Source organism: Glossina fuscipes, unplaced genomic scaffold (genome assembly GCF_014805625.2).
Source record: "Glossina fuscipes isolate IAEA_lab_2018 unplaced genomic scaffold, Yale_Gfus_2 173, whole genome shotgun sequence".
NCBI lineage: Eukaryota > Metazoa > Arthropoda > Insecta > Diptera > Glossinidae > Glossina > Glossina fuscipes.
In genome coordinates, this window is record NW_023998516.1 from 291,422 (window position 1) to 363,510 (window position 72,089).

General features: G+C 32.8%; 4 protein-coding genes across 4 annotated transcripts; 2 read left to right on the forward strand and 2 right to left on the reverse strand.

Annotated features, from left to right (window-relative positions):
• Nucleotides 1-3,493: 3,493 nt before the first annotated feature.
• Nucleotides 3,494-4,757, reverse strand: LOC119641679 (CRAL-TRIO domain-containing protein C589.09, mitochondrial). The gene is made up of 2 exons (XM_038040461.1): nt 4,424-4,757; nt 3,494-4,353 (listed from the first exon to the last, which is right to left on the reverse strand). Exons 1-2 carry the CDS (start codon nt 4,580-4,582, stop codon nt 3,838-3,840), a joined length of 675 nt encoding a protein of 224 aa, XP_037896389.1. The 5' UTR covers nt 4,583-4,757; the 3' UTR covers nt 3,494-3,837.
• Nucleotides 4,758-6,192: 1,435 nt separating this feature from the next.
• Nucleotides 6,193-27,140, forward strand: LOC119641678 (ribosomal protein S6 kinase beta-2). The gene is made up of 9 exons (XM_038040460.1): nt 6,193-6,872; nt 11,910-11,950; nt 12,066-12,192; nt 12,261-12,526; nt 12,592-12,783; nt 12,864-12,954; nt 13,030-13,278; nt 13,352-13,459; nt 26,623-27,140. Exons 1-9 carry the CDS (start codon nt 6,774-6,776, stop codon nt 26,863-26,865), a joined length of 1,416 nt encoding a protein of 471 aa, XP_037896388.1. The 5' UTR covers nt 6,193-6,773; the 3' UTR covers nt 26,866-27,140.
• LOC119641677 lies at nt 15,331-23,307 on the reverse strand. Its single transcript, XM_038040459.1, has 7 exons — nt 23,278-23,307; nt 22,772-23,204; nt 16,895-17,080; nt 16,228-16,814; nt 15,846-16,169; nt 15,653-15,791; nt 15,331-15,584 (listed from the first exon to the last, which is right to left on the reverse strand). Exons 1-7 carry the CDS (start codon nt 23,305-23,307, stop codon nt 15,412-15,414), a joined length of 1,872 nt encoding a protein of 623 aa, XP_037896387.1. The 3' UTR covers nt 15,331-15,411.
• An 18,037-nt stretch (nt 27,141-45,177) lies between the features above and the next one.
• LOC119641683 (tektin-1) lies at nt 45,178-46,594 on the forward strand. The gene is made up of 3 exons (XM_038040470.1): nt 45,178-45,350; nt 45,433-45,942; nt 46,015-46,594. The coding sequence occupies exons 1-3, from the start codon at nt 45,178-45,180 to the stop codon at nt 46,592-46,594; spliced, it is 1,263 nt and encodes a 420-aa protein (XP_037896398.1).
• Nucleotides 46,595-72,089: the final 25,495 nt, after the last annotated feature.

The following is a 72,089-nucleotide window of genomic DNA, read 5'->3' on the forward strand; positions in this document are numbered from 1 at the left end:
TTCTAAAAGGCATTAAGTTAGCAGTAGTACTAGTAGACTAGAAAAATGTTTTTATACAAGAACGAAAAAAAAGAAGGATTTTTAGAAAACTCCTAAAAGGGCAGAGATATTTAAACGTTTACATAAAAGACACACAAAACAAAAGAAAAGAAAAACCCCAAAATCAGGACAAACTATTGTCGATACTCTACATAACATTTGAAAGATGAATTAAACAATAATGTCGTGTGCTTATAATTTCGATTAAACAAAAATTTTGGCATTACTTTCCCTTTGAAAGCCGAACATAAACTAATAAATAATACTGGAAATAAATTATCGGTTGCCGCTATCATCGTTATTATTTTTCCTAACGGTTAAAACTTTATTATAAGGAAGCAAAGAAAACTGCTTAATAATATTTAATGTCATCTTTAAGCAGAGTACAAACAGTAACTTGTTTATAAATTTGCTAGTCGAAACTACAAACCCGACCATGCGTAGATTTCATAATCATCTTTCGACAATAGTTTAGCGTTATTCAAAAAGTTTTGCAAAAACTCCAAAAATAATAATAACAACAGTCTTATGGTGCGGAAAAGTTGTTAGATTTTGACTTGCTTTTGTGAGGTAAGCTCCTTCAAAACTTTTTTTATAGAATGAACCGGACAAATTTTGTTTATTTGGACTATTACGCCCTCCCTCTCGACCAAAAAGCGGACTGACAGGCGGACACACTACTAAAGCTGGACATGAATTCCCATGCTGGTAAAGAATGATTTAGAAAGTAGGGAAAATATGCAACTTTTTTATTACTTAGCTCATAATGTATGTTAATAGTTACGAATAAATTTGTTGAAAAACAATTTTGTTCCATCGCAATCATCAGGAAATTCTATTGATACCGTTTTACGGTAACAATTAAACAAATCAAATGTGACCGTTATTTCCATTACAATATGTAGCAGATCTATCTATCCATCGTGGATCGCTTTTTGGAGAAAAGTCACGGAAATACAATACAGAGTACAGTCATAGCATAACAACGAAGCGATGCAGTAGATATCAATAAATCGATGAAGACCAACTTAATAAATCCCCTGTCGACGTAAGAGAGCTTTTAGTCACAATACGAAATTTTAATTCCTCATATTGAACGAAAGCATATACATATATAGTGTATGGAGTCTTTGATGTATATTTTCAGGCGTTACGAACACTTAACATAAATTTAATACAACCTCCTATTCTAGATATAAAAGAAATTATCGACTGTTGGGTATCCAAGATTCGCTTCAAAATGAATGAAAATTTATTACTAACATTTAACACAAAAGAAACAACTCGATTGTAAATTATCTGCATCTGTTCCGAAAACTGTATTGCTTTCTTCTAATCCCATTTCCTGTCAAATATTCAGACTAAGTTAAAATTTTTTTTTTTCAATTTTTTATCTTTTTCTTTTTAGTTTATCTTAGCAGCATTTCCAATAACATTAACGTGAAAATAATATAATTAATTTATTTAAATTTTTATAACTATTATAACGAAAAACTCGAATTTATTACTAAACTGAGAAAATTTATAACAAAAAAACAAAGAATAATATTTTTTAATTACTATTATAAAAATGACAAAAAAAAATTCTCAAAAAAAATGCCAAAACAGTTTAGTTGTCATTAATAATTAGAATAAAATATTTAATAATTTAAAAATTATTCATAATTAATGAATAAAAAAATGTTGGAAGTATAGTTGTTCAATATTTAAATCAAAAGCAAACAAAAGAAAAAAAAAAACGCAAACCGATACAAGTTATCATTTATTTATAGTTTATAAAAAAAAAGGTTCCACTTCAAAGCTAATAACTATTAGTTTTAATACAAAGACACAAAAACATATATAATACTTTTAGGAAAGTTTTGTTCTTTTCTTTTAATTTTTCATTAATTAAAAAAAAATTTAAACTTCCTGGGAAACTATAAAAGTAAAATAATAGTTTGTTTTTTCTAGTAAAACAAAGTTTCTCTGTATTGAATACTAACAAGTTTAACACAGACATCATTATTACTTCAGTTATGATGCAAAAAAAAAAAAAGAAAAAATTGAAAATACAAACTTGAAAAATATTAAGAGAAGTCCAATAAATCCGTTTAATTTAAATAAAAAAAAGAAAAAAAGTTGGAACTCTAAATTTTTGGATTTAAAAAAAAGCACTTTATTGGAAAAGGTAAGATATCTAGAACTTTTTTCAGATGTACGACGCGTAGAATCTGGGCTAACGACCGTCTGCATGCAATCCGGAAGGTGCGTGTATTAAATAACGGATAAGAAGGTTGTGTTCAACTTGAGACAAATTTTTGTTACTCACGAGAGCTGACCACAGCCTGGCAGTTGTCCGGTTTACTTATTAAATAAGTTTAAAATATAATGGCGTCAAATTTGATTTCAATACGTCTTATCTGTTTTTTACTCGCAAGTTTATAGATCGACCATGCCCATTTTTGCATTAGAGTTTTGAGTTTTGTTAACAAAATCTTCTCTTATGTGTGACAGAAGTGTCGCCTTTAGAATGAAAGACCATGCTTAAATCAATGCGGGCAGGGTTGTATGCCGATCACGTACATTTCTAACATTTTGGCTCTTCAATATAAACTGAGAGGGTATATGCGAAATTTCAACTTTATAACGCAATTTTTGAGATAGTTGGAAGTGATCAGACGCAAAGGTTTAAACGGGTTTAGTATACTGTGCCAATTAATAATAATTTTATGAGATTTGATGCGAAGAACGGAAAGAGACAACCAGTAAATTCTTATGCTTCGTTTTTCTTTCAACACGAGCGTATATTATATAGGTGTAAAAAACTCTAAAGAGCTGTTGCGTATGATCAACGTCGTCCATTGAACAAGTCACGTTTGATGCACATCAAACTTAAAACATTAACATCGCTAATGTTCCTGGCCTGAAACCTGCTTAAATACGCCTTACTTCACAGGAATTTTATTCTTTCCTTTGTGTTACTAAAATAGTACGAATACAACCTCAGCGAACGTCATTCACCAAACATCGCAAATCCTTCTTCTAAAGAATCTAATTATCATCTTAGGGAAGGTGATTTGACCAAACACATATCCTGAACATCGAAGGACGATCAATTAGTAAAACCTATTTCATATTAATAAAATATATCGCTTTAAGTGGTGTTGTATAGTAATTATTAAAGTACTCAATTTTTGACAATTCTTTCAGTTCTATGACAGTTAGTTTATTGAAATTTTTTTATATCTCTAACATTACACCAGTTCTGTATGACAGCATGACAGCATAAAAATATAAAAGTAAGTAAAGCAAAAGGCGTCTCTTTGCTTACTCATTGAACTTGTGAGTTCTGTGAATAAAAGTTTATCCATATTAAAATATTATACTTTTCATATATTTATTCTCTGTTCACATTTATATATTTACTGACTTGTCGTCATGAAATTTGTTTTTTCTTAAAGCTCGAAAATGTAAAATACAACAAAAACAGATAGATAACAATTACTTTAGAGACATTCATAAATGTGTGTAATTTATGTAACCTATATATATTATTATGTAAAGCAGTATAATAATGTAATATTTGCTATTGTGGGAAAATGGAATGCATTTCTTATAAGGATTTTTATTTCAAAAATATACACAAGGAGCAACACAGGTTATATATCTATATATATATTATGTACATGAATATATATATATATATATATATATATATATACATAGAACACAAAATATACACCACTAAGATATATAAGTTTTCTTAATTGTCCTTTAGTACAAGAGTATAACGTTTTAGATATAAAAAATTGCACTTTACATATCAGTGGGAAGGACATCAGGTATTAAATATTTACATAGTTCGGTTTCATTGTCGATGAAAATCACTTTCTGTGCCGTATTATCATCAATCAGTTGACGTATGACTGGCCAAATAGTTGAAAAAAAACCTGGTGAATTCAATATAAGGCATACGCCTAGGCGTTCAGGATAGTGTTTACTGAGTAGCCAAATGAGATTTTTGACCAGCTGCATATCCATACAGGAAGTACTAAATTCTGCTAAATCAAAAACAATGCACAAAGTATCAGTGACCTCTTCAAAACATTTTTGACAGCCTTCCTCTAAACATTTGACGATAAATTTAGTCATCTCATCTATATCACGCGTATTAGAGTTGTGATTTTTTGCTGGTATGTAAATGATAGGTCGACCAGCACAATCGCGATGACGCAGCACGCGGGCCTTATCACCATATTGCTGCAGTTCTGGCAAATTCGCCAGGTCACTTACACCATATTGCTCGCGCCATTTGTTTGTTTTAAGTATTGCCTAAACAAATTTTAAACGACAATATTACAAAACTTAAACATTAAAAAAAAAGAAGAGATTTACGATTCACCTGGAAAGCATCATCAATGGTTTTAAAAGCTCTTAAATAGCGTTTTAGTGAATAATCATTATGGTATTGTTTAGGATCCGCCTCCGCTATGAGTTTCATCCTTTCCTTTAGGTCTTGCAAATCATTAACATTGATAGGTTTTGCTGCTTCCTGCGACATTCTCTACTCTTAACCGAATTCGCAATATCCAAAATTATAATCTGATATTTTATCGGCCTCCGTACAAAATGATGTTAAATTATATAAAATAAAATTAATAATTGATAAAAATTAATAAATTTTTCTTAATCTGTATATCTCTGAAATTTCTTAGCAGTTTCAATTATCGGCAACTCTGCGTTATAAATTCTTACTGCACCGAGCTGCTAAAATTACATTACAACATTAGTACGTAATATACTGCTGTGTACCGTAAACTAAAAGGTCTATATCAGGGATGGAAAAAATTATTAATATCTGCTCCATCTGCTCTAAAATTAGATATCAGATCTGTTATTTTTCAAAATCCTTATCATCACTAGTAATTCCAGAATATCGAGGTAATAGACAAGTTTATCAACTACTCTTTAACCCAATAAAGCTAGTTGGTTTCGATAGTAATGAACAACATGTGGTTGACGAGGGAAGCAAAACACCGACTATCGTTTTGGGGAGTAAAACATTATGGATTCTTGACGTGCGAAGCAAAAAAAAATTGGCGAGGTGAGGAAAACATGTATTGTTGACGACACTACTAAAACACTAGTATAGCATTTTATTAGCCAGCAAATGAAATACTATGTACTGACTTTTTGATTTTAAATTCCATACATTTGTAAGCATTCATTGTATGTGTACTGTGGTTCGCTAATATTAACCTAGTTGAGGCGCATCTTACTCTAAACAGTTGACTGACATAGTGCGATATTTATTAATTCGATATTGAGAAAATTTTATAGTTACGGGCAGGAAATTTTCATTACGCCAGAAGGATTTTCCAAAATGATTTTTAGTTCACGAATTTAAAAAAAGGAAATTTCTGATTATATGTTTTACTTTAGTCCATTTTATACGTTTTTTGATTTTTTTGAATGTAATACATCCACTTTATTCAGCTTAGCTATGATCGATTGATTCACAGAAAGTAAATAAGCGTAATTGTACTTACGAAGTTCCAACAATTTCAATACTAATGAAAAGTCCATCAAAACTGAACTCAATAAAATAGTATACATACTTTTTAATTATTATTACAATTTATTTAGAGTGAAAAATAAAAGGTTTCGGCATTCACAAAGTATATATTTCATTGTAAGATTTCGACCACAATTTCAAAGTGGACGAATAGTATACATTGGCGTGTTTCTATAGTATGACCAAGGCGGAAAAATAAAACATCCATATATATAGACATATACATATATAAGCGATTTTTTGTGGTTATATCAGTTTCAAGCAAATGAAATGAAAAACTTAAAATCTTTAACTAAACTAAAAGTTCAGCGACGATGTACTAACGCTTCCTACGACAATAAAAGAAAGCAGTTGTTACTATAATATACAGTTTATTTTGTCGGTAGGTGAATTACTAGATATGGTAACGCCGCCTCCTCGTGTTTCATTCGGTGTGAAATTTTTTATTTAGACAAAGTAAAAACAAATCGCAAACACATTTCCTCATATATATATATATATACATATATGTATATATATGTATGTACATATGTATATATATGTATATATATATATATATATAATTATATCAACTCAGTCAAGAAAATAACGTGTGAAAATTTATAAGAAAACATAAAAAGTGAAGAAATCGGAGATTAAAAGAAAACTAGAAATAATAAACTAAAAGATTTGCGTATATTTGGTTGAATTATTAGTTTTTTTTATTTGATAGTGTTCGCGTGCATGTGTATCAACTTTTGTATACTCCGTTGTGTGTGTTATTTTATTTTGGACAGCTCTTCAATCGTCTGCCTCTCTAGCTGGCGGTGGCTAGCTGACATCTAGCTGGGACCAATAAAGCAAAATTACAGCAACAATAATTAAGCAATTTATTAGTGCTTTTGTCTAATTACAAAGAAATTTTGTGACTATATATCTCTTTACATACATAACTTCAAGGTCTTGTTGGGGCGCAGTGACTTGGTTAGCTGCGCACGCATTATTCATTATAAAACGCCTTTCTTTTTGGCTGTTCGAGATTGTCACACACAGGCAGGCGAGAATTTACTTAACGTCGATTGTTTGGCACACAGTGTGTGTGATCCCTTTTCCTCCCCGTCCCCGTCCTTTTTCCCAAACACAAAGCGAACTACATCATCATATATTTAATAACAACAACAATCATTACTTTCAACAAATGGCTGACGTAAATGACTCCAGTGAAGTCTTTGTTTTGGAATTGCACGAGGATGAAAATCCCCGCGATTCTGATGATGATAAAATTGAATTGGACGATGTAAGTAAAATCCATATGTATAATATTGTTCTCGTATCATCCTACATATCAATGCGGAGAGATGTTTCTAAATTGACGATTTACGGTAAACATTAAATTTCTATTTGAAATGAAGACAAAAACAGAATAATAACAAAAACAAATAACTATATATATATACATACATGTCTTACAAGTTATTATTGCGTTCCAAATGAAAAAAAGCAACAACAACAAAGTGCTAACAAGCGGAAATACCAAAGAAACCCGATTCGATCGATTGTTAGTGATGTTACACTATCAAAGATTTTTCTGTTTATTTATTTATTTATTTGTTTTCATGCTCATAACTTTTGCATGATAATGATGCAAAAGAGCATAGTTGAGTATTGGTAGTTGTGTCAGGCCATAATGCTCAAATTTCGTATTGCTTGTTTCATTCAAACGCTGAATGATTGAGCAAAAAAAAGAAGGAAAAAAAAACTTTACGACACGAACGTGTCTTCAGTAAATGAACAAATTTATTTGCATCTAATTAAATAATTCATGGGTAATGTGAAGTATTGGTTGATGTGCCTGGTATATGTATCTCTTTATGAAATATAAATTTTTCGTAAAACAATTTTTATATAAAATACTTATTGTATGCATATATACAAAACTTTTTAAAAGTATTTCCTTAAGTTGTATGTGAAATGAATTGAAGTGGCGCCCACAATAACACCTGTTTGTTGATAAATTATTACTTACATTATTCCCTGTGCTTACATGTAAATTGTAACGAGACAGCTTCTAGATAACTTGTACTATGAAATATCTAATTAATGTACCTTCGCATAGCCCGAATACGGGTAAATGGAAAGGGAGCATCTAATATATTTACAAAATTGAACACATAAAATATAAATTTAATGAGAGTATTCTTGATATTAATAACTATTTAACAAATTCCTGCAGCTGATAACAGATCCAAAAGTCATATATGTAATTAAAAAGCATGCATACGCTGAGAGAAGGTATTATCAATCATATCAATATGGCACCTACTATATGTACAGCGTTTGTCACACTGTTCAGACAAAAGCGTACTTTGCCTATCAAATCGCACTGATATTGTGACATTCAGTAAAGATTAGACAATATGCAGTCAATTACTTATAATTATTTTTTTTTTTTTATAACGTGTTCCGATAGTGTTTTGTGCTTTTTGATTATATTTCTCATAAGCTCGCCATTGCAGTGTGTTAAACTCGAATTCTCATGTCAATGGAATTTTTAAAGTCGACTTTATTCAATTTTGAAGATCAATATTGCCCAAGGCCAATATTGGAATGATTAATAATGAATGAAAGCTGAAGTAAACTCCTAAGTGATATAACTTTATTATTAATATATTATACGAGTCACTTGACCCGTTTTGATTTCGTTTTGCGTGCCGACCTTGCGACAGCGCAAAGAATTTTTTTCATTTACTTTTTACGTCCACCACACGGTATATATCAAGCTTACACTTGTAAAATATAGGAATTACTCGAAATTGGAAGGAACCACAATGTAAATAGCCGGACGATTAGTTAAGTCTCCCGTCAGTCTGTCTGCCTGTTTTCAGACATCTTCATATCAATCAGAGCTCCATATATACCAGAGCGGAATCTGTCTTTACCCATTTCAAAAGGAATACAAAAGTATTTTTTAAATGTATTTTCATTGCAAACTTTTAAGGTCTTTCTGTCCTGAAATGCGGCTGCTTAATCATCGCAAACATTTAAAGCAGAATTAAAAACTGACTCCTACGTTCACACATCCACAAAACTCGACATTTTGAATCCAATAGACGGCACAAGGAGAGATTATATTAAATATAATTGTAAACTAATGACATAGCCATCGTTTAATATGTGTAAGGAAAACAAAAATTGCAAAAGTTCTCTATGTAAACAGAAAAAGTTATTCATTAACTTTCTATAATCTTTTTACGTTTCAAACGGGAAATGCCTCCATACATTTCATTCGTCAATGTTGAGGTTACATGTTGTGTTTCTCTTAAAAGACAATTGAAGTACGCTAACATCTTGCATCAACCATTCATGCTATGCACTTCGTAGACGATTCATAGTTTCCTTAAAATATCCAAAGCAATACGTTAAAAATGTAATTTGCTTTTCTTACCGAAGGATCTTAGTAAACGCTTTCTAAAAATTTTACCAATTTTAGCTTTTAATTAATGTGTGAAAGTGTTTATGCTTTGTGAAAAGTGAGAGAGCGAAAGGCAGCTCGGCGGCAAATTCGCTTAGACGTACGCAATTATCCGCCTATTGACATTACAAATGCCCCATCAGATCTCACTTTTCTCATCTCGCAAATTAATCCTAGCTGTGTACATATTTTTTTCTCTCTAATTTAGTGCCGTTAAGTTCAGAAAACCGGCTAGAGCGATTCTCGTAGATGGCCTCTTTCTACTCTTTAAAGTTTTTAGTCATGCTGCGTTTTTGTTATGGTTAAGTAATATACATTAAACATGTTACTCTTTGAGTATGTTACGTTAAGTATATTGCTCTTCGGATCTATTGTGTTCTATTGGCTTGTGTGTTTTGTGGTAAAACTGCAACAGTTAGAGTTTCAAATTGTAATTTAATTTAACTTTGATTCGAGGAAATCTAATCAGCTACAATTATGATTTGAAGTGGATTTTAAAGACAAGATTTTGTAGAAAATTGTATGGAGAGAGTGATGTAGTCAATTGGTTTGCAGGTATTACATATATATATATATATATATATATATATTATATACTATAGTCTATTTGTGTATTAGCGTACAAAATTATGGCATAGTTACGCTTGAAAAGAATACTTTTACAGTGCAATTACATATTTCGTTTACATGTCGTATATAATTGATGAAACACACATTTGGTTTGGGTAGGAAATTTATTTATCATAAAACAATTGGGAACATTTTAGTGGGATATGGCCAACCATTAAATAGCCTACACCGCTTAATGCAGTTATCAACGTAACGATTTTTCAAAATAAGGCTTCACAGAGGGAGTGGTCGAAACGCTGGTTCAAAGTGAACCATTTTCAATAATGGCCGTCCTTGATCCAAAAAAAAAGATGTCTCAAAAATTGTAACCTATAAATTGAATACAAGAAAACAAGATAAACAGAAAGGCCGACGCTTAGATCGATGCAAAAAGTGATTTTAAATCGATCGCAACACCGCAAGGCGCGTCTATTTAAAGTTCTTCTGACTGTTGCATACCCCGCACAAACTTAATATACCCTTGTACCACAAGTAGCATAGGGTATAATTAGCCTTAAATGAGTATCAAGAGATTCGATCCAAACCGAATTTTTGTTTTTTCTTTTTTGATTTTGTTTTCTCGTTTTGTGCCCAAATAAGAAGTAAACGTTGAAACTAAACAAACCGGAAAATGTAAACATTCTTTCAATACACTAAGCGTTGACAATCTTATCAATGTCGCACCGGGTATTAGACAGTTTAACATTCCCGTTTAACACCTAAAACTCTTCCAATCCCTTTACAGTGCACAATGTAAATACTTGCTAGACCACAATTGTATTTAGAAAAATAAATTGAGGTAATTTAGTCACCTTGATGTTAAATCTTTCAAATAGAGTTGGCGAATATCCTAAGCATATGGTTATTATAAGTATGTTGAAACGACTTTTGTCTTTTCTTATATTTTTAATTTGATAGAAATAATCGTGAACATTATAATAAATCTTGATTCGTATGTTAATTAAGTTCTTTTTTTCGTTGCACGTAAGCACATGTTTATTTTTATATACATATGCATATATGAAATATTTTCACCCAGTGTCGTAATATGCATACTTGTAGTGTTTAAAATTATTCTCGCAAGTATTTTTATGTGTTTTAATATTTATTTCAACGCAATTTCGAAATATTTTGAAATTATAATATTAGCTTCTGTCCAATAAAGTGTTATTAATTTAAAAACTTATTGCGCGGTTTATGTGTAATAGATGAGTTTATTTAGTTATCCTCTTTTCGCGATTATATAAATAATCGTCCATACGAAATAATGACTCTAAGTGCTTTAGTTTGCAGTTTAATTTTTATTTCCATTAAATATTTATCCCAAAAAGATTTGCCCAACCATACATGAAGTTCCCAATATCGATTAAGGGGTCTTAAATGTAATGTGATGTCTAGATTTTTTAAATTATTCAATGGTTTAATGGTTATTTAATTGTTGAGTAAAATAAATTATATTTATTTTAAGAAATTTGTTCACAAGCAAGAACAGCGAATAATTGATTTTGTGTAAAACTTAGATTTAGGGTAATCATTATAATCTTATAGCACACACGAAATTTGAGACCCACTAATGCAGTTTAAACAAAGTACCCATAAAAATCTTGTAAGTGTATTTCCTTGTTTATGGCTTTGTATAACGAAATCGTCAAACTATCTCAAAAATTGTTATCTATAGGCTGAACAGAAGAATACAAAATAGATGGACAGCGAGACTGAAAGGCAAGCTGAGATCGATTCAAAATCGGTATAATTACAGGGTGGATTTATCTCAAGTCCTTCTGGGTGTTGTCTATATCCGTATAAACATCGCAAAGCAATCTACCAAAGGGACTTACAGCTGTATACGCGGAAGAAATTAAATGATTTTACTCATCAATTATTATTATACTGCAATCCTTATACCACTGCACAAGATCTTAATTAAATCAATTTTCACAAGTTTTCTACGCTTAGAACATCTAAGAAGTTCTTGGTTAAAGCGATTACGTCGGCGTTATGGACAAATATTTTAAAGCCAAGCGAGATGAAAATTTTAATCACCCTTCCGTAATGAAAGGGAATACTTTAGGAAAACTCTTTTTTATTGCTCCTTTTGTATATGGATGGGAATCGCCCGTTATTTATTTATTCTTTTTCAATTGTAGACTTAATTTAGCTTTACGTTTATTGAAGTATTGAGTTTCCTAAATTGCATAGATAACTTTTTGTTTTCTTTTTATTACTATTAATTGTTAATTCAACATTTTGCAGGTCGACCTGGAACCAGAATTAAGCATAAACATACAACAAGAGTGAGTATTAATATAAAATGCAATACAAATATCTGCTTTTTTAAGATTCTGTTTGAACATAATATTTTAGTGAAGCGAAAATTTTTAAAAAATTTTACGCAAATTATATTTATAGAGCTGAAGGTCAGGAAACCATACAATTATCCGAAGAAAATGTAAATCCTGGGAAAATTAAATTAGGACCGAAAGATTTCGAGTTGAAAAAAGTTCTGGGAAAAGGTGGTTATGGCAAAGTTTTCCAGGTAAAAAAATAAACGATAAAAATCAATTTCTCTTAATTTTTTTAATAATCTGCTGTATTTATTCATAGGTACGCAAAACCTCTGGTCGCGACGCCAACAAATATTTTGCCATGAAAGTCTTAAAAAAAGCATCTATAGTCACGAATCAAAAAGATACAGCTCATACGCGTGCTGAGCGAAATATATTAGAAGCCGTTAAACACCCTTTTATTGTTGAATTAGTTTATGCTTTTCAAACGGATGGGAAATTGTATTTGATTTTGGAATATCTAAGTGGTGGTGAACTATTTATGCATTTGGAACGTGAGGGTATATTTCTGGAGGATACGACATGGTAAAAAAAAATTGTAAATTGTAAACAATTTTTATATAAAATTTGAATTTAATTTTGAATTTTAGTTTCTATCTAAGTGAAATTATAATGGCTTTGGGTCATTTACACAAATTGGGCATAATTTATCGTGACTTGAAACCGGAAAATATACTACTGGATGCTCAAGGTCATGTTAAACTAACCGATTTCGGTTTGTGCAAAGAACATATACAGGAAGGCATCGTTACTCACACATTTTGTGGTACCATTGAATACATGTACGTGTTCAGTTAATTAAAAATTAATTAAGTAATTATGGGTAAACATTTTAACATTGTTCTCATATATAACAAAAAAGGGCTCCCGAAATTCTTACACGTAGTGGTCATGGTAAAGCCGTTGACTGGTGGTCTTTAGGTGCTTTAATGTTTGACATGTTAACTGGTGTAGTAAGTTGAAATTGTCTTTAAAAATACAATTCTTTAGATATTTGTGATTTAAACTTCTAATTTTTTTTTCGTTAGCCTCCTTTTACCGCAGAAAATCGTAAAAAAACGATTGAAACCATATTAAAAGCCAAACTAAATTTGCCTGCTTATTTAACCCCGGAAGCTAGAGATTTAGTACGCCGTTTAATGAAACGTCAGGAATCGCAACGTTTAGGTAGCGGTCCTGAAGATGCGGCCGCCGTGCAATCGCATCCTTTTTTTAAACACGTCAACTGGGATGATGTATTGGCCCGACGCTTAGATCCGCCAATTAAGCCACTTTTGGTAAAACAATACAGTACAAACAATACAAGCAAATGAAATTTTTGACCTATTCTCGATGCTCTGAAAATTTTAGCGCAGTGAAGACGATGTGTCACAATTTGATACAAGATTTACCAGACAAATTCCCGTTGACTCTCCAGATGAGACAACTTTAAGCGAAAGTGCCAATTTAATATTTCAAGTAAGTCTTATATGTTTCTTGTTGTATTAATCATTGAAGAAAGTTGAAAATGAACTATTGAAAGTAATCTCCGTTTATCCATAAATTCTATCGTAAAATAGTCGGTACCTCTAATGCGAGTTTGTACGCACCGAGTTTGTAGGTACCGTAGCCTATAAATAAGCTTTAAATTTTCTCTACTGTTAATTGACAACACATTCGTAACATTAGGCTTTTTCATCTGCTTCCGTGGTGTTTTATTTTAGTCAGTAGCTGGCTTAAGTCCAATACAATAAGATTTCCATAAGATAGAAAAAATACAGGAACTACAGGCCAGTCTAGTTATTATTCATGATTTGTGAATCTTACCGAATATGTATATTCTGAATAGCCGAATCAAATTATGTAAGCCAATCGACTTGTCTGTCTGAAGACACAAAAGCCATTTAAATTTATTTGCTTGTTCGTCCATAATCAGTTAAAATCAGAAAATAAACGAATATCCCCTTTAATAGTATGCTTTTTAGGCGCCTGACATTTACCGGTACCCTAGCAGGGAAATTTAGGGTGTCTTGCCCTAGGTGGCGAGTTTTTATTTATTAATTAAGCGCATACGTGATATTTCATAACCGCCAGTTTTGATATCTACCCTCGCTACGAGATATCACATAACCGGCAGTGGGTTAACCATCCTACTCCATTTGATGTTATATAAATTATAGTTTTTATATTCACTGAATGTTTAATACCGAATATGTATTGACTTATTCTTGTATAGAGGTTATTCTGCATAAGTTTGCATGTGAGTGCAACGCCGGCATATGTTCCAGTTGCCAAAGACAATGTAGGTTCAGTTACCAAGGATATATTTATTACCAAGAAAGTAAAAACATTGCTTCGCCTAATATATCTCTTCGTTTCTTCTCGTGACCAAATATCAAAAATTGTATCTTGTTTTCATGGAAGTCGTGATTCAAATTGAGTAAAATTAATTTTTTGTCAAGGGATTTTATTATTCTTCAGCAATTTTTTTACAATATTAAAAATTAAACATCGTTGCTCGAGTAAGGGCATAGTTTTCATTAGAGCTTTTATATGAGGTGGAGGCTTAAAAATTTCACCCACCGAATTCCGAATTTTTTGCGGTCAATTTCTGTGTCACATTGATGCTATTGACCCATTTTCGTCATAAAATAAAAATTAGTCCTTGTTATATATATAAATGGTTTTACAGTGCGTGGTTAAAAGCAAAGGCTACTTGGTCTAAACTTTTCACATCACTTGAATGTGCCGAAGCACTATTACTTAACGCTTTTTCCCGAGAAATTTTTTAATTCTGCCATATTTTTCATATTACGATTTATTCCAAATGTAACGATACATAAAGAACGTCTGGTCCCATGGAGTTTCAATTGAGGCAAAGCAGGGCTATCTATTAAACTTCGGCAATATATTTTATAAATGGCGACTAGTTCGGTGAATGCAAAAACGCATGGACGGTTAAACAGACAAGCTTAAATCTTTGCAGAAAATCATTTCGGGTCTAACGGTATAAATGAAAGTAGGTCTGTCTTAAATTCTTTATGTGTTACACGCATCCATGCATACTTAATATACTCTGCACCACCGGTGATGCAGGATAAAATGTTATAAAGATTATAATAAATATAAAAAAGTTGATTCCATGCTTTTTATCGCAATATGTCGAGAATCAAATTGTCTGGCACTTTGATCATAAAAGCACAACTTCAATCCCCTTATTGCATTGGGAAGTGATTATAATCTCCTCGTTTTAAACGAATTTGAATGTTTTCATTATACTCTTTACTTACAACCGCTCGTATATAGTCATCATGTACGTACTATAAAAACAATTTATTTATTATTTAAGTAACAAAATTTATTTAAATTTCTGGCTATTGCATCAGTTTGGGAATTTTGTGACCACTTAAGCGGCACTGAACGGTTTACATTTAATTTTTATAAGAGAGAGCGCATTGGAAATGTGATTCTTTTAACGGTATACCCACTGGTCCATCAGTGTACTCACAAAAATTTAAACCAATTCGCTTTAACGGATGGCATTTACTTTTCGGATTACCCCATTTTCCTTTAAAAAATAACCAGCTTGGAGTTAATGAACGTCCTTTAAAAAAAAAAAAAAGCTGCAATTCGACCAAGTATTCCGAAGATCTTAGAAAAATTATATCTCACCGTATGATTTAAGATTTTCATATGTAATATCGACATGTTTCCAAGTATTCCAGGGAGTACCAAAACCGTTTATATCATATAAGCGAGCTACTTTAACAAAACGATGTTTACCGGGAGCTGTCCACAGGCCGTGAGAACCCTGCAAAATATATATATTTCTGATATTTATTGAAAACTTTGAAAATTTGTTTACCTTAGCAGCAAACAGCACTGGATGATCATTGAAAGTAGTTACAGTTTTTGGGAAATTAGGCCTTTGCAAAATTCCTTTGCGTGTTTCTTGTTTCTTAAACTCAAATGAACCAGTCAAATGATTATAAGTGTAATAAGCACCAGCGTCGTGAGCTGAAACGTACATGGCTTCCGGTTCGGCTGCGCAATTAAAATATAAACTCATGTGTTCCCAATCTCCAATGTGACTGCCTATATCTTTATTGCTGCCCAGACAGTAGCCATATACTGCCGGAAATGGTATGCTGCCGAAGGGTCCCAAGCTCAAAGTGCACATATTCTTACCCTTCAATTTGTTTATTGCTATAGGCAATTTTTTTTTAACAGTTCATAAGCTTGCATACCTGACTAAATGGATAAAACATCCAATAGGTGACATGGAACATCGGAATTTTAATATCTTTTCTGTAAGCGAAGCTTGCTTTGTGTTTCTGTTGTTTTTGCATTTCCCCTTCGTAGCCCACTATATTTTCAAAGTCATCTAAGGGTAAACTGAATTTGACATTGTCTGCCAAATTGGCGATGAAATTATTACATTTTTCTGCTTCTTGGGTGGTCGCTTCCAATGATAAATTCAATGGCAATGGCATTGATAAATCTTTGGCAGCGGTTTGTACTTTTTCACCCATTACTAAATTGTAGTTAGCTACGATGGGCGCTCGCTTCTCCGGTATATTGCGTCGTATCCTCTTAAACATGGGATATAATCGCGATGAACGTCTAAAAGTATCATTTTTACTCTCTTGAAGTTTCAACGAAATGGGTATGTAAGCAGCTCTGGTGCTCATCGGCGGTGACGGTGATGGCGTAATATCCAATTTCAAGGGATTATTTTCCGGTAAGCATAAACTTACTACCGCGTAAATAGGAACTGGTGCAATATTAGGATTGTGTCCGTATATAAAGGAAGTTTTGTTTTCTAAGAGTTGCTCTAAGCAAAAAAAAAAAAAAACGAATATTATAAGAAGTTATTTATTATTAGTTTTTTACAAACAATTCACTTAAAATTACCTATATTCGTATTAGTTACTAAGTAGCTTTTCTCAGATATATCTCCCACTGGCATGCCAAGTGTGAGGGGCTTACCCGTATTTTCGGGATGAACATGAATTAAAAATTCCTCAACTCCTAATGGCATGAATTTCTCTTCAGGCGCTAACCATACTATTGGCGCCCATTGTTTTATTAAGTTTTCAACTATAAAAATGAAAAATGAAAAATAAAAAAATTATTGTGAGGCATTCGTTGTGACCAATCAACACAAACAGAAATTAGATTACATATTAAAATTAGTTGTTGTACGCTACTTTCTAATCATATTTTAATAGCAATTTGTTTCGAATTATACTTGTGTGACTGTGTCTTTAAAATTTAATTTCATCCATTTTACACAACACCGACTTTAACTTGATTTTTCACTGGTTTAAGAAACCAGTTTTACAAACACTAATATGAAGAAATCATTAAAAAGGCCTGTTTGTCTCTAGGGCGATTTACATTGGTCCTATGCTAGTAGGAGAGAATTGTATAAGTTTCTTTAATATTTCCATTAATATTTGTTTGCTATTTATATTGACAAAGCCATGAAAATTTTTTTAATATATTTTGCACCTTTTCACTTATTAGCTTACGCACAAGTGTCCCTGTGCAATTATAAAATCTGACAATAAAATAAATCTATGAATTTATTAGCGAAGACTTAATTTCTTTTCTCGATCTTTATGCTCTGGAGATTTTTCATAATAAATGACGATGATAGTAAAGCATAAAGAGCTAGGGCTGGAACAGATGGATTCAAAATGTCATGCAATTCATGGTCGTGAAGAGAAAAGAATCTTGTAAGGATAATTAAAAATTTCCAGTTATTACGAACGCATCTGAATGTCAAAAATATCCTGATCGGTTCGTTGCTTTCGCAGTGCAAATCACATGTTTATCGTTTTTAATAAGAGTTGATTTTCCGTAGCAGTGCATACTCGTAGCAAAGGTACACCTTCTCTATTTTTTGCATAGCTCTTTGCTCAAAGCAAAAAATTTCTTTAAAACACAAAAATTTCAAAGATTTTAATCACAAAGATAAGGATAATAAAACGCAGAAATTGGAAAAGTTTTTGCCGTAATATTCTTAAACATTACACTACGACTTTTATCTTCTTCTTCGTTCGTTACATCGCAATACATGGTTAGGTGGTCAGTAATCGCAAAGAGAAAAAAGTTTCGCTCGTTAGTACATTGGAAAGCATGTGAGTTTATTGCAATTTATGGGACTGGAATCGAAAAGCATGTAGAAAGACTTCGTTCGTATGCTTGTGAAGTTTGTGTTTGTAAGCGTCTTAATTAATATCAGTTGCATATGTAAAATATTCTTAAAACACTTTTTTCGGTATGAACATCTCAGTCAAATCGGATCCTGAAAAATTTTAATTTCAATTCATTTGTATTTGCATAAAGGATGTGCTAATGTCCACTAGAATGAATTGGAAATAAGTCGGAATTAAAATTCTATAATTATTTGTGGATTTGTAAGCATACCGATCGAGACCAGTTTAAGCGTGAATTTTTCGCAAATCACACCCATTTCTTGGCATTAGATTCTTAATCGATCAGGAAAGGTGTACGCCAACTGTCGGCTCCCTATCCTCGTTTTTGTAACTATGCTAATTCCACAAAGATTATCGGTCAAATGGATTCTTCTCGTAGAAACAGTTACACGTCGTCGGTATCCCGAAAAATTGGCCAGAGAGAAAAATTGAAAAACAAATCCGAACATTTGTCAATTTTTGCGTGCCTTGTAACTATTTTTTTTAAGCTCAAAAGCTGAAAGAAATCAAATTGATCCACGCAGTGGTACTCGAGTTAACGAATCCATACTCATAATAATTTTAGTCCAAACAGTATTATATTTTAGGACAAAATTGTAAAAATATTTTCATCAATATATCACAAGACCATAGAAAAGCCGTTAATTAAAAACTACGTTGATAATGTAATGTTGATGATGGTGTTGTAAACTGAACACTACCCGAAAAACCAACATTTCCCAGTTGCCTCTCGTGAATACTGATATTTTCGAAACAAATTTTTTGTCTGTTATTGCAAATTTTTTAAACTTTTAGTCGAAATCTAATATTAAGAGTACAGAGATTGTAATTAATACTGTAGAGTACAGAATAACACTGCTACTTCTTCATTTGAAGCTACATAAATTATCATAACGAAACAAGTGATGAACAGTGGGTGCGCCGTAATGTCTAAAGACATGATAAAAAATAAGGCTGAATATCGTTGATAATCGCGTTTGAGCGGTCAGTGGAGGTGGTGCATTAAAGTTTTTTCCAACCAAAACAATATGCGGAAAAGTTGTAGCTAACGATGGATAATACTTTGAATAAAATACATTGTACCAATTTCTCTGAAAAAATCTTCAAAGTTACAAAAAAAAAAAAACTCCCAAGATCTATTTATCCAATCAGTTATTGCGTTATTTGGATACGTACATAACTATAGGCAACGAAAATCTCTCGAAAAAAACCTTAATATTTTGTTATTCAAATCGAAGAATTGATTTATTTGAATCACAGTAACAATTTACTCCGCTGAAGCAATGAATCAATTCCTTACAAATACAATCTACTCTATTGGATCACTGCGCTCAATTGTTTACCCAAATAACGATCAATTCTCTATCGAATAAAGGTCTCTGTTATATTATTATAATAAGAAGAAGATGCTCTATTTCGCTACTAGTCATCCATCTTTCGAGCAAATTTTTTGGTTTATTTGTATTTTGCTCACAGGTCGTACTTATACGGAAATCTTATTAGAAGTCCTTAGTTAAGCTTAAAGACCCTAGAGATTATTTAAGATTTAACAAGCAAAAACGCTATCCTCGGCCAAGACTCACCATTAAAACCCTACGTGGCTGCATCATATGTGATTCTTTATTAACTTTCATAGTAAAATAGCAAAGATTATGTACACCTAATTCTCTTTTTACACGAATTTTTATTTACATGCAATTTGATTAAATACGAGTTAAAAAGAAAAAATAATTCTCTTTTTACACGAATTGGTTTGTTTTAACACGATTTTCAATATTCAATGAATTTTTTTTTGAATTTTTCTGATGAATATTTTTCTTGTTATTTTTATGAATTTTTTCATTCTCACACCTCAAAAATCTGTATTGTAACATCGCGTTATATTTTTCACAATTCGGTTAGATTATATCGACCACATGCATATATGAGTGTGACTCCCTGAATTAAGCATAAAGTGAAAAGTTAAGGTATTTTTTACACGATTCAGTTTGGTTTTCGAAAATATAATTTATTTTTGATAGTATATTTAATAAACTAAGATGTGTTTAAGGACGAAATAAATTCTTAAGTGACACAAATTTTTTAATATTATTTGATGTATCTTTCAGTTGCTTTTGTCGCTCCAAATTACTATTTAGTGAACATCTTGTTTTACACGCATGGTTTGGGAACGTAGCTATCGCGTAAAAAGAGAATTAGGTGTACGTTATTTTAATGTGACGGTATACTTTTCCTGTTAGCAGATACGCCTAACTAAGAACATGAATCCAAACCGTCGAAGTTTAGCAAAATTAATTTTCTTACCAAAGATTTTATTATTCTTCACACTTTTTCGTCATAAAGTACAAAAAATTAGACTTTATTACTTTTTTTTCTTGACTGTTCATGGAAACCTTTATATGGGGTGGAGTGCAAGAAATATACCCACATACATGCTTCAAATTGGCTGCAATTATTTCTTACGACAAATACCTATGGCTGACCAAGTTTCATCATAAAATATTTTATATTAGATATTTTTGCCAAGGCTTATTTATCGTAGGCACGTTAATACGGAAGTCGATCCAAAATATTTGCCCATACGGGCCAAACTTTTCACATCAGTTATTAAATATGTCGCAATATTATTATTACTCAACGATTTTTGTCGAGAAATTTTGAAAATTGCAAATTTTTTTGTGTGTAACGTCTTTGTTTTCTTTAAATGAGATAGTATATGGGGGAGTGGTTGTAAAATCCTTGGGCCAAAATACACCAGTGTAATAAAATTTCAAAAATTACAAAGGGTATGCTGAATAAAAAATAAAAGGACAAAAGGAAGGATAGTCGGACAGACAAGCGCTTCACATATGAATTTTGATTTGATCAGTAGACTAAAAGCTTTATATATATGGACTCGGGTGTGCAAGGACTTCAGGTGGTTATTAATGAAAGGAAAACGTTTTCAAAAGACTGTAAAGTGCACGAAAATTAACACACAAAAAAGTGTAAAAACATAGTTCCTTTGGAAATCAATGAATTCTAAAAATGTCTCCGATTACGGAAAGCTTGGAGATTGATTTATCCAAATTTGCTGACATGCCTTTCAAAAAATTCATGTAAAAACTGAGGCTACTCTTAAGTGTTTGTAATTGGTATCTTATAGAATTTTAATAGAGCGTCGACGTAGATTCATGTTGAAGCAGATCCAAAAACTTTAACATATTTTCATTCAGGATTTTTGTATTTATATTTATATTTTTGTTTATATTTTTATATTTATATAATTTGATTCAATTGTCTTAACGAAATGAGTATAAAACAAACTAAAACGTTGCAGTCGGACAATGTCAGACCACTACTTATTGTACATCATTTTCACTAATACAATTTTATACCTATCAAAAATTATTCCTTATTGCCACATAAAGGCTTAGTTAGAAATTGAGAAGAAATGGCCAGAAATCTCACAAGGAGATCTTCTGGTAAGCGTTTTGCATCGAATGAAGAACTCGTTTTGAAAGCAAATTATTATATAAAGCAAGTCGTGTAATGTGAAAGACATAAAAGAATTGTAAAACCGTTCCATTCGCTGTATCGAGATAAGAAGAGTTTATCCCGAAAAATAGAATCAAGTTTTGCTGAAAGTATTAGATAATTTATTTATTGATTACACCGGTGGACGCAGTAATGTACTCTATCCAATGTGAATGGTTGTAAAACATGAATTTCTCGTATTGATAATATATACGACTAAAAAAAGCTTTTTTATGCATTCCTCCGGCACATCGACTTGCTATGCCGGAGAATCGCCGAGAAACAGTTATAGTACTACACATTCTACGCGTAAAAGTATTGAACACTGCGTTTCTAAATATATATGATGGTATAGAAGTTTTTTCTTCATTTTGAGTTCCTTGTACGACGTCCTTTACACTAAGCTGTTGGCAATCGTGCGAGCTGTCACATGGCCATATCAAAATCTTAGGCATGATCAACAGAAATAAAGAATAATTACACCATTAACTTAATAGTATTATTTGCATAAAATCTTTCTTTAAAAAATAGGAACTCCAGGAACAGGCTTCTCTTATTACCGTCATGCGTAGATGGTAATGTTTTTTTCACATCACTGCACTGTACTCTCGAAATGAAAAAAACTTTGGAATACGAATTTTCTTTTCAAAATCACAAAAAATTAAAACATTATTATGAAAATATTTATATACAGCGGTATACAAGTTTCACTTTCACACATACACACAGCAGACGATCACAATGATGGCAGTTGTGCTTGATAGCTTTTTTTTTTTTTTTTTTTTTTTTAAATCATGAAATATATATATGTATATATGTGTGCGAGTGTGTTCGTACGCACACATTTAGGCGGGAAATTTTTAATTGTTGCTAGTTGGGTTATGACGGATACACCTTGGCACTGTATTTGTCGCGTTTTGTTGTTGCTTTATTATTGTGCACCTGTTTATAGTTATTTTGCAAACTAAACACTAAAACACGAAACAGTTTAGTTTCACTGAAGTATTGTAATTTTATGCGACTACGTTTTTGTGATACTATCCAACCATACCTACTTGTTTATGTAAATCGGAAAATGTTGGTCCTCTTGGCGATTTCTGTTGCTGTTGTTGATACAGTCGTCTTTTATCTCCGCTATCATCATGATCATTGGAAATTTTTGTTAACAAAATACTGTTTCGGTTTGGTGTGCTCGTTATATTTATTGTTGGTGATGTTGGTATCGACGTTAATGATGTTGATGTGAATGTGGATGTTGATGTTGATGTTGGTGTTGATGTTGATATTAATGTTAATGTTGACGTTGACGTTAATGTTGTTGTCGCTGTGGTGGCTCTTGAAGTGTCGATAGTAGTGAGACCGACAGACGATTTTAGTAGAGAATTCTCTGCTGCACCAGGTAGCTTAAGCAACTGTAAAATTAATATTAAGCTGCCTAACCAGGGCAAACTGCCATATTTTCTATTTGCAGGTTTTTGTTGTTGCTGTTTGTTATGACAATAAAATAATTGCATGAAAAGTAATGATTTTTTAAATTTCCTCCTCTTAACTGCACACATTCTTTAAATTATAATGATCTTTAAACATAATACGCACACGTGCACGCGTGCAAGCAGGCACACATTCAGATGCTTGATAACTAGCTGGTTAATGCCACGGTTAGTGTCAGAGTGAAGAGTTTTATTATATAACAAATTTTTTCAAACTCTTAGATGACAACACAACGGCTATGTTTGGATTTTCACCAGTAACAAACCAGCATTTCAAGCCAGCAAACAATCTCTTTAGCAGTAAAAAGCAAAGAAACACAAGAAAAATATATTTATTTATATACATACATATATATAAAGCTTTTAATAGTAATACGAGAAGAAAGCGTTCGTGTTTCTTGTTGTTGCTGCGCACTTTCGACCAGACACGTTTTTCTTCTTTCTTTTAGATAGTTAAGCGCATAAAAAAAAAAGGTATAAATAAGTGAAAAAATCGAAATGATAATTTAGTTCTACAACGTTTAGATAGATTGGTCAGTGTTTTATATTGTTTCCTAGTGCATGATTATGAGCAAATGACCTATTCTTCGCTAATCTTGTGCTCATTCAATCATTGTTCGCGGCCACTTATACGACGCGAAAGAGTCTTATCACGCATGCGCAATATTATTTTGTTATAAATTTTTGTTTATTTCTTTATTGTAATATATTTCGCGCTCCTTCGCTTTGCGTGAAAGTACGTTTTCTGAGTGTCATTACTTTTATAATTTTTGTTATTTTTGTTATAAATTTTGTTTTCTTTCTTTGTTTAGCCCCTTTTTTCCTGTTTTTTTTTTTTTTTTTTTTTTTTTTTTTGAATTATTATATCATTGTTCGGCGACAGTCAGTTGAAACGCACGCGCTTGCGTACCGTCTACCTTGAAACCCCAACACAATTTAACTAAGTCTCTTATAAGCTTTGTCTTCGATCAGACTTTTATGTTTGGCGTACAAACCACAACAACAACAACAACAACAACAACGGCAGCAGCAACAGTAATAGCAAGAAAAGCTTGCTACTTTCTTTATTTATATTTAATTCGTCTATAGCTCTTCTCTTCATCGAGACACTCAACACTTCCAGCATATTTTTATAATCTTTCGCTTCTTTGTCTTTCGAAAAAGAGAAAAAAAGCCACGTACCTAGAAGATATTGCACTGTATTTGATATTCATGGATATATACCAAATGTGTAATGGTGATCTAAATACCGTTTACACTAATATTTAACGCATTTAGTATACGCTTATGAATTTCCTGCTAATCTATTACACACTACGCCCAAAAAAGAAGAAAATTAGTTGCATGAGAGCTTTGCGAAATAATTCATTTTAAACACTGTCCTCATCAACGTTTGGTAAAGTGATAGGATCTTCCTCAACAAAAGTCTTTTCAAGTGATGGAAGAAGACTTAAGATTAAATTTTATATGTATCAATTATTACATATCATATATAATTAAGCGCCGATTTTGTTGTATTGATAGTCTTTTGCTGAGCACTCATTCCGAATGGGTGCTAAACGCAAAGGTGTATTAATGTTCACATACGGAATCTTTTCGCACAAGAAAACATTACATGCAGAAGAATGTAAAAAATAACAACGCTTCATTCAGAATGTGCTCTATCACTGATTACCGATTTTGCCGATACTTTAAACAACTTATGGATAATAAGCCAGTGAAAATCTTTCCCCTTTGTCCTAAACCATTCATCGATCCATTTTTTTCCCACATCTTTGTGCGAAGCAAAAACGTTGCTCAGCAAGTGCATGACTCATCGATGCAAATAGGTGGCAATCAGAAGGAGCCAAATGTGCTAGGTGAACCGCATGGGCTAGCCTTTTCCACAATCATCTGCTTCCTTAATTTTTCTCTAACGTTTTGAACAGTGAACGGTTCAAATCCATCAATTGATTGTTGTTGCTATTAAATCTTTTATTAGGGCTTAACGTTCGAGCAAAAAGAAAAAGAATGCTATCCCTGAATGCCTGCTTCGCCCAAATTTCGACACATTGATCGCAGCGAAACAATATTAGGCAAATTATTTTTCGATATATATATTAAATCTTCATTGTTGCATTCCGCATTTTTGCGCCATCGGTTTTTGAAACCAGCGCTTTAACACTAGGTAAATTGTGTGCATCGTGACACTCGTAACAATAAAGATAGGAAGCCAACATTTAGCGTCAACATTCCTTGATCTATTATGAATACGAGGTTAGAAAACGGGCCCTATTTGCTCGCAGATACGCCTGCAATGCAGAAGAAACTAATGCAATCTCGGAAAACATCGATACATTTTTCATATTATCTTCTATAACTTTCAATCCCATGAAGATATTTTCGAAAACCTGAGACTCGGATATTTATTATGATCACTTTTATGTTAACTCCAAAAATGGCGCCAATCCGTTTGCTGTCACCTCCACAATTGCGATAAAATCCGACCCAATGTGCATTAAAATGAGTGGAAAAGAAGTGGAAATTAAAATTTTGTCGTTAATTGTGGATATATTTAGCAAATCCATCTGGATGATTTTTGCACAGCACATGCAGGTGGTTCTGGTGAAGGCTTGAGAAGCGGTTTTTTAGAAATACAATTGCGGATTTGAAAGTTTCAGGCAAAAAGGTGAAGAATTGTGTCTTTTAGCTTCATCTGCACTGTGGGTTTGTCTGTGATCAAATTGCGTCCACATTTTAAAACTCGCTTTCTTGCTTTACTGGTTAAATGCTTATTTCAATAGTAATAACATAAAAAACAAATAAGAAAGTTGTATTTGTCCTTGAGGCAATACGGCAAAACTTTCATGTGGCAAACAACACAAACAAGAAAAATGAAAAAAATTGACAAAATACTGAGGTGACAGTTGGGCAATTATTACTTCATTATCATCATAATTACAATTTCCCCATGGATGGGCCTAGGAAATATTTATTACATATTTTAGATCAGTGTGTGCTATATCTGAAAAATAAAATTTTCGCCGTTTATAGAGGTACTTGTGTGTGGGTGCATTACGTTTGTTTTGAAAAAGGACTTGTAAACTGAAAACATATATGACAGATGATAAGTATTTTAGGTTTTGTGTTCGTGAGCATTCAAATCGCAAACCACAATCGACAGATGAATCGATAAATGACTGAACATAGCTAAATCGATCCCGAACCTTACGCGGATTAATTCTATGTATATATTTTATGAGATCTTTCTCTTATGTCTACCTCTGAATGTTGCAAATGAAAAAAAAAATCATCATATCAGTCATATTTTTATTTTTTATATATATATATCAAATGAAAATTTTTAAAAGCTCCCATTTTGTTGATTGTGTGTATAAGTTTATGTAATTTATCTTGGAACTGTTTTTCGTAGGGTTTTACATATGTAGCGCCTTCAATATTGGAGGAAATGCAAAGAGCCAATCGTATGCCAGCACGATCGCCACGTCGTACACCACGACAAACGCATGATGGTTCCTATCGTTTACAATTTCCCGCTCAACGAGGTATGTATGCACGAGCCACACCACCACACGTACAGACCACCACTAACTTCCCACCACGTCCTTCGCCACAAGACGAAATGATGGATGTACAGGGATTACCAATGTCGTAGTGCGCAAATGCCAGCAAAGGAAACGTCGTCCATCATCTACATCAACAACAAAACCAACAATACCAACAACGGAAAGAAGACGTTTAAAATGCTGACTTAAAAAAAAAACAGAAATCAACAACAAAAACAGCAACAAAAAAATGTTAATATATCATAAGTAAAGTAAACAAGAAGAAAACAAAAAACACTCAATGGATTCTATTAATGATAGTGAAATTTTAATGTTCAAAAAAAAAAAAAAAAAAAAATTAAAAAAATTAAAGAAGAGATAAAAATAAAAAAGAAAAAATGATTGACAACAAAAAAGCATAAATGGAAAGCAAACGTTATAAACTGCATATGCATATAAATAATAGTGTGGATGTTCAAACAATTTTTGTTAAATAAAAAAATTGGAAAAAGATGAATTCCAAATATATATATTATAACAAGGAAGTCATTAAGAAACAAATAATTTATTAGACAAGTGGACACTTGCGCCAGAAATTATGTTAACAAAGTAAGAAGACAACAAAAACGGAATAAGAGAAAACGGCGTAAGCTTGTTATTTATATTTTGGCCATGGATCCTTAACAGGCAGTTTTCAAGGTTATCACAATAACAACAACACACGACAAGTCCTAAACAATACCTAAATATTTAACAGACGAAAAGGAAACATTAAATTAATTATGTAAACACACATATATATATATATATATATATTTATAAATATATAATATATATATGCATGTTTGTATACGTACACACACGCATCTTTATATATATGCATATATGTATAAATGCGTATGTATATGTATGTATATATATATATATACATATAGATATGCGTATGTATAAATCATTATTAAGCAAAAAATAGTCGAATTTTTTAAATTCTTAAGAAAAGCAAACATTTACATTTATAAACTTATTACAAGAAAAATAAACAAATAAAAAAGAAATTGCAAAAATATATAATGAAAACGGAAAATGTAAAATATTTAAAAATAATTCATACAACAATAATCACAACAGAATGACAACAGTTGAATCAGCCAACATGCGAAATTATTATATATTTGTAATAAAAAAATTCATAAAACTAAAGTTAACCATATTTTTTTTTTTTTTTTCGATTTACGTTAATATTAGTTTTGCTTCCTATTATACAAAAAAAGAAAATAAAATTATATTATTGTAGAAAAAAAGAAGAAACGTTAATTATAATTTTTTTTTTCAATATTTTTTTGTTTTTGTACGCACACCCACCACCAAGAAAGCATGAACACATGCTACTATTCTTGTCATTATTCATTATTGTTTGTAATAAAAAGGATTATAGACTTCGATCGGATACACTCATTTTTTGATTTATACGATAGATGTGTTATTCCAGAAAACGGGTCAAATGGATGGAAATGATGTCATTGTAAGAATTACAATAATAAGAAAAATAAAAAAAAAAACTCAAGAATGCCTCTATTATTAGCATGCAAAATAAGATAAGAATTAGATTCACTTTCTAACTAATTTTTATACTTTTGTTTTATTATTCTTTCAAATCTCATTGTTTCCTAACTATTAAGACTTTTCTATTGTACCGAGACATCTTTTTCGTTGTCTTTGCCGAATGCCGGAACTGATATCTTCAGTAGACCTCGGCAAACGGAGACCTGAATTTGAATTGAATAACATGTAAGAACGAAAATTATGCTTTCTCCTGAATTGACATATACCAGAGAGAAAGAAAATATAAGACCACATAACAACTACTTAAAAAAAGAAATTGATTAACGTTAGGAATTTATTCGTTAGTATGGCAGGTCGTATATAATTATTTGAAAAGCATTTTAAAATTGAAACGGTATGTGCTGTGGACGAGTGCATCACATATTTTCGATTAACGTAAGATTCGCATCTAATTTGTTCATGACCGCACATGCATTCGTCGATTACATTTCCATTCTGTATACTGTACTTCCAACTGTATACTACATACTATGAAATTGAAAAAAGCTTGAAAAAAAAAAGAAAAGTCGAAAGCGTTACGAGTACGCGTTAAAGTCCTTACGGAAATCCCTATAACTAATAAATTCTCTTTGAAACGGTTTAGTTGAGAAAGCAGTAAAAGTTCGAACTTTATGATATATACGAAAAATATACGAAGGAAGTCATAAAATTTTTATGTATATCTAGAAATAATGACAATGTTTTTTAATGGTTACATATTATGATGGGTGTGAACGAGATTACTTGAAATTGAAATAATATCGAAAATTTCATTACATGTCCCGAAATATGAATAAGAAAGGCTACGTAATGTTTTGTGTATATTTTATGCCGATCTGAAAGAATTCTGTCCCCATTCATAATTGAAAATAATGGGATTTTTATCTCAAGCTGTCAAATAGAAGGCATAGGGCATACAAAGTAAGACAAAAAGAGCCAACATTTAATCGACAAACAGTGTTTTAAGGTGAAGGGTAGAATGATTCGTCTTAAGGCGAATGTGATTTTCTTTTTTTTCTCTATTTCCGTTTGTTACTTTTTTATTTATTTAGTAACTTGTCTTCACAAGAAAAATAAAAATCACTATACTTTTTAGCTAAGAAAAGACATTTGCTTAATGTTTAAAATAAATTTTTAATCGTTTCCTTTTATACAATTTTAGCGTAACCCAGATATCAATTTCCCGGCAATATATTTTAGAATTTTTTTTTTTTTCAATATATTTTCATTAATTATTAGTTAATTAATAATGTATTTAATTTTTATTAATATAATTAACATAATAATAATAATAAATATAATAATTAATTAATCATTTAATTAATTATATAATAAAAATTAATTACATTATTTTTAATTTTTTTAAATTTTAATAAAGAAAAAACAAAAAAAGAAAAATCCATAATATAATTTAAAAAAAACACTTTGATTTTCTTTCAACAGAACAAAACAAAACAAAAAGCAAACCACGGTGCTAAAATATTCTTTACTTTTTTTTAAAATTTACTTTGATTTTTGAAAAATGAGAAGAAACAAAAAAAAAAAAGATACTAAAGCAAGAAAAAAAAAAAAAAAACTAAATAAATAAATAAAAGGAAACCATGAAAAGCAACATAGAAAATAAAAACCGATGCCCCCATAAACTTTGAATTTAACACACGTTAGTTAATCAAATGAATCTAAAGCTAATTTCTTTATTTATTTATTTATGCAAAAGTAATAAAAATAAAAAAAAAAAAAAAAAAACAAAACCGTGCTTTATTTAAAAAGCCTGACTGAAAGAAAAAACCACATATTTTATAACTGAATTTAATAAATAGTAAACTTACACGTACACACACAGCGGAGAAGGGAAAAAAACTTTGTGAACTTAAAAAATGTAGAACCACAAGAAAGAAAGAAAAAAACAAAAAAACAAAAAAAGCAACTAAAAAATTAAAATAAAGCAAAAAATTACCTCAAAACTTGAAAAACCAGACAGAGAAAAGATAAACTTTTTATTTCGATTTAGAAAATATAATAAATAAGTATTTTTATGTTTTGTTACTTCGTTCTCCTATTCCTTTTTCTTCTTCTTTTTCTTTTTGGATTAAAAAACAAAAATAGCTAAGGGATAATGAAATAATTATGTTTTTTCTTTTTTCTATGAAATATATTTTTATTTCGAATTCAATATATGAAAAAACAAAAAAACACACCTACAACAGCAGTAACAACAACAACAACTACAAACATTAAGAACTGATAAAGTGAACCGCAAAACTGAAAAAAGTAAAAAATAAATAAAGAAATAAATACATAGCAAGAAAAAAAAATATAGTTAAATAGAAAATAATTATAAAAAATGAAAGAAAAACGAAAAATATTTAACACTGCCCAACTGTTCTAAAAATAATATATAACTGAAAAGAAATAAAATTGTATTCAACACAAAAAAAAGGAAAGAAAAATTGAAAATCAATTGTAATAACAAAACAAACAAACACCAATTAATATACAAAAATTATTATACATAGGAAAAGTAATTAAAATAAAAAAAAAAAATAAATAAATAAATGAAAACAGAAAACAAATACAAAAGCAAATGCGCCGTTTAAGATGATCATCATTATCATATTTTCATATGATTATAGTAATTTCTAAATTTCGAAACAATGATTATTAAGAAAAGAAAGAGAAAACGAAAGAGAGAGAGAGAGAGAGAGAGAGAGAGAGAGGGAAGAAAGACATAAGTAGATTGCATATTATTTTCGAAGAATTATAATTAAGTTTTGGGAATATTATAATTAAGTTTTGAGGCAACATTTCGAACTTACTGAAAACAATATAAAAAATATGATTCCGTCAAAGTTTTGATCATTATTATAGACTTTCCTTTCTTCTGGAAAGACACGAGTTCCATCTCGAATGAATTATTTATTCTTTTAGAGTATAAACTTGTAAATTTATTAACTTTTTCGTGTCATTCATCCTTTGTAAAAGATCTTTATTCCAAAAAAAAAATGGTAATAAGACTATTGCAAATAATAGTAATCGCTTGGAAACAATGACTAGCGCATTTGATGTGCAAGCCAAGAAAACTTGTAAAGTCTACTTAATGTATTTAATAATATGAGGATGCGAGCGTTGTATCAAGCAGAAAAGTCGGTTTAGCATATCCTTTGATCCATTTGCTATCCTTTCCTATTGAATGCTAGGTTCAATTGAATCAACTGTTATCGGAAATCTTCCATCGTAATGGTTTCGTTGTATTCGAGAAACTCGCACTTTTGATACTCTTCAAAGGCTGCAAAGCCTCAGTTGAAGGCATAGATATTTGACTTTGTCATCGATGTTAATTTCCTATCGAAACGTAACTATTTTTCACCATCAGGTGAAATGCTTTCGAAGACTCGATGCACCTGCAGTGAGTCGAGTATTAACGTGCCTGTACCTGAATGCATATCGTAGCCGATTTGCTTGCTTGGAATAGCTCACTCCACTTCATTTAGATGTGTCGCTTGCTTAGCTTCCTATGATTTTGTCTTTGTAACAAATAATTCTTAAAATTTTTCATCGAAAAGTGCTTTTGAAAAGCGACTTCTCGTTTTTTATCTCTCGAATCAGAAATGGCACGATAACCGATATCAATACTTCCTCATGTTTTTATTGATGAACTGTAATTATCACTAAGCCCTTCCAAAGATGAATATTTTTTCAAATCTAACGAAAAATGCAAGCCAATATTTGAAAGATTGTGCTGTTTGCAAATCGGCAAAATCACATATTCAAAATTTTTGTAAAATGTAATATAATACTGCTATCATTATTATTATCATTATTATTATTATTGTTGAAATTGATTTAGCCAGAGAAATAAATTAAAAACATAAAGTATTCAAGCACTACCATCTGAGGTGATTTGAATCCAGCCACTCAGGCGGATCGATGTGGTAGTAATTACGTGTTCTGTTATGAAATCCCCCAAAACTTAATTATTTACCCAATCGAAAAAGCTTCCATTGTTAATAATGAAATGATTATTGATTTATTATTATTCTTAGTTGTTAATAAGAAAAATACAAACAAAAAATTCTACACTATGAACTTGACATCCACAAAAGATTATTAAGTAAGCAAAAAAAGTTTATAATGGTTATAACATATGATTTATGTGAGCTCTATTCTGAATAACAACAAGAAGAAAGCTATGTTTATTTTAAAACTAAGTCTGGATGACAACTCACCGTCTTAAATAGATTGTAGTTAATAGACGGCATTCTTGGAGGCCGTTCGCAAATTTTTATACCGTCAGTTTTTAAAAAATTTGAAGAAATTTCAGATCGATATCTGTTACGTTTTATTTAAAGCTTATCACATCCAATTCAAAAGGATGCTGGGACTCAAATCATAAAACGCATATATATATAGGCTTAAGAAAAACCCACCTTTTGTTATAACGATCGATTCAGAATCATTTTTTGAGTTGATCTAAGCCTATTTGTCCGTCTGTCCACGTATTTGTGACTTCAACTTACAGGTCGCAATTTCGGAGATATGTTGATAAAATTTGGTACAACGACGCGCTATGATCCAAGGGCGAACTTTGTTTAAAATTGTTCAGATCGATCAAGTTTTTCGATCACTTCCCATGTAAAGCCTTTTGCTGAAAAGTCGTTAAATGAAAAAAGATTGTAGTTTTCAAGATTTCCTGTCAAATGTCGCTTAGCAATCGGTTGAGTATCGATATTTTAAATTGATATGAAAATTTTCGTTCGGTTCCTACGAAAAATCAATCTTTATATCTTTATATGCTAATTATACCGAAGTTGGACCACCTAAGTTCATTATTTAGATATCACCGCACACAAAGATTTCCATGAAATGTAAATCCTTATATTCATACGAAAATGCAGAGCATTTCCCTTGCAATGAAAACGAACTTTGTTAAAGCTATGCTGCATTTCTTTAAGTGGACCAAATTTGGACCACATGGATTTATTTTAGGCTCGAACCCATATCAACTTTCTTGCAACTAGTAAGCCCGTCATCAAAATGTTGAATTTTTAATGTGTTAAGATGATAATTGATTCATAGTAGCAATTTAACAAAAAAAATTTATGGCATCGTATGTAGACTATATAGGCCTATTTTGTGGACCCTAAAAAAAATAAAGACGTTATCATGAGAAGCAAGCACTTATATGGAAGGAAAGTGTACTTTACAGTTTTTTATAATGGAAACTATAACTCACACATATTACACTAATGTGTGATTTTTGGTTTGTATTATTACCAAAAGAAGTGAGTAACTGTATTAGGCGAAGCGCCTGTTGTTTTTCTTTTTCCAATATTTCTCAAATTAATCTTTTTATATTTTTTATTTATTTTTATTTTATTTATTTTATTTATTCCACTTATACTAGAAACTCAACTAAACAAATAACAGTCGAGTTCAATTGGCTCTTAATGCAAAACTTATATTAATTAACAATGAAATTGAGTATAAGCATAATAAAACAAATAAGAAGAAAAAAAAAAGAAAAAAAAGCATGTACACTATCAGCATAGGAGCACACTTACAACTGGTACAGGACCAAATTGCAAATGAACCCCTAAGCCATCGCAAACATGCATAAGCCTGGCAACCGATAATAAATTGACAATAATTCACTTTCGAAACGTAACGACTTTTTAAGGATAAAAGCTAGTTTAAATACGACATAGGTAAATCGTGCGTATTAAGCAATGTTGCTTTAATGGACTTTAAAGAGTCCGATAACGAGAATAAGCGGTAGACGTCATTTAGGTTCTTGCAAACGACTCTGAGCGGATTGAACAACTCATAATTAAATTTACACTGATTAAGCTTAACCAAGATAAAGTGCCTAGAGAAGCGGTTAGGGACATTAAAGCTTATTTCACCAAGTAATGAAGGCGAGTCAATAGCACCATTTATTACTTTAATTAGAAAGGAAACGCCAAGAACAAATCTACATTTCTCAAGAGACGGTAGGGACAGCAGAAGCAACCTATTTTCATACGGAGGAAGAGAGGCAATCGGATCCCAACCCAAATTTCTAAGGGCAAACAACAAGAATTGCTTTTGTACAGATTCAATTGAATCTACGTAGCACCTATATGAAGGAGACCACACAACTGAGGCATACTCGAGTATGGGTCTAACCAAACACATGTACAGCCTTTTCGTAATGTAGGGATCATCAAGCTCCTTGGACCACCTTTTTATAAAACCAAGCGCGGACCTAGCTTTGCTAATCGAGAGCTCAATATGCAAGTTAAAACGTAACCTATGGTCAAATAGAACGTCTAAATCTGTAATCGAATCGACGTCCTCCAACTTATGCGAATCTATTAAATACTGAGTAATGAATGACTTTCTTCTTGAGAATGAAAGCTTCTTACATTTACTCAGATTTAGTTTCAGAAGATTCAAAGAGCACCATGCAACAAAATTATCCAAATCACCTTGAAGCTGATGTGATTGCGATTCAACAGAGAAGGAAGAAAACAGTTTCACATCATCAGCATACATTAAGATCTGGCTGGAAATAACCACCGATGGGGGATCGTTAATGTATAAACTAAATAAAATAGGACCTAAGTGACTTCCTTGAGGTACGCCAGACGTAACGGGGAATTCATCCGAGGTGATGGAGTTAAACAAAACCCTGAAGGATCTATTGTGCAGATAAGAGCTTATCCATTTCACTAAGTAGGGTGGGAAACCAGAGGCTTGGAGTTTAAAGATAAGTAGTCTATGGTTAACCATATCAAATGCTTTGCTTAAATAAGTGTAAATAACATCTGTGCGAGAGCCACTAGAAAAAGCCTTGGAAACATGACAGGTAAACTCTAACAAGTTGGTGACTGTAGATCGCCCTTTCCGAAAGCTGTGCTGGTGCGGAGAAATATACGAATTAATGGCAAAGGCCAAATGCTGAGTCACAATACGCTCGAACAACTTGGGCAAGACACTCAACTTGGCTATGCCTCTGTAGTTCTCAACAAACTGTCTACTTCCACTCTTGTGGATAGGAATAAGGAAACTACTCTTCCAACATGAAGGGAAAACACCTAAATACAAGGACATGTTAAAAATCTTTGAGATCACACTACATAACTCGACAGCGCAAGATTTAAGTACACATGATGGAATTCCATCAGGTCCAGGCGAACAACTGTATTTTAGAGAACTCAACCCTTTAAAAACATCATCTTCCGAAATAACCAAGTTAGGTATTGAAACCGAGTTAGTTATAGGATATGGGTAGTTTGCTGATAAATCGAAATTAGTAATCGAAAAGTTTCGTCGGTTACTCTGCTAAACCTTTTAAAATGTTTACTTATGACTGTCATAAAATTTTTATTTGAAGGAATATTTCTTCAATATTTGATAAGAAATCAAAGCCTATTAGGGAGCTAGGAGAGATGTCATTCCCACATTCACCCACAACTCCATGTATTTTTTTTTTTTTGCAAAGTGTTATTTTCTGAATAAGTTTCGAATATGAAAGTGATTCAAGAGACTTGAGGATTTATTTTTTAACCGTATGTAGCACCCAGAAGGACTTGAGACAGACCCGCCTTTTATTATACCAAACGATTTAGAAAATGATTCTAAGCTTGTCTATCTGTCTTGTTTTCTTGTATTATACCTGCAAGCTGCAATTTTTGAAAAATTTTCATGAAATTTGACTTGTTTTGACCTAACGATCGAACCACTTTCTTAAACACTTCATATTTTGTGAAGTCGAAATATGGACGACTGTAGGCGCGCTATACTCTCTCTACTTATTATTATTATGCGGATATTCGCAAGACTTGTCTGTCCGTCTGTCTGATAATTTCGCATGTACTTTTCGAAATATTTGCATGTATGTTTGGTATGCCAACATATTTTGGAGTGAATACCGTTGGAATTGACTTGCGCCGTATGACATTCGAGTTTCAAAAAAAAAGACATGAAATAAATTTACATTTCGTAGCACTTTGCTGGCAAAAACTTGGGTAAAATGGGATCTAACCATCTTCTAAATTAACTTCCCACAAAATATAAGACTTAATATGACGAAAATATTTAATTTGTAGCATTTTATGATGAAAATTGGTCCAAGACGGTCATTTGATTTATGAATTTACTGTGATAAGTGTACATTACATGGATCTTCGCGGATGATCTTCCATATAAGTGTTCTCATGAAAACTAAGTCTTTATAGGGCGACAAAGTTTAATATTTGAAGTTGAATGATGAAAGGAAGTAAAGAATTGTCGTAGAAGAATTTATGTAGAATATCTATTACTATTATTATTATTATTAATTTTCCAAAATTTTGAAAGCGAACAAGAGGAAAACGAGTGAAAAAGATTACAGTCGGGCAAGGCCGACAAATAAGAACTCTCCTCTACGTCGTCTAGTACAATTCTTTATTTATTCTCATCATAATATACCAAAAATTTTCCAATTTCCTCTTAAAAGCATTGGAGCCCTTATATCAAATCAGGTGGGAAAAGTAGGCGTACGGGGTCGAAATTTTAATGTCAAATTATTATTATAGAATAATTTTCACTATGAATTATTAAAAATTGGAACTCTTTGCTATATAAACGATTACGTTTTGCAGGTATGGCTACATGGGAGAGCGGTTCGGAAAAGTTGCCAATTCAATCCAGATTTTTTCACACAAATTTATACTGGTGTAACATGGGGTTTTTCATCAAGAAATTTTAAAAATTGCATTTTTTTTTCTAAATACGGCATTACATGGGCGATGATTATAAAAGTAAGCCGATTCAATTTGTTTTCATTCGTTTTAATAGATTGAATATAAAAATACATAGACATCAGACGGACAGGCAAAAAAGCAAATCGCTTCCGATAATAAAGGGAGGCTTTATGTTTAGTTCGCCTAGTCGATGCTTACATCCTCACAAACTAAACCATGTAGGATAAAAAAATGCATAAAAAATGAATAAAATATTGAGTTTGGAGTTTAATTTTCAATAAAAGCCATCTTTTATTATTATCCGATAATTGATGACATCTTTGCTTTATTGAAAAAATAGTCATATGTGCTTGCAGCTTATGTAACGTAATATTGTTTATTCCTTAAAAACTGTATTCGAAAAATGTTAACTTCACTGCTAGAAAATATTATCGGTACCGTATATAATAAAGTTGCTGATGTATTTATTTTTCTTTTTTTCTTTTCACATTAACCAAAAAACTTAAGGCAAGACGTCGCGTCTTATAATGTCGAATAGATGTTTATTTTTCTTTTAAACAACAATTAGGCAAGTCCATTGGAAGGGTAATACATATGTTGTGTCGTCTCATTAACGGTAGATTGCCAGGCTTTGGGTCCATACCAATTTTGCCTGAAATGAGTTAATTTGTCTCAAGTAACAAGATTGAAAGTTAAACGAGAAAACGCAATTTCATTTTAAAGGAACTTTATTCGAAACAGTTTTTACACATGCATATTAATTCCGTTTTTAAAATACATTTTTTTAGACCATTTGCGCTATATAGAATATTAAGTTTGTGCGGACATCCAGAAGGGCTTACGAGAGACCTATCCTTTATTATACCGATCGACTGAGAAGGTGATACTGCTTGCTTGTCTGTTTGTCCGTCTATCCGTCTAATGCCTGTCCATGTCTATTTGTGTGCAATCAATAAGCTGCAATTTTCGAGGTATTTTTATGAAATTTGTTGTTTTGGCACACAGACGGACGTTATTGAAAATAGTTCGGACCGGTCCATTTTCTCCATATAATGCCTCATTTTGAACAAGCTGCAATTTCCAAAATTTTTCAACAAAATTTGCTGATTAATGGCACTTAGATATTCCAAATTGGCACGAAAAATTCAGTTAGGTTGAGACAATTTCTTGAACCTCATTTCATATAACTAAATCTTTAGATGGTAAAAGCGTCTTATATTCAATATTTCATTCTGAAAATTGGTTCATAATGGTAAACGCAGTATATAAGAATTCTCATGATAGCATAGATTTATGTGCCAAAGAGAACTGATTGGTAAGTTTTATAATGCAAGCTTGTTCATAACAGCAATTTATAATAAGAATTAAGTGGACCAAATGCGAAACACATGGGTCTATTTCTTAGACTCCACTCCATATACAAGATTTTTTATGAATAGTAACCTTTTCAGAAAAAGGTTTAAACTTTAATATTTGCTGATGACAATTGATTTTTTAAGAAAATTATTTTAGTTTTTTTAAATATGTAGCAATTGAATCGTAAATGAGTCAAAATGACTCGTAATCACATATGATAAAAGTATACACCTGAATGCATTTGTACGTACGTAATCTTTGGATCAATGTATTATAACAACTGGCGTAACTAGTCCCTCAAAGTATCAAGAGTAATCTAACTATTATTAATGTAAAAGGAATATATTTTGCAAACTTGCAATTTGCTTGAGCTTCACGCAAGTCGAATCGGCTATTTTCCATATAAAGCCTTACTTTGAAATGTGGCAGGCGTAGACGTAGGATATTTAATGGTAAACCGCCCCACCATAACGTTTTTGCTTGTTTTATTATGCTTTATTATCATGTATCTCCGTTGCGTTGCGGTCTCTCCGACTACGTTTCGTATATAGCTACCATCAATATGTATATATGTATATATATATTCTTGGTAAGCATAATATTTTTGCTAATTTCCGCCGGTCGAAAATTTTCCACATATGATCTTAAGTCAATTTCACAGGTACGAAAGTCAATGAGCTTCGTTTCAAAAATGCTGAGTTTCACAAAATACCAAAAAAAGGATGCAACAATTTTATCCTATGAGAAAATCTGTTTTCTTAATACGTTTTTCGTAAATATTTTACGATTAAAATGCATTGGATATCGATTTGAAAGATTACAGTCTTTTTAATATTTATGATTTAACATGATTTAAAACAATCGGAAAATTTTGTTAATCAAGATTGAAGGCCGGACGAACATAGATTTCTTACTTGTCTTTAGAACGAATTGAGTATAACGTATAATATTGTATAAGCAAATTTAAATTTTAGTTCAATTTTAAGGACAAGTTAAATAAAAAAAGTAAATTAATAAACAAACATTTGCGAATATAACAGTAATTTAAAATAACAACAAGAATAACAACAAGAACAAGAACAACAACAACAAAATACAATACGCTCTAGACAAATTAAAATACAACCAAATTATAATTTAACGTAACTTAAGATAAAATCATACATACATATAAAAAATAAACAAGAAAAAAGAAACAAACACACATTTGCTAATTATTTAAATAGAAAAGTAGTAACTCAGCTAAATAGTTGAAAAAAGAAGAATTGAATTTAAAAATAACAATGATTTAGTACTGCTTTCCGCTTCTCTCTTTGCTCTCCTCTAGCTGTATGCGATCCTGCCTCTTTTTTTCTATAGATTTCGTTCTTCGTCTTAGGCAATGTATATCTTTGTAAATGCTTAACATCTCTCTCTCTCTCTTTCTCTCTCTCTTTTTCTCTCTCTAATATCATTCACGTTGCAAACTGTGCATTCGTTGATTTTTATATGCCCCGTCAACAGTAGTGACATGCTTTTATTATATTACATCATCTGTGGCAAAGGACATATTAAATATGTAGAGATAAATGTTTGACACTCAAAAGGATTTCAAATAAATAGTAATTTTTTACAATACTACTATACTTGTGTTCCAAGGGTGTATTAAGTTTGTGGGAATGTATGCAACACTCAGAAAGACTTGATACAGATCCACTTTTAATTATACCGTTCGATTGAGAATCACTCACTATCTGAATCGGTGCAAGCTTGTCCGCCCGTCTATCCCTCTTGTTTTCTTGCGATAAACCTAAAGGCCGAAATTTATGAGATATTTTGATGAAATGTGGTACACTGATATGTTTTGTCGAAGTATGAATGCTATTGAATATGCTTCGGATCGGACCACTTTTCCGATCGGTCCCTATATACAGACTTATTTTGAATGGTCTCTACATGAATAACTATATTAAGCGAAGTAGCGTAGGAACAAGACAAGGGATACCTGTGGGCACTGCGATGGGTAGAAAGTATTGTAGAAAGAGAAGGGAGCAACAGGGGTGTAGTATTGTGTACGTTTGACTTGTGAAAGTGGAAACATCTGAAGCGGTGGGAGAGACCAATTTCAAGTATTTCGGAACTGTAATGGCTTTACCAAATGATTAAGGATAACTCTGTCCCAGAGAGTTAAGATTCATTATTTGTGAAGGACAATGAACGCAAAGAAAAAAAAAATCTTTTTTCATCTGATTGATGTAATAGTTGATTAGTTTCGCTTGCAGGCTTGCAACCTTGCAACCTTTTCTAAATCAAGTTATTCGCGAAATCGTTTCGACCATTTCGATAGCGTGACATTTTAGGGCCAAAATCTAAATCAATGTTTAAACAAGAAAAACGATACAAATTTCATATAATTAATGCAGAATGATGATTTAAGCTGAGAGAGTCAATTTGTGAAACGGCTATAAGTAGTTACACACTTTGTCAGAAAGGTATCGGGGATCTTCCTTTTAAAAACTCGATTTAATCATTTTTGCGTATTTCAGTCTACGCATCATAGTTGTTTACCCATTTATAAGACACTCAAAATGTTTCTCATATATAAGTGAAAACTAAAATTTTTGTAATTACTTTAGGAAATTTTTTCCATAATTTTCTCGATAAATTCATCTCATTTTAAAACTGCAATTGAAATTAAAATGTGCATATTATCTTCTTCTTCTTTTAGCTTTTAAAATGCAAAAACTCTTTGTACGATACACAGAAGATATCTGCAAAATAAAGTTAATGAGGCGAAATTTTATTGTGAATATTTTGATGTCCAAACTTTTATCGCTCTGGTCGATCAATCAATGTTAACTTCGATCAAATAACAGCTTTAGTCGATATTTATCGATTACAAATTTTTAATATTAATAAACAAACCTTTAATTTTAAATAAACAAAATCCGCCTGGGTGGCCGAGTAGGCAAGAGTCTCGACTAGCAACTCAGTGGGCGTTGTTTTCGAATCCCAAGTGCGGTAGAGTTTTTAATAAAGGCCGATAGCCTTAGATGCTAGTGCTTTTAAGAGTTTAGTCTTAGAATTTATTTCTCTGGCGAAATTAATAATAATAATAATAATAAATAAACAAACAAAGATTTGAAAACATATTGCTTTTGAAATTTCCTCCATATATTGGCTAGGGATTTATACGTAGAAGCAATAGTTTCTAAATTCAGAATCGTATATTAGTGTGACATCTGTTCCGAAAATCTGCTAGCGATCTAGTTTCTTTCCAATATTCAATCATACTAACCAGGCTCGAGCTCGCCTTTTGATAAAAGTATTGACCATTCGGAAAAGGTTTATAGTAAACAGTAACGGTTAAAATATGCTAACAATAACGGTAGCTGATGAATAAAGGCAAGCGTCGAAGAAGTGATGTGAAGAGAAAATTTTGTTCAAAAGGTAATCCGAAAAAAAAAAAAAAAAGTAAAAAATTGTCGTTCGGTAACGTTTAAGTCTTAATAACGTTAATACGTTTCCCGAACCTGCTTGCAATATTCACTACTTTAACAGACATAAAATCAACTACAGTTAATCTTACGACGAAGATACTCCTGGTTTTTTACTTTTATAGAAGTTTGCGATTAAAAGTTTGCTTAATAACGTCAATCAAATGACGTGTTTGCTGATGTTATATAAGTTGTTGCCAACTTTAAAACTACCGTTTTGTTATAAGTAAGTGTATCGTGTGTTCCGGTGAACAATATAAGCGTTTTTCTTTTCGAAGGAACTAATAAGGAGACCCATAGGTAATCAATTATTTAGAAATCTAAAATCAAGTTTTAATATAAAGAATTATTTTTATTTTATTTTTTTATTATCATATTTTTTAAAATAAAAAGCTATTCTGCTCAAGTACACTTCGGAGTGCTCGCTGAGGTGAATATTCTTCCTTTAGTCAAGTTCATCGCTTTTTATATGTATTTCAATAAATACATATATTTATATATATATATATATATATATATATATATATATAGGTGTCAATAATAAGAAGAAAAAATTTCAAAAATTTATATGAAAATCATTATTATTATTAATTATTTATAAACATCAAACAACATATATACGTGTGTATACACAGCCACACAGACACATATTAGCGTATGTATGAATGTATTCATTAATAATTAAATTAAAAAGAATTAAAACAAAAGGAAAACAAATTCAGTTCATTTGAAATTAAAATTAAAATTAAAATATATTATAATAAAATAAAAACGAAAAAAAAAAACATTAAATTTAAGTTTAATAAGAAACTTAGATAATGAACGTATATTGTATATTTTAGGGTGATATTAAAAGATGACGAGGAGAAAAAATGAAGAAATAAACATACACACCATCATACTGAAAGTGATAGATTTATTCAATTACAAAATGTTGAAAGAAATAACGATAAATATTTTCAGGTTTTATTTCATAATACAAAAGGTCCTAAGAAACGAAAAGAGAATTTTTTTTTTTTCAAAATTCCTGTATCTTTCTTGTCCTTTTTCGATTCTCCTTTATGTAGTTCACAGTTTTTTTTAATCTTTGCGTCAATTGAGATAATTGTTCCAAAATAAAAACGATTTGAAATGGATGGAGAAACAGAAATTCCTAAACAAAGGATTTAAATGTCTAGTGATTCGATTGAACAATGATGATAATTGTCGGCCGAGCGTTTTGCGCTTAGAAGTCCCTTAATGGGAATATTTTTTTTTCACTTTGAAGGGTTTAGAGCAGGATTTCACCCGACGAATAGTACTTGCGATGTCCAGTTTTCCTATTTTCAAATCATTTTCGAACGGTAAGGAAATCTTGCTTTACGTAAATTAAAAATTTTTGATTCTCTTCTCACAACTCCCAATCCGTAAAAATCGTGACCTATCTAGTGGCATAGATGCAGTGCGCTTACTTATGACTAGCAGCAGTTTTCTTTAAACTAGAATACCGAAGTAACTCAAAATAATGCTCGCAAACACGGATTGATTGAAGCCTGAAGAGTTTATGCTGCATTTTTTTAAAATCATTTGTTACATTACACTTCTAGCGATGACTAATCAGGAAGCCATCATTCGGAAATTGAATTTTGCGTCTGTTAGCATATATTGTCGAACATATCATCCCACTCAACGCCATATCCGTCTGAAATCGATTAAGCATCATTTCCCCCTTTATTCGTTATTATTTTTATCGCTCAAACAGTACTTTGGAGATTTTTGACCTGAAAAAATAGCGCAAATTAGGAAATAGGAATAGATGTCTGCAGATTCTCCACCAGGGAGTCGCTGATAGCTTTTTTTAGGGTCGTTCTTCTTTTGGTTCATATCTTTTATATTAAAATAACTGTAATGCAAAATGTAAAGAACTTGCAATGAAGCATACGATAGCATTTTCAAGCTTTTTTGAAATAACTTCATAAAACAAATCATCTCTATTTATCTCGAGTCGCAGTGAGAAACGATCTCAACTTATCCGTGCAAATAAGTCAACTCAGCTATTGAAGACATTAAAGTATATACAGTGCTGTTAGCCCTTTATTTTGATGCCTAAATGTGACCAGGGTCTAAACTCATATTACCAAATTTTTTTTTTTTTTTGCATTTTGGAAACAAAAAATCTTAAATGCAATTCTTAAATCGATCGTAGGTCAAGATTGGAGGAAGAACATTTTTCGAAGCGTTCATTTTTAAAAAGATTTCATTTTCAATAAAAACGGTTAGTGTGTATTCCAGCCATGCACCCGCTATGTACATCTTCAAAAAAGGCTCTAGTTTATACTGTCCAACCGCCGCACAACATGTAAATCATATGTATGAAAAATAATATTTCGGTAAAATCCAAATTCAATATTTTGCAAATTTGATGAATGTACAGGCGAATTAAGAGGACGCAAACCATGTAATATTTCAAAATACTTCAATTTCAATATGAATATGTCGTTCATATATTCACAATGTTATGTTTTTTAATAAATTGTTTATATGTATATATATACTAAGGTGAAAATAGGAAAATTTCATTCGAAAAATGTCATCGTTACTGCGGTATTTAATGGCGTACCTGCTTGACAACGCCCGCCATTGAAACTTGTTTCTTTATCCACCAATAGAGTGCTGACATCTGCTAATTTTCTCATTCCGTTTGTAACATCCAGCAGTAGAGACACTTTTTTTCTGTCTACTTGCGATCGTCTCAAATCTGCAATATTTAGGAAAAAAATTTCAATATTTGCATATAGGCAGATCAAATGCAAAAATGCTTACGATCCGTCCTTATGACAGCATGATAGCAAGAAAACAGCGTCTCAGGAGACTGCAAATTTTCATACATTTCACATATATGAAATCTAATTTAAGACATAGCTGGGCTTGAAATCTGGTTAATTCGTTTTCAACTTTGAGTTCAATTGGCCATCAATGAGCATAAAGGGAGACTGTACTTAAGACGTGTACCGACACGAATACAGCTTTCTTGCTTGTTTGTTGTGTAATCAATATGTTTTATATGGTAAGTTAATGTATCAGTTGGCGTTATGAACACCCTTAACGTATGGCAGACATATAATAGTGTTTACTGTAGTTATAGTGACGTTATGAGTATTCATCAAATTTTTTCTTATATCTTTGGGAGTAAGACGTTGAGGTGTGAAAAAAACGGAAAATCTATTTTCTATAATTATTGATTATTATATTTACGTGGGAAGCTAAATAATTCATATCGAAAATGTTACCGAACATGAGGACAAGACGAATTACTGGTCTCCATTTGACCGGTAAAAGTGCATGTCCTATGTCCAAAATACCGCCCAAATATAGCAATGATGATTGGGATTATAATAACAAAATTAAATTTCGCATTACGTGCGATCAGGAACGTCTCGCTGAGCGCATAGTAGAGTAAGTTTGCCGTTTCTTTTGCGTTTTCTTTTTAAATTCGTTAAGTGTTACGCACAAACACAAACACGTGCGATCTTTTAAGGGATTCACGCCGCGTTGTCGATGATGTTAACGACACTACCCGTAACTGGCAACGTGAAGTGGAACATCATTTACGCGAACGAGCCAGTGAGATTCGTTTTCTATGTGATGAATTGAATAAACAAAAGAAAACTGCTTTGCTAGAGGATGAGGCTCTTACTACTTACCGTAATCGTATCTTAAATGCCATCGGATTCCTGAAGGAAAAATCTTTGAATATTTGCCAACGTTGTTTGGTGCTTCGCGAGGGCCGTTTATCAGTGGATTTGTGCGAAGACGATGTAGATCGCAATTTGCGCCGCGAGCTCAAAGTAATCAAAGGTTGTCAAGGCTTGATGGATAAAGCTCTAAAAGAGACCAACGAGCAATTGCGCAAGTTACGTGCTACCATGTATTTGCTCGATAAAGATTTGGCTCAGAAGGACAAGTCCTTGCTTATTGATGAGAAAAACTTGAAGTTGCGCGATAGCCAACATGATTTGGGCAGTAGCGATAATGCTAATCAACCCTGGTAAATTAAGATAATATATATGTGATTTATGGGAATTAAAATGTCTACCGCCATTACTTTTCACTTATTTAGCCTATACACTTTAGGTGAATGGCAGCAAAAAACTTATCTAAATATAGAAGGCAACGGTAAAGAACTTAATTCGGCCTCTCAGTTGAGAGCTTATATTGATTTGATTCTATGCCAAGTTTGTGAAGATATGCAAAATCAAACTGATCGTACCAATGAAGCTTTCGATCGCCGCATTACCGAAGTGAAGCACATAAAGAAATGTTTAGAAAATAAACATAACGATACTATGAATCATATTATAGAAGTACAGCGTAATATTCAACTTCTTGAGGCTGAGATGTCGGATAAAAATCGAGCTCATCAACTTTGTTTGACACGTCTTAGTAATCGTGCTGCTCGTCCTGGACTCGAGATGACTTGTGACGAGGTGCAGCAATCTCTATATAATGAACTGGATGCTCTGAAAGCATCAATGTGCAGATTGCAGCAAAAGATTCGAGAGAACAAGGCTTCGTTGCGCTATCTAATGCACGTACAAGTTATGCAAGAGGAAGAGATTAACATTAAAAACAATTCAATTAAGATCGATGAGGTCGATTGCATGACTTTACGTCAATGCCTAAAATATCAATCATTTTAAACTTTATTCGCACCACTCAAATCAAGGATAATAAATTTCCAGTTCAAATCGAATATCCCAAATTTATATAAAGGGCGATGTGCTTTGATTAAATCATGAAATATAATTTTACTTGAATAATTGAAGCAATAAACTTTATCAGCAAAAAAAAAAAAAACAAAACAAAGGAAACGCTATTTCAAAACCACGTAATACGCACTTTATTGAGAACAAAAAAAGGAGAAAAATTGCAGACGCTAATGCAATTTTTTGTGTAAGTATTAAAGAGCAAGGAAGATATGGGCTTACTATAGAGTTTTCTGCGAGCATTCGACCGTGAACTTCCACAGTTATAGAAAATCATTTTGAAGAAATTCTAAGCTCTGAACGAAAGCAGATTGCCGTTGTTTAGAAGACCACCTTGTTTAGACGATTTTATACCATATTTTAAGAACTTCCTCAAATTCCTAGAATATCCCCAATCTTTTTTCTGTATAATCAATAGTCTGCGGGTATGCTTATAATCATGTAAAACGAATTATTATTATTAAGTGGAATGATTTAAAGCAACACTCGCGCGAATAACTTACTATTATTTCGTATACAAAACTAAACCAAATCGACAAAAGGGACAAATGGTCAGTAGTTTTTGTACAGTTTTCTATATGGTATATGCGTCATATTAATGATTGAATTATAAAACAATAACAATAACAAGAAGGCAAACAAGACAAGGGAGCAAATATTTCAGTAACGCTAGCACTAATATATGTATTGTATTAGCGTAATTGTAAATCGTAGAAGTGAATGCTTTATCGGGTATTCTTGCGACAAATGCTACTTTGCGTCATTTCGAAAAGCAATTCCCTACCTCTCTCTCTCTCTCTCTCTCTCTCTCTCTAACGTTTGATAGGAAACGTGTTGTATATGTGTGTATTTGCGAACAAACAACATGATTTTAAATTAGACATGGGCAATAGTTGGATTGTACCTACCCTTACGACCGGTTGTGTTGTGCACCTCACGAATGTGAAATGGTTCTGGTTTTTGTTCATTACGCCATAAAGCGGGCAATTTAAAAAGAAGTAAAATGGACGTACAATGCAGCATTCTAATGATAGTTGGATTTTATTCTGGCAACTCGACCGAAGAAAGTTGCCCATCCGTGCTCTAGATTAAACTGAATCCTAATAAAGAACCATAATTTACGATAAATCATTAGATGATTATAATAAAGTTTTTAGATGCACAACTGGCCACTAAATATTATCAAACAAAAGGGAAATCGCTATAACTAATATACGTTTGTTTTGTATTATTTTTTGGAATTGTCGATGCCTTGACTGATGTCTTTTCATAATAATTTAAAAGAAAGTCCACTTGATTCAGAATTGATTCAATTCCAGTGCACACTTTTGGTTTGTATGTAGTGCTCGAAATCCTAAATCCTTATTTGCGTTTCTGATATTTCTCTTATTCAACATTATGACCGACGGGGGGTTGTTCACTCGCAGTAGTCAAAAATATGATATAATAAAAGTTTTGATATAATATATGATATAATAATATGAAATATATCAATATGCTACGAGATGTACTTGCATTCGTTAAGAGTAATATTCAGTATTAAGCCGACATAAGCGACAAGTCAACTTATTTATCTCTGTGTCTGTCTAATTTGCGCATCAATCGCTTGAGTTGAGACTCATTCTGCGGATACCTCCAACCTCTTAAGGTTCGCTTTTGCTGTTATGAGAGCAATTAAACGCATGTGATTACTTACAAAGCTTGGAATTTTGGCATTGAGACAAACAAACTTCATGCTATAACTCATTCGACAACATTCAACGACTTCACTTTAATAGGAATACTGAGGTCGATTTATCGTCTTCGGCTATCGACTGCACGCGTGTGGCGACACACAATTACGATAGTTTCGTGTTGTGAATTGTTTTATGGCGACGTTCTCTTAAGATTTTTAATCGCTATATATTTAAAGAATTATACATGATGTTATAGTTATGTGAATAACAACACAAACGCAAATAAATGCAAAAAAGAGGTAAAGTAAAAAATGAAATTTAATTTTAATTTTCTGATACGTTAGGTAGGTTAGGACCTACTCTCATGCGCCACATTAGATTCTAATACGGTGAATACCTGTGTAACAACAACAAATAATGCTGAATTCCAATACGGTAAGTAACGGTGTATTTTAATAATTTAGATAGTAAAAAATTCGAATACGATGTATACGGATAGATAAGCGTGGTTTCTTACGTGGTGGGTGACAGTGAATTCTAATACGGCATGGAACGGCCGACTTTAGCCAGGTAGCTAAGTCTTGATTTTAATACGATCTACTTAAATAGTCAATGGGAAATTTCAATGCCATATGTAATAATGGTTTCTAGAATTTTTACCATATCCTTCAAATATAGTTTTTTTCGTATGAAAAACCACTAAGTATTTTTTTTAATATTCCCTGGAATTGATATCGCAATGCATTTAAATTCACAAAACCATTAAAGACAATTGGTATCTTTTTTGTTTCATTATATGCACGAAAGCGAAAATTGCGTCGCTTTGTCTGCTGCGGTTTAAATAGCATATAGACGTCCGGCGTCCGACATTAACTCGCGACAAGTTCCGGGACTTTTTTCTCATTATAGTGTACACGTTGCAGAATGTATATGCAGATATGTGTGCATAAATTGTAAATAAAAATAAATCACAATATTTCCTTTTGTTGAAAGATGAGAAATCTAAGTGACGTGCATATTAATTCTATGTATGTATTTATACGGATACGCATAAACAATCTCTGTTCCTACATTCGAAGCGACTACATTTATTTTTATCTCTTTATTATTTAGACAAGTACGTAATCAATTGCATAAAAATTGTTCTATGCGTATCGCGGACATTAAAAATATATTTCATAAGTTTAAGAGATATGAAAAAAGTATGAAGAAACGGGTATTTGATGACGCACACGTGCATATGTAAATGTGCATACATATGTAAATGTGCATACATATGTGACTATATATATATATATATGTTGGGTGTGTGGTCTTGTTGATCAATGAAAAATTAAAAATTTCATGAGATCTGCAAAATGTAATTTATTCAAAGCATAGCTCCTCACTGGGTATATGATGTGCCAGCAGTGTCGTCTTTTCGAAGCATAGTAACCGTGCCGTTGATGTGGAAGCTTCATCGAACACCTGCCACGATGCTTTGTGACTAACGGCTTTTGAAATATTTATACACTTCTCAGTGCCAGTAGTAATTCGATGCAGGAACGACTGTTACATCTTGCCAAAGCAGGATCTTGGAAGTGTCTCCTCAATTTTACATCTGTCTTTCAGTCAATTTTCTTTCATTCGGAAGTTATCAAATCACATGTAACCGTTTGAACATACCTAAGGCTTAACGGCTTCGAAAGTCGATCTTGCGCATCATCTTCATTTAATAATGTTTGTAGATCGGCGTCCTCAATTCTTGTCTATCTTCCGCAGCGTAGTGTCGAAATGGCCATTTCAGAAGCGCTTAAACAAGACAGAGGCAATCGCCGACTCGTAACGTCGTCGAGTCTAACCCGCTACGTTCAAAATTTCAAACAATTCAATTTGCTCGCACATAGCAATGCAAAATGGGCGATTTAAAGAGGAGGAAATTAATATATCCCTATTGTAGTCTTGGCCGTGATATGAATTGGCCTGTTGATCAGAAACGTTGCCCACGCCCAGTTGAAACCAATTTTCCAACAGGAGTTTTCGACGATACATGTTCGCTGTAAGATACTTCAAGCTAAACGGCGTATTTCAGTTTCACCGTTTTTTTCAAGTGAAAGCACAGAAGCATCGCTTCTCGCAACTGCTGTTGATTTGGCATCAAAGTTCACAATTTCATTGTTAGATGTGATATACGGATTACGACGGATTTTTAAGGTATGAAAGAATACAAGTTCAGACTAGTAATGCACCTAATATAAAAATGATTTATTTGTCACATCAATTAGCTCCATAGAAGCGAAGATAGAAAAAAGTGATAAATTTACTTATTTACACTTTTCTTATAGCGTGCGCCTAGCAGCAATGAACAACGACTTGCACATGTATTCAACTATTCCTTTGTTGTTTTTTTCTTATTACGATCGATCGCTTAGCGTATATGACGGTGATGGTCAGAAAGACGTGACGAAAAGGGAGTGACGACAGTGTAGTAGGCCTGTGTCTGATCAATAAGTATCGAGCGTTTGTCTACAAAATTTTTCTTACGGTTTACATTAGAGTACGAATTGACTTTTGAAACAAGTTATTTATTAGACAATGACTTACGTAGTTTGGTCATTCAGAGTGACTAATAGCTATCATTAGAAAACTTTGTTTTGAATATATGTACAGTTAGGAGCCAGACAAGAGTTTTGACATTTAAATTAAAAAAAAGAAAATTTAAAAAGTGCAGTTAATCGATTTGATAAATGAAGCATTCATATATTAGCACAAATGTATGTATACGAATATACATCCATTTAAACGTATGTTATCCTAAATATTTTATCATATAACATATTTTAGATGGCTTATGATTGATAGTAATTGGTTTTACAAGTCAATCGTTTTTGAATGTAAATGTCAATCCATTTATATGCTTTATGTACACATATGTAATGAAATTTTTTACTTTTACTTCATTACCAACACGTAAGTAATTAAATAAAGGAAAATAATAATGAAGTGATTAAGGACGCAGTAAGAAAAATTTGTGTGAATCACTGTTTACTTCCAGTTGCAATAAATTTAAGTTGTTAAGTCAAGCTGTTGTAATTGACTTCTGATTAAAAGGGTACTTAATTTTGTTGTCCGTTATTATAGCAAATCAAAATCTCGTTTGTAACAATTTAATCCATCATGTATGGGTTCCCTGTCGTTTTCAACTTGTACATATTATAAACGCAATAAACTTTAGTGAGGGAAATGTTTATAAAATCCGTAATATCACATTTAGAATGGCGATAAGTAAAACTTTAAGAATTTTACTTTTTAACTTTGTATTTTTAAAATTGATATATGTGAAAACATTGTCACTTCGTTCATAAAACACATAGAACAAGCATTTTAGCAAAGGCATTTTTTTAATGCCCATAGTTTCCGAGTAGATTTCGTCATGCCCACCTATCCTTCCACGATCGTCCTTTTGTTCATCCATCGCATAAGGTTGAGGTGAACAAATAAAACATGGTTCATATATACTTCGTCGCTGACTACACATCTGTCGATCCATACGTCTTTTTTTCTGTTCATTTATTTGAGAGAGACGGTAGCTTACCTGAACATTACGACTTTACGTCAGCGCAGATTCTATCAGAAACTTCCTGGTATCATAGTAGTCTGGGAGACCTCAGCTCTTTACGTCGTAACATTTGAGAATAGCCTTTTTGGCAGCTTGGTGAGATGGTTGCTCTTGTACATTAATTCGTGGATGGGACCATAAAACTTCCTCACCTTAATCAAAAGAGGCAACCAAATATAGTAGTTGCACCTAGCTCCTAATCTGCAACCTGAGCGGGTAATATATCTCCTGTAACCATGGCATCGGCCCGGGGATGGCGACTGACCCCAGGTGCATCCTACATGCCACCAGGAAGGGCGATGGTGACCCTTACATACGTAGACATTCACGCTTAACTCTGACGACACGTGAACGTCCATCCATGTGTTCATGGGTTCCTTAATGTGCCCCTCCGTTCTGGTTTTTGTACATTCGTCTAAAACTTTGACCAAGGTCGCTGTATGTTGCAAGTTTGGCATCAATTAAATACTGCTTAACAAAGCAATCAGTGGCTATTGTCGAATAGTTTTCTAATTGCATGTGTGTAGAGAAATTTTAACTTGGAAGTGTATTTTGGTGCCTCGAATAAATTTTATCTCAAAGATTTGTAAAAGAATTTTTAGAAAATTACGAAAGAAAATTATTTGAAAACTTCCTTTTGCAAACACATTTATGCATAAACACATATATGTATAAACGTAGATCATTTTTGCCGAAAGTCTGTTTTTTGAAGCAATTTATAAAAGCTCACACACACACACACATATTATTAGTAACACTTAAGTTATAAGTTTTTTTGAAATCATTTTTCCTATCACGTAGTTTTATTAGCGGCACTTATCAGCTGCTATTAAGAAACCCAAGCACCTCAACTGTCTATATTTGTACGTGCGTAGCTTACCTGATTTATCAATCACAGAATGTTTGGTATTAATGACAGTGTTATTCAATGGACGGGAGCGCACTTTGAGCTTCCTTGTGTCTCAACGAAATCCTGTGGCTCAAATTATTGGCGACACCGTTTATTTAACTTCACCACGACTATCGTTAAAGCAAATTTGATATTGGACGCGCCAAATACGCGTCATTTTCGCGCCCTAACCCTGCTCTAATGTGTGGGTCGGGGCGCCTATACTACCTATTGCCAACGCAGACGTCAGCAGCAACCGCTGTTTAAATAAGTATACGCTTACCCGGTCGTAAATATGGTTGATCATTCTATTGATGGTGGGCAAAAGATAATTTTATATAAAAAAGCAAGGTATATATACAATTTTCGAGTCTTATTGTTATTACTTAGAACTTCGTGTTTGTGTGTGTTTTACAAAATTTGCTTATTCTGCAATAAATTATAAATTGCTTATAATTATGCTGTGTCTCGACTTTGACAACTTTCATTCACAATATATTTTCATATAGCATTACTGAATATGCTTCAATCATATGCAGGCAGCGGAAATGCATTACATTGTCGAGCGGGTCCTGAAAGTAGTGAAATAGCAGACGGTAAGTGTCTTGAGTTTATTGTACTTCGTATAATCGCATTACAGTACTCTCTTTGTATAAGCACGATACTACTACTAGTCTATTCGGGAGTTCTTAATATAGCTAAACGTGTCTGTCCGTCTTTTTTCTACGCTCTCGTAATGCACTTACGTCTAAGTGCTTACACAAACACTAATCTCGATCGCATTGGCTCCCAAGTAAGCATGCGATTACATTCATCTGTAATTGCGTGTGGTAGACTAAAGGAGAACATGGGCGAAGCATATAAAATGGTTGAGTAGACGTTGATCGTTCTTTTACTATGGCTCAGCAGTCAGCCAGGTAAGTATAAAAATCAGTCGAGGATTTTTATTATTATATTCTATCAGGAGTGTGACAACTACGGACGGCAAGTTAATTCTGTCCAGGAGGTAAGTCTCGGTGGCACAGATTGCTAGTCTACCACCTATGAAAATCCCTTTGAGGATATTCTGGATAGCAAAGAGTACTAGCACTAGTCGGCTTTTAAAGGAATTTGGAGACAAAGACTAAATAAATTGCTAAAGAAAAGGCCAGGGTAGCAAACACTCTGGATTTATGTTAGAACAGATTAGAACCTGGAAAATTTTGCGTAGCAGAGACTGTTAATCCACCATCCTAGGTTCACTTTAGGTTAGACTATGGCTTTCTAATTTTAAGGACCTGTAAAATACCACTACTGAAGCACACCAAAACGTTCTTCTACAGAACGCGTAAACCGAGTGTCAACCCAGAATCTAGTGTCTTGTTACATAAGTTTCATCATAATACGAGTTGTGATACTTCGTGTTATGATAATTTTTTTGCTAATACGTGATTTACAATGGTAACGACGATACTCCGCGAAAGAAAGATGCTGACTTTTCTAGCCTGCATTTTTGTATTACAACCGTTATCGCCAGGTATAAGGTAAAGTATTTGCCGAATAAAGAAGAAAGCGCATCATCGTGAATATGCCGAAAATCCCACGGTTTTATTTTTCTATATTTATAAATATTCTTGAAACAAAGCAGTTTCAAGTCCTGAATCATTCCTCACTTATAGATACCCATTTCAGTGGACAATGCTACAATGAACTGAACACATGTATGCGTGGGCGTATTAGCGCTATAGAAAAGACGCTTGTGCATGCTTTCGCGTACTTTTGTTTAGATTTGTAGTTATATATGCGTTTGAAAAAGTCGAAAGCCAAACAGAATGACGTCAGCGAACAGGAATTGTTTATCATTTACATCAATTCACCTTGAGGATTCCTAATTTTAATTTGTACTTGGTGATTCTGCATAATTTTTTGTGTACCATGCATGTATTCTATGGTCGGAAACACATTCTTTCCTTTCATTTATCATTTTATCTCTTTATACCCTACACCATTCGTGGTAAAAGAGTTTATTAAGTCTATACGGACAATTGTAAGGTATAAAAAGGCTTAAGATAGAACCTCCTTTTAGCATACCGATCGATTCAGTATTATTTTGTGAATCGATCTAAGCTTGTTTGTCACAATTTTCGAGATATTTTGATGAAATTTGATACATTCACGTGCTTTGACTTAAGGACGAATGCTATTGACAATTGTTCAGATCAGTCCACTCTTCGAAAATATATTATAATTTTTAGAATTTCGCGACAAAAATCGCTCAGCCATAGTGTTTCAGTGTTCTAGGTTGGTGTGAAAACTGTGAATTGGATGGGGAATTTGTTGAGCCTTTTACCATATAACCATACCTACAAGAACTTAATCTTTACATGGCAAAAAGGCCTAATTTTCAATACTTCTTGACGAAAATTCCTTCATAATAATAAGAATTTGACATAAATATTAACATCACCGAATTTGGATGACATAGATCAATTTTTTAGTCCCTAATCCACACAAAAGTTTTAATGGAAAATAAAGCTCTCTATATTTTATGATGAACATTCGTTCTTAGTAAATAAAACATAGTTAATTTGGATCACACCGCATCATAAATAGGGGCTGTCAAAAGAACAAACCTTTCTAACCCGAATAAGTCTAGTTTGGGGTTTCTTATGACAAAAGCAAGTCGAAAATAATGAGATCTTTGACAAGGAAAATAACTTTGCTAAATTTAGACCACGTTGACGTTTGGGTGTCCGTAAATATAAGCGAATTGATTTAGGGTGTCTCAAGATTGGCCTTGTCCGACTAAAACATTCTTACTTGTTGTCAATTATACCTTAAGAATATTTTATTGAGAATAAAATAACATTTTCTATTTCAAATTCTCACATTTCCATTAAACCTTTGCATAAGACGAGTTACCTATTTACTTTGCAAGGTTGGCTCGCCAGAATATGTCAGAGGGCCATGCATAAATCATTTACTTACTTTTTTTGATTTATTTATTTATTTTCTTACATGTAAAACTCAACTAAAATAAATTACCAGTCGAATTCAATTGACTTTTAGAACTAAATCTTACATTAATTTTTATTAAAAACTAGTATAGGGTATAATATCTAAGGAGATGTAAAGAGGAGAAAAGATAAATAACACACAAACAATTAAGTGACAATTTAAAAATAAGAAAAAATCCGCCTGAGTGGCCGAGTAGGCAAGAGTCTCGACTAGCAACTCAATAGTCGTGGGTTCAAACCTCAAGTGCGGTAGAGTTTTTTAATAAAAAAGCCGATAGCCCTAGATGCTAGTGCTTTAAGACTTTAGTCTTAGAATTTATTCTCTGGCTAAATTTATAATAATAATAATAATAATAATAAGAAAAAAAACAAATAAGAAAAGAAAAAAGCACGTACACAGCTAGCGCGGAGGCACACCCACAACCGGTACAGATTCAAATTGCAAGTGACACCTTAAGCCATTACGAACATGCGAAAGCTTGGCAACCGATCCAGCAAACAACATCAGTTGATTTTCGAATTATAATGAGATGTTAAGATTACAAGTTAGCCACGAAGGCAAATCGCGCGTATTAAACGAACTTGTTTTGATAGATTAAGTGATATATATCATCATTCACGTTTCCGCAAACAACTTTAAACAGATTAAACAGCTCATAATTGTATACATATATTGACTCAGCGTAATGAACATAAAGTACCTGGAGAAGCGGTTAGGGACATTAAAGCTTAGCTCACCAAGTAATATAGAGGAACCGATAGTACTATCAATTAACTTAATTAAGAAGGAGATACCAAGAATAAATCTGCGGTTCCCACGTGATGGTAGGGATAACAGACGCAACCTAATTTCATAAGGAAGTAAGGAGGACATGTGGGTCCCAACACAAATTCCTGCGGGAAAACAGCAAGAATTGGCCTTAAAAGAATCGTATTGAATCTATATGACTTCTATAAGAAGGAGACTACACAACGGAGGCACACATAACTATGGGACTGATTAAGCTCATATATATGTATAGCCTTTTGGAATGTTAGATTCATTCAGCTCTTTGGACCATGGTTTACTGAAACCTAGCGCCAACCTAGGTTTACTTAAAGAGAGTTCAGTGCGCAGATTAAAACATAATCTTTAGTTAGATAGAACTCCTAAATCTTTGAAGGAATCTATGTTTTCCAACTTCTGTCAGTCAATAAAATACTCAGTGTTGAAATACTTCCTCCTTGAGCAAGAAAGAATCTTGCATTTCTCTAGATTTGATTTCATAAAATTTAATTAATTCATTTTTTTTTTTTTTGGAGTTGACAAACTTAAGAAAATATCTACAATTAACACGCAGTGAGGATTTTGTGAACTAAATGTATCTGCAATAACATTGGTGGTTAAGATAATTATATTTATGCCTATGCAGAATAGGCGACATAGTCCTAAGCAGCACACTTTTCATAAATTCTTTGAAAAGTTTGTTTTCCCAAGTTTTATATTTACTTTTCCTGTCAAACCATGACGGATACATATTTCGAGGGCAAGGTCGCTTGATTAGAAAGGATGCAGAAATCGCTGGGCTTAGCACATGTAGGTTTATTAAAATCATAATATTTATTTGAGGAAGTTGGATTTGGCACGTTAGAGCAGTTCAGTGGATCGTCATGCCTGTGATGAAAGGAAATATAAATTGCTGGATGATATGGATCCTCAGGTAAACTTAAAGGAGGACCGCGGTTCCCAACTGTGTTTGAGCAACTGGCAAAGCAAAGATCTAGCAGTCTGCCATTACAATTATAAGTACGGTTGTATTGAAATAAAATACGATCAAATAATTCATTAAAACACGTAGCAGTCCTTTCAGATGTTGGGGACCGTACAGCCAGAACTCTCACTATAACACCAAGTCACATGTGGTACATCGAAGTCTACCAACGCTAATACTATATCAGGTTTGGATTTTTCGGCCACATCACAAAAGAGGGTAGTATGTTTCTTATAAATAGAGATAGATATCCGAATTTGGGGGAATATAGGAGCAAGTTACGTATAACGATTTATTGGAAATTTTCGTCCGAATGGCAATAAATTCAACGCCGGGAGGGGTAGGAAATTCAATCGAATAGGACAAGTCTGCAGCAAATCTGGCAGTTAAAGCACCATCACCAGAGAGGGCCAATCGATCTTTTGTGAAAACCTGGAATGAGTTCTGATATAAATCAGGCCTTAACAAAATTTCAGTGAAGACCAAACAGGAAAACTCCGTGCTCATTGAATTTAAGAAAGTAGAGGGAATTTTTAGGTTAAGAGAAGCGGAATTATTATTTTTATTAATATTTTTTGGAGATGCACACCGAGTAGCCTGAATGGCACCCTGTGCCATAAGTGATCTCGAATATATGGTTATTAGTATATCCATGGTTTAAATATAAAAATTTGATTTAATTTTAAATAAAAATTTTATCTTTGGACATTGAACGACTGCGTGGAATTTGGTTGTCTTTATTATACCTTGCACTTACGCGGTTGACACAACAAACCTCGCTGTGTTTGTGGTGTTTTTGTGAACATCTTAGGGGTTTCATGTTTAACAAAAATTATGAAATAACAGTTCATTTAAACGTTTATAGCATGTGCACTTGGTAAACGAGCAATAAATCCTGCTCATATAAATGGAATTTTATCTCGTGCAGCACAGATGCAAGAAAAGATTTTTTGTTTTTATAAATTTTTGCATATTTTTACTGCAGACACACTGGTGCAAGCATATGCCTGTATGTATATATAAAATATTAAGCCTCCATAAAGGAAAAATTCTCTCTCGCTCTCTAATATATATATTGCTATTACCATTTTTATGTTTACGCTCGGTGCTTTTTAGATGTGCCTAAGACTCGGTACTTTTAATAATGCCTGAAACCAATGGATGATAGACTGTGTTTAAATTTTAATTAAATTTTCATTTATATCATCTTGCAATACGTTTGGCATAGTATGCAACTCAAGAATGAGAAAAAAAAAATATTATTTTGAGAAGCATGTAGAATTGGAACTATATATATTATATATATTTTAAATAATATAAAGTATATATAGGTATACTGTATTAATACTCAGGTGTTTTGTTACGAGTATTACAAAACAATAGGAATATATTTTAGAATCGATTTATTGATATTGGCAAGCGTTTTTACACCTTTTATACCCTACACTACTTGTAGGACAACACTGTACTCAATTTGCGCGGTTACGTGCAACATCCGAAAAGACTTGAGAGACCATAAACGCACATAATATTGTATCGATTTGCGAACTTCTGCATCTGTTTAATTTTGTCTGTCCATCTGCCGGCGTACAGGGCGGAGTTTCCGAGATATACATTGGCGTATTTTGGCGTAGGGAGGAGACTATTCAGTATAATTCGGATCGGACTACCTTTTCGACTACTTCATATATAAAGCCTTATTTTGAAAAGTCGTTATATGAACAACGGTAGGGTCGTGTAGAGTATTTGATTGAGCATTGTGTCTCAATATAATATTTTTATTTGTTTATAATTAATTGTATATTACAAATAAATTGATATCACAAAGTTTGAATCAATAAGTTACGACTACGGTTACATTTGGTCCACTTAAAGAAATGTAGTAAAAATTTTAACAAGGTTCGTTTTCATTGCAAGAGAAACGTATTTGTATTTTCGTAAAACAACACTGTAGATTTTTTGCTTGACGCAATGCTTCTATCATTATTTTAGAATCATACGTTCATTAATAGAACTAACGTGACTTCTTATATATTGTTACGAAATTCGCTTTTCTCGGATACGGTTCGTAAGACTAGATCTTGGATATTCTTTTTAAGAGAACTACACTGACACGTGTTCACTTCAAGATTCTTTGTTTACATTCAGCTTCTTTGAGGATAGGATTATTTACATTTTACTTTGGCAATATTCTTGACTTCTCAACTCTAATTTTCTTTTGCGACCCAAATGTTTTTGTCCGATTGACTCGGCCTTCCGCAAATAGTCTATTTATATACATTTTTGCAAGCATGTTACTATTACCTAAGTTCATGGCTTCATTTTTAATCCGTTTTAATCCTGCTCTTCCGCTAATCGTTTTCCTCGCCCGGCAGCTGCACGACGCCCCGCAAATGTGCACTTGGGAATTTATTATTTGGGAAACACAATTTCTTGAAATGAACTGGATTTGGATTTGGGATTTCCGTAACAATATATTCAGATTAATATACGCTATAGAGTGTAGTGGGACAAGCTTCATCATAAACACTTTAATGATGGATGCTACAGTAGATAACGTTTAAGATCTTTTATTAAAAGTATTAAATTACATATTTAAAGATACTTCTCGCTCGCATATCTTCTTATCGCGACTATTGTGTCTTTATAATTTGAAGATTTGGTTAACTAAGTCGATGCTTACGGCACAATATATTTTATAGCTCTTGCGATGAGAGATGAAATATAACGGCATGTTAAAGGACGTCTAAAATAATCGCATAACTTATGAATTAAGCTGTGTAGATGAAAAAAAGTCGATTTTCTGTAAATATGTATAGAAAACAGGGCCTTGCATATCACCTACTTTGTTTCGATTTCTTTTACTCAGTAAAATGTAAAAATCTTTAATATTTAAGTTTTAAATTTGCGAAAACGTATTTTCTCACAAGCAATTTCTGTTTCTTTCACCAGAAAGTTTACTTACTAAAACTGCAACTAGTCAAAAATTATATTTCTTACGATTTCTTTGTAATGTTTATGGCTTTGTTTATCATTTGCTACACTAGGTTTGCTTTTTTACACCCATTACCGATGGATGGCTAAGTATATTCATTTTGTCAAAACGTTTGCAACACCAAAAAAGAAGCTACACAGTGTTTATATTCTGAATTAGTATCAAATAAGTTGATTTGTGTATTTCCATCTGGCCTTGAAAACAATACGGCCATGAGTGGCGCTAGGAACTAAAACTCACGAATGTCAAATCGGTGCTTATGAGTTCGAATCTCGGTGTGGCTTCCTATGTAGTTTTCGAGTAACGAACAAAAATCGCGGCCAGTAAAGGTGTTCACAGTTTTTGCTGCGTTGTAGTCGTGTAGTTTAACTTGCTTGGACCATTTTTAAATTCTTTTGAACAATTTTAGGCTATGTCTTCATTTTTGCAAACAGGACAATGTTTATCAGAGATATTACGTAGTTGGGCGGACAGACGGATGAACCAAACAATAGATAGACATGCTTAAGTATATTTCAAATCTGACATTGGTCAATAATGTTTATATTTTATAGGGTTTTTGAAGCTTGCTTCTGCGCGTTGTGAAGGTTTTGACAAAAAAATAAAATTCGATTACACTATAATCTAGGATAAGTGCGTGCGATTGTTTCCATTTCTGTGCAGGTGCGATGGCAACACTCGTTGAAAATACGTTTCAAGTTTTATGGATTCATCTGCTGTCCCTAGTGCGTAATGAGCAAAAACACAATTTTTTATTTCTTTTGAATAAAAGAGGTATTCTCAACTTACGTGCTGTTATAGACGTCTCCTTCAACTGGCTTAGTCCATTTTCTGCTGATGCTGATTAAAAATGTATAAGCTCACAACAAGCCGGGCAGCGCAGACCAAATTCAATGCTGCAGCAACGAAATCACATTTATGCGAAATGGTCATCGAAAATTTCGGTAAAAGGGTGTGTATATGCCAGCGAAGCCCAGGAGGCCATTTTCTATTCGACATATAATTATATGTTATGTGCATTACAGTTAAATAAAAAGTAATTTTGTATTCTATTTTATTCAAATCTTGCATAAGTTTTGGGACAAACACTATATACAGTTTGTGGAATCTCTGAACTTTGTATCTGGGTTGTGCAAATGTTTTGACAAAATAAATGTACCGCTTATCCTTCGATGATGGGTAAAAAATATTCTAGAAACTCTTTACTTTAAACTTTACTGTCGCTTCTAATCGATGTTCTTCTCTGTAATGTCATAATTGCAGCCTTTCATTTCAGTTGCTTAATTCGGCTGAATCTATATTGTAGCCAGAAAAGAATCTATCTGTAATAGAAAAATAAAAAATAGCGAAAATAGAAGATTCGGCCATTGCCAAAAATAATTTACTTATTTATTTTGTTCGTGTTCTTAGAAGAAAAGTTTCTTGGAATAGTTTTTTGTTATGGAAATTTTAAATAATATTTTTTTGATAATGTTAAATAAAAGCAGAGAAGAACAGAAAGAAATGAAAGAAAACAAATTCTATAAATAAATTTAACACTTAATTAAGTTCAGCGAATGCAACTCTTTCAGGGGGTTGAAACAGAGGATTAAGAAAGACTTTGCAATAACTTTTTAGTATTTGAAAAAATTCTACATTAAAGAAATAAAAATTAAATCAAATTTTATATCTTATATGTGTATATAGGTTGGATAATTTTTCAAGTTTATATATGTAAAATTCGCAAATGTACATATATAAGTCCGTATCACTTGTATATTTGTAATCAAAAATGCTTTTAAATCAAGAGAGCAAGAAGAAGAGAGAATAAACGTTTTGCTTAAAGTATTTCGTCTTGTGCGTTGTCTTTTCAAGATACTGCAAATGTATCCGTTTATGAGTTTCGTCATAAAATGGAAAACACTGATGAGACAAACCTTTTTCTCTTGCAGCAGCCATTTATTAGACGGCAACGGCAGTGGCGATATCAAAATCAAATTCAATGCTATATTCATGGAGAACCATTCTACTCGTACGTTTTCGTTGGTTCTTCTACTTCTTATTCAGCCCAAATGGCATCCATTTTCCTAATTTTTGAGCTTTTCCTATGGCATGCGAACCTCCGCCGATATTCCAACGGATCAAATTTATTTGTTTGGCAAAAAATTTTTTCGTTTGCTTATACTATTGCCTTCTCGCTTATGGACGGTGCTCACTCCTTCATATGGAAACCGCATCTTATAAATTGTTTAGTTTACTTTCAAAAGTAGCTATCGTAAATAGAGGAAAAGATTCAGTGTTAGCTCTCTTCTCGATACATCAAAGCCCTAATTATCATTTGTAAGATGAGACGGACGGACGAACAAATTGACTTAACCATTTACATATTCTTTAATTAGTACATCTAAGGACTGTTTGCTTCTTACCGAGTATGTACGTTTTCCAATTATTTAAAGTGTGCTGGCCACGCATAGATATCAATTTGTTAATCTGTATATAATATAAATTAAGGTATACCATTGGTTTTTAAGCTTTTATGCATGCAACAAAGGAAACCATATGTAAAAAAATGTTTCGATTTATTTTTTGTATTCCTTTTTTCCTTTTCTTCTTGTGCACCTTACAGCACCTATGTATGGAAAAAAAGTAAATGCAAACAAGAACACTATGGTCGGGCAAGGTCGGCTATTCAATACCTTACACTATACTGTCTAAGACAATTCTTATTTTTGTACGAAGTGGATGAATGAAAATTGACCCTTAATCCATTTTCATCATCACATATTAAAACTTATATTTTTGCGCTTTACAAAATGACCGGGATGGTCCAAATTTGGTACAGTTCATGATATAATTTTTGATATAATTTATGATATAATTTTCATCCTGAAGTACTGAAAGTTGTAACTTTTTGTCGCAAGAACTTCAGTTTTCATTATATGTGAGTGATTTGAAATTTGCCCCAGATGGTCGAAAGTTTTCATACCAGAATGCTACTACTTAGCCACTTTTGCTGAAAAATTCAGAAAATTGAAATTTTTTTCCATATAATAATGTTACAGAATAGGGCAATAGGTTATATGGGAAGCGGTCGCAAAAGTGGACCGATCACTTTTCAATAGCATTCTTCCTTGAGTCAAAACGCATTGCTGTACCAAATTTTATCGAATACAAATGTACATGGACAGACATGAGGCGGACAGACGGGCACACAGGCCTATATCTATTCAGGTTATGACTCTGAACCGATCGGCATCATAAAAGATGGATCTATCTTAAACCCTTCTGCTTTTTACATACGACCGCACTAATTTAATACACCAAGTGGTATATGGTATAAAATATGGTATGGCCACACTTTAGGAGTAATTAAAAGTAAAATTGAAAATTTTAAACAAACTATAAATCCTTACTATACATATATGTATAATATTTATTTATAATATTATGTATGTGTAAGAAAAAGATAATTGTTTAGGCATCTATCGATACATATACATGTGAACATACATATAACTAAGCATCTATTTAGGGAGTTTTATAAATATATATATATATATATATATATATAAATATATATATGTATGTATATATATATATAAATATATATATATGTATGTATATCTATTTCTCTACTTATTTTACAAAACTTCCTAAATACTAACTATAAATATATATATGTATGTATATCTATTTCTCTACTTATTTTACAAAACTCCCTAAATACTAACTAAGCATGTTATATGATATATTCTTATATATACGTATATATTTATTGTAAAGGCCTTTTTAATATGTATGAATTTTTGCATGATGCCATCATGGATTTGTTATCATGTATAGATATTATATATTATAATATAAACTTTATATCGATTGATGAGCTCTTTTACCGTTTTTTATACCCATCACCGAAGGATGAGAAGTGTATTCATTTAGTCAAAACGTTTGCAACGCGCAGAAGGAAGCATCAAGGGCCCCACAAACTATAAATATTCTTGATCAGCATCAAATGTGAAATCAATTTAAGCATGTCCGTGTGTCCCTCCTCACCGCAAAAATGAAGCTATCGACTTCAGATTTGGCAGAAACTTTCAAAATTCTTGCACGAAGGTTGGCATTGAAAATGGGCTAAGTCAGGTGAAGGAGACGCCTACAATAGCACGTAAGTTGAGAACACGTCTCTTATTCGAAAGAAATAAGAAATAGGTTTTCTCGGTCATTACTCATTAGCGACAGCAGACAAACTAATAAAACTTGAAATATATTTTCTATGGGCGATGCTGTAGCATTTGTGCAGAAAAATGAAAAAAATTGACCACGCCTAGCCTAGCGCAGAAACAAGCTTCAAAAATCCCATAAAGTGTACAAATGCTTGGCCAGTTTCAAACTTGGGATGCACCCAAACATGTCCGCCTGTTCGTTTGCCCATCTGTTTGTTTGCATAACTTTGTAGTATTTGTGGTAAACATTCTCCCGATACCGAAAATGAAGATATCACCTGACAGTTTGCAAAAGAATTTGCAATTGACCTAAACTTTTCAAAGGATACGCGTCTATACGAGTAAAGTTTTTGCTTTAAAAATGGAAGATATCAACTGCACCCACTCCCTATTATAGAGCATGAGAATTTGTTCTTTTACTTCTTTTGTCTTTTTTTGGGATAAGCGGTGATGAGTATAAAAGATTCGGTCCCGACCGAATTTTATTTTCTTACTCATCTTTTCTTGCATTATTTATCCAAAGTAAACATCTGTCACTAGACTGCAACCGCTGTACGACTATGTAAAACAAACATTTTTTAGTAGACACTATATCAATAGCTAGCATCATATGTTGTAATATCTCATCTTTGTCTGTATGTATCCCTTGATCCCAAAGTACAATAAGAATACAACAAGAATATAAGAAATAAGAAAAATTAACGGGGTTTGATTATAAAAATTATTTCCAAGTAATATAATTAGAATTAATCACCGATACATCAAATGTTTCCTTTACAAATAGCATAAGTCCCAACAAGTAGAAAATTCATTGAAATGCTTCACAACTAAGTTGGATCTCCGTTCGCCACAATTTTTGCATCCAAATGATTTAAAAGTTTTGACAAAATCATATCTCCTTATTGCTGTTTATTTAGCGATTTGATTGGCCGAAAAACTCTTTGACTATTTTTACAAGTGCGAGTACTATGGAATTGGATAATTGATCTTAAACTTTTCTGCGATTGGTTTATTGGGATTATAGGCATTACACAAAACAAATTTTGAAATTTTGAAAATCGGAAATTTAATACATATGGCTTCCAATTCTAGTTAATTTCAGCTAAGTAATTTTTCGTAATAATAAATTTGCTAAAGAAGGAAAAACCAAATGAGCATTCGCAGGCAACTCATGCAGCTGCAGGGCAATGAAAACGATTAGCGGAAAAGCAGACAGATAAAAGTTAAGTGCACATTCGCAGGCGCGTCACGCAGCTGCAGGGCAATGAAAACGATTAGAGGAAAAGCAGGCTGGGATTAGAAATAAAACCATAAATTTAGGTATAGTAACATGCTTGTAAAAATGTATATAAATAGAATATTTGTGGAAGGGAGAGCTAGTCGGGCAAGAACATTTGACCGGTGAGTACGGCCAAAATAAATTGTAAATAATCCTACATGTAAGAAATATAATTGTAAATAAATACTTCCACTGTTGTGAAAGACAAAGTAGTAAAATAAAAGAACTTTGAAGTGTATTTCTCTTGAACAATATTTCCGCGATCCAGTGATACGGACTGTATCTTAGTAAAAGTGAATTTCATAACAGTATCAATTATTTACTCTTAATTCGTGAGTGAAAATTTTTTGTTGTGATCCAATTTGCAAAGTTATGTGGCGTCAATTTAAGTCCACTACAGCTCACTAACTGTAGTAAGTTACCTATAACGACATTGTTTTTGTTTCTACATTTGAAGTTTTCAAACGAGCTGATACTAAAAAGACATGAGAAAGAACTGATATTGGTCTTGAGTTCATTTTGTTCCTATAAATTACTCCCTAAGGCATGATATTCAATTGTCAGATAGAGTGAAAATCTATTTATTCTACATGTCAATAAATTGTCTTTGAGGAGAAAATACTTCATTACGAGTTATAGAGAAATTGCAATGTTATGCAAAGATTTTACTTTTGGTATTCTTTATAATATAATTTTTTTCAAGCGATCCGCTTGTCATACTTGTATATAAATTAAAAATAATATCTACGCACTTTGTTCTATGCATACATTACGCGAGGGTAACCTTGACACCATTCACCAATTGAGAGTCAAATTCGACAAGAACATATCATTAAGGAAATATTTAAGACCCAATTTAAAGGTCTAGATAAACGACTCTACAATTTCAAGTCACAGTTAAGGATGACTGATGTGGTAAATGCGGTTTTCAAGCACGGACACACACCCTATATCGGTTCTACTATTCAAGTCGACCAAGTATAGTTATACATTGGATGAGTCTAACGGTTCATACGATTGGGCTTCATTAACATTTGACATACGTGTTGGTAGAAGGTATAAGGAAAATAATTTTTCAAAATTTTTTATTACAAAAGTGACGTAAATCATTTAATCTTATACAAAAAGGCTGCCATCTCAATTATTGAAGGAACTTACATGTTGTAATAGATAAGATTAAGCGAATGGATTGATCGATTAATAATCTCAAGCTATTCAACACTGCTTACATATATATATATATATATATATATACTTCATGCGATCCCTGATTAATATTTCTGGGAGTTATAAACAAAGTGCCAAAACTACATCACTTCAACGTAATTCACGGAAAAAGTTGATTGACATTTGGGAAATAAATCTTAGAGACTACTTTTGCAAAAGCGAAATCTTCGATTTTGATAAGGTATTGTAATGCACCTATAAATAACCGATTTAGAAGGTAGATTTAGTTAGTGGAGCATTTGAGCGCTTTATTTATGGCTGTAAAAACTGCGGTTTAAATCATCTTTCCCCTATGATAACATCAACAACCTCGAGATCTAGGAATGTAAGTAAAGTATTCGCGGCTGCAATGAGGCTAGGTTCACTTTGGCAAAAAATGGTATCCGTATATTGTGTGCAGATTAGATAGGTTATCGCTTGGCAGAGTTAAACTTCTGTCGTTTTGAGTAAACACAATAAAATACAACTGGAGTGTAGAGTTCCAGGGAAAGTAGATTTATATCCCGAACTTAAATTTATGATAAAAGTAAAAATTCAACTATGAACTATTTAATCTAACAATTCTCTTAAATAATCAGAAATTCAATGACTTATCTAAAATATAAGATGACGAGTTTTTGATTACAACTGAAAATGCAATACATTCTTGAGTTTCGGACATAAGCATAAAAAAGTTAGTATTCGGAGCCTAATACAATTAATTTAAAATCCTGGTACTAAAATCTCTGAACTCTTTAAAACTCGAAATTTAAACTATGGGTATATAATTTCTGTGATCTCTGTAAAAAAACTCTCTTATGTATGTGCATTGACTTTTTTGTCCTTAAGAAAGAGAAAAGAGGACGAAGCGAAAATATATACATTGTAACTGATTATTGTTTCACATGCACAACTACACTTAACTTAGTAAAACTAAAACATAAAAGTGCCTGGCTGTGCATTTGTGGAAATATCTATAGTCATCCATCAAGTATATTATTGCCATATGGTAGCGCTTTATAGTTTGCAAAAAAAAAAAACAGGAATAAAAAATATCCTTACGAAGCTGAAATGACTATAAATTTGAATTAAATGAATTAAATTTCTGTTTAAACAGATAAAGAGGATAGTCTTTATAATAAACGAATAACTTTAAAGCATTTTTGAGCAATACGTTTTAATTGAAACGTTCTCTTTAATGTAAATTTTTAATGCAATTTAATCAGTGCAATGTACACTGTAGTACACGTACGTGCTTTAGCTCAAAGACCAACTTCATTGCGTATGATTCGGATCGGATCACGTTTTCGACCGCTTCCCTTATCAAGACTTATTTTGAAAAGTTGATATATGGATAATTATAGGGCAGTGTAGGCTATTTAATGGTGTGCCGTGCCTCACTACAGTATTTTCACTTGCTTTCTCCTTCGAGGTAAATGGTAATTTACTATAAAGCGATCCAAAAGGCCAGTACTTGCTTTCAGTTATCTAATGAAGAGCCATTTGCTTCTTTAAAACATATATTTTCACCCCACAGACCAAGCCCAAAAATTTCGGTCCAAGTAAAAACCCTTTAGGGACATCCAATGTGTGTATGAGTTTCATGCCATATGCACGATAAGCAACCATTGGTTCACTATTTTAGTGTTGTATTCAATTTTAATAATTTCTATATGCAACCATTGGTTCACTATTTTAGTATTGTGTTGAATTTTCATAATTTCTATACGCTATACAACTATATTGTATTCCGCAAATAATGGTAAGATTTAAATAATATGTTGTAAAAAATCCTGAGTCAAACGCCTGATTTAAAAGTGTGTTTTATTTATCTTTACATTCAGAACCACAAAATGGAGGACCCTTTGGGTATGCATATATGGGGGTATGTATGTATGTATATATGTATGTTTATTTTCTTATTTTTTTAAGGTGGAAAGCCAATGAAAGGCATCCTCGAGGTACTCTCAAATGCTTTAATATGGGTCCTGCTGTATTTTAAACCTATGTAAGCAATCTCTAAAACAACCGTGGCCTTTATTGTGTTGCGTAAAAGTCAACCTCACCCCCCTACCAATTGACCCAAGGCCTCAATCTACTTTTACTCGTTTTGCTCCTGCCGTTCTTCGACCAGTTGACCTTTTGTACGCTGCTTAGCTGCATCAGACAGCAGGCTGTGTAGTTCGGCTATGTACATGGCTTCCTTAGCCTGCAGGTCAATTGGTATCATACCAGTGATAACTACTACAGAATCTTTAGACACCGTGCGATATGAGGCGCAAACCCTCAGACAATAGAGCCAGTATGCTGAAGTATCGTCGCTGTTACCACTTCTGCCTTCAATTTTCTACGGTTTTGCCTAGGGCCACGCATGTTCGGTAGTAAGCGCATCAGCGACTTTGCTACCTTCGCTGCTTTCTCATTCTTTTATTGCAGGTGCCGTTTATATGATAGTCTGCACTCGATGATTACACCTAGATATTTTATGGCGTCTTCTGTCTGTATCTCAGTATCCCCCATTTTGAACGTAACTTCCTCTAGATTCTTCCGTGAGGTTGTTAATACCGCTTCTGTCTTCCCTTCTGCAAAATTTAAATCCAATAACTGTAGCAACTCTTTGCCATGTTAGTGGTTCTATTTGCTATAGTGGTGATTTCCTTCAAAGTCTTAGCTACGATTGTTATTGATATATCATCGGCGAAACCCACGATGACAGCTTGTTCTGGGAGATGTGGTCACAGAATAACGTCGTACATTAAATTCCATAGTGTGGGGCCTAGGACTAATCCCTGAGGTATCCCCCCAGTGATCAGCCGTTCTCTGCAATCTTCCTGTTTCGCAAAGAAGGTTTCTTCCAGTCTTTACCGGAGCTAGTTGTTATATTGATAAGATTAGATGACACTCTTCTTTCCTGGAGGATTGTCTACGACATGGTATGACATGTTTGCTGAGTTGAGAGCATTCTTAATATCTAACGTTATCACCAAGCTATACTTTTTGTTGCTTTCCATCCAAAGTTTCTCTTCTACAGCTTCCGCTGTATTATTTGTGACCATCTTTAATGCATCTACAGGGCTCCTCTTTCTCCTAGACCAAATTGGAAATTCGACAGCACGTTTAAGCACTGCAGTGGTTGCTCTCTGTGGCTTGAAATTAACTTCTTATACATTTTGCCTATCGTATCCAACAGACAAATGAGTCGTTCAAGCGGCAGTTTATATGTCCCTGGAAATAGCACGCATTTGTTGTTCTTTGTTGTGTTTTCCCAAGCATGCATTGAATGTGTTCACAAACATCGCGGATTTTGCTAAAATGGCTTGCTTTATAGTACATTTTGCGATACCGTTGGCATCCAGGCGTTCTTGTTTTTAATTTCCTTTGCGACAGCGACAATTTCTTTAGCCAAGGTGAATCCAATGTTTTCTCTTATCTCTGTCAACGGCACATATGCAAACGTGGTTTGATGGGGGAACAAGGTGTCGACTGTTTCCTTTACAAACTCCGGGCGCATTGTTTAGTTTGAAAGCTCGATTTTTTTCATAATCAATTTATATGCCAGGCCCCATGAGTCCTCCTTTAACTCTTTGATCAGATTTTGGCAATTTTTCTGGTTGACCGTAATCACTCTTTTAAGTTGTCTGCACCCCCTCTTGACAGCTAAGATAGGCACTAGTCCCCCTCGATCTTTTGTATAATCTTCTCACGCTGTTGCATTACGCTTTTAGGTCGGCTATATCGTCGGTCCACTGGTTTCGTGCATTTTGCCGCTTATAAAGGCAACGCCTTGCCATTGATCTATCACAAGATATTATAATTCGCCTCGCAACTTCTGCAATGAAGACTTTTGGCAAGTTGCGGGGTTCTGCTTCCAGCATATGCCCAAATAGCTCGTTATCTAGCGTTTCAGCTTTCCTTGTGCGCCCGTCGGTCCTGCTGTAACTCACAAAGTATTGCTAGGTGGTTCCTGTGTGTATAGGCATTGCTACAAACTCGCTCCACCCACGACGCCATCGCTCTGCTAGCCATGGGAACGCCGTCCCAGTTAAAAGCGTTTTCGAAACCTACGTTTAGGATTGTCATATCGGGCTACGCTAAGGATTCAAGTGTGAGTCTGCCGTTAGCGGTCGTGCATTTGCTACTCCAATCCGTCGGCTTGCCATTAAAGTTACCTGCGATAATTACTGAATTTTTTCTGCGCACGTCATTACAGTTCAAAGTCGGCTTGCTCTGTGTTCGGCGGGAAATAGCAACTTTAAACATAAAATTCTCTGTATAACTCAAACGTTATATATAAATATTCACCTGAGATAAGTTTTCTCAATCGTAATCGTCTATGACCAAATCAAGCATTTCAGAAACACGTCCGCTCGCTAAGTGTGTGTGTGCGTATGCGCGCTCTTATATATACGTATAGATAATATAGCTATATTAATGTTTTAATATCTGTTAAAAGATTCCATTCACGTAATTGAATATAACTCTTATATATATTATACTCTTATGTAAGTCTGGACTTGTGACAATATGAATTTTCTTGACCCAAATACATTTTCTCTTCGTCACTTCGGGCTGACGTTTTTTTTTTATCAACTTTGCCCTCGCCATCGAATTAAAAGAACCATGCAATAGTCACTACTCATTGTTCTTCCCTTTTCAAGGTAGTCGATAAGTACAATACCATGCATATCTCAAAATACGGAAGCCACAACAACTTTAACATCAGAAGCCAGCGCTGATATTTGAAGGTATTTTTTCTCAGCAACCAACAATCTTCAATCAACACACGAGATTCGAAATTTTTCATTATTTCGAAAATAACCAACTCAACGTTACTAAC

What these genes read in the sequence shown, in the direction of transcription:
- LOC119641679 (XM_038040461.1), bottom strand. Translation starts at nt 4,582, where the DNA reads ATGTCGCAGGAAGCAGCAAAACCTATCAATGTTAATGATTTGCAAGAC. An exon ending in CCATTGATGATGCTTTCCAG is followed by an intron (nt 4,354 to 4,423) that starts GTGAATCGTAAA and finishes AAATTTGTTTAG; the next exon opens with GCAATACTTAAAACAAACAA.
- LOC119641678 (XM_038040460.1), top strand. Translation starts at nt 6,774, where the DNA reads ATGGCTGACGTAAATGACTCCAGTGAAGTCTTTGTTTTGGAATTGCAC. An exon ending in GTTATGGCAAAGTTTTCCAG is followed by an intron (nt 12,193 to 12,260) that starts GTAAAAAAATAA and finishes ATTTATTCATAG; the next exon opens with GTACGCAAAACCTCTGGTCG. An exon ending in TTGACATGTTAACTGGTGTA is followed by an intron (nt 12,955 to 13,029) that starts GTAAGTTGAAAT and finishes TTTTTTCGTTAG; the next exon opens with CCTCCTTTTACCGCAGAAAA.
- LOC119641677 (XM_038040459.1), bottom strand. Translation starts at nt 23,307, where the DNA reads ATGTTTAAAGATCATTATAATTTAAAGAAT. An exon ending in CGATTTACATAAACAAGTAG is followed by an intron (nt 17,081 to 22,771) that starts GTATGGTTGGAT and finishes TCATTTTTATAG; the next exon opens with TTGAAAACTTAATAAAACAA. An exon ending in TGAAAATCTTAAATCATACG is followed by an intron (nt 15,585 to 15,652) that starts GTGAGATATAAT and finishes TTTTTTTTAAAG; the next exon opens with GACGTTCATTAACTCCAAGC.
- LOC119641683 (XM_038040470.1), top strand. Translation starts at nt 45,178, where the DNA reads ATGTTACCGAACATGAGGACAAGACGAATTACTGGTCTCCATTTGACC. An exon ending in CTCGCTGAGCGCATAGTAGA is followed by an intron (nt 45,351 to 45,432) that starts GTAAGTTTGCCG and finishes CGATCTTTTAAG; the next exon opens with GGATTCACGCCGCGTTGTCG. An exon ending in GATAATGCTAATCAACCCTG is followed by an intron (nt 45,943 to 46,014) that starts GTAAATTAAGAT and finishes TCACTTATTTAG; the next exon opens with CCTATACACTTTAGGTGAAT.